The 72,089-nt window shown below is 42.0% G+C and overlaps 1 protein-coding gene across 1 annotated transcript; it reads right to left on the bottom strand.

Moving 5' to 3' along the window:
- Positions 1-39,401: 39,401 nt before the first annotated feature.
- ATP6V1G3 (ATPase H+ transporting V1 subunit G3) lies at positions 39,402-69,809 on the bottom strand. Its single transcript, XM_081324364.1, has 3 exons — positions 69,560-69,809; positions 49,476-49,576; positions 39,402-43,711 (listed from the first exon to the last, which is right to left on the bottom strand). Exons 1-3 carry the CDS (start codon positions 69,639-69,641, stop codon positions 43,538-43,540), a joined length of 357 nt encoding a protein of 118 aa, XP_081180490.1. The 5' UTR covers positions 69,642-69,809; the 3' UTR covers positions 39,402-43,537.
- Positions 69,810-72,089: the final 2,280 nt, after the last annotated feature.

Genomic DNA, 72,089 nt, shown 5'->3' with positions numbered 1-72,089 from the left:
GATGCCTTTGTTGGACCGCTTTGACCTCCTTACCTTCTGCCACTCACCGCCTTTTTCTTCCGCGGGTTTCTGAGGCGTTGCTGGGGAACTGGACGGCTCATCCTCCCCATCTGAACCAGGTGGGATGACATCTTCGTCTTGTTCCACACTTTCGTCGGTGGCAGGGTATGTGGACGTCTCAGGTGATGTCGTAGTCGGTGTGCCCTTGCTGGGACGGTTGATATATGGGCTCAGATCATTGGAGTGTATCTGGGCCCAATTGGAGTCCTCTTCGAAGGAGGCAGATTGAGAAGTCACAATCCTGCCCCCTTCTCCCGGGAAACGGTAGGCCTTGGAGCCAGGAGCGTAGCCCAAGAACCTCAGTCTCTGGGAGACAGATCTCCCCTTCTTACGCAGCTGCTTGGGGATGTGAACCCATGCGTAGGACCCAAACACACGTAAATGTCCCAGATTTGGTTTCCTACCATGAACTAGGAAATATGGGGTCTGGTTCACAACACTGCTCCAGGTGCGGTTTAAGGTGTAATTGGCGTATTTTACCGCTTCTGCCCAGTATGATTCTGCGACCCCTGCGTCTGCAATCAGACTACGCATCATAGTTTGTAGGACTCCATTTCTTTTCTCTGCCACGCCATTCTGAGCTGGAGTGAAAGGCGCAGTAAGAAAATGGCGGATGCCCTTACGCTTTACCCAGTCCTGGAATTTTCGGGACATGAACTCAGCCCCGCGGTCGCTCTGCAGTTGTGCGATCTTGGTTTTATACTGGGTCTCTACAAGGTTGTAGAGTGATTTTATGGCGTCAAAGGCTTCAGATTTTTCTGTGAGGATATACACGTGGCCGTACCGTGAAAAATCATCAACTGCAGTGAGAAAATACTGACTTTTCCCTAGGGATGGTGTGAAAGGCCCGACCAAATCAACATGTACTAGTTGGTACGGGTATTGGGTCTTACGCAGTGACGTTTTTGGAAAAGGCGCAGCCTTCCTCTTTGACCTCTTACAGATTGCACAGTCCAGGAATACCTCACAATCTTTGATCTGGACTCCCTCAGCAAACTCTCCCATCTTTTTAACCACAGGGAAGCTTGCATGACCTAATCTTCGGTGCAAAATGTGGGCACAGTTATCGTGCAATGGCTTCCACACTGACACCCTCTTGGCATTGGTTGCCTTGAGCGGTGCTTCAGGTGACAGCTGAGGTTCGGATTTCTTATCCACACTGCCTTGCTGTGGGGGCTTGGATGCAACCACTTCGGCCTTGCGCTGGTTAAGCAGCCTTGGGGTTGGTTGTGGGGAAAAATATGGCAAATCATTTATGATGTCAATATTTCCGATGACCCTCTGGTCCCGGGTGACATGACCTCCCCCTTTGCGAAATAAAACTTCCACCCCGTCTTCGTCACATAACTTGATAATGCTCAATAGGTTGTTGGCAATGGAGGGAACGTGTAAAACACCTTCAACTTTTCCAAGCCCGGGTACAGAAACGTGCCCTCCCCAATAACTAAAGCTTTATCACCATTTGCGACTTTGACAGATGAGTTAATTTTCTTTAACCTTTTAAACCCTTGACTCATATTGGTAATGTGAGAAGAAGCTCCAGAGTCCAGTAACCATAAGTCAGTGGAGCTATCAGCTCTTGTGGTGGGGGCACAGGTAGACACAAAATTGTTAGTACTTTTGGCCCCGCCACGGCCCCTTCCTTGTCCCTTGCCCCTAACTTGATTGGGACCACACTTGGGGCCTTGTTGAAAATGGGGGCAGTCCTTCTTGAGGTGCCCCTCAGAGCCACAGGTGAAACACTTGAGTAGAGCATTAACCTGCTTTGAGTTGCGGTGTCGTCTGCTGGCTGGCTGGCTGGTGACTCTGTTGTATTCTCCCGTATCTCTTCGTCTGCTATCTTCGTCAATGAGTCTGCCCTCGAGATAGGACAGAGGCATGGGTTCATCCCTGCCCCCTTCCAGGGAAATAATAAAATTGTTCCAACTTTTGTCCAGGGAAGCCACGATAACTGCGACCAAGTTCTCTTCAGGTATTGGGTAATTTTTGGACATCAGTTGCGCCCTGAGGGATTTTAATTGTCCGAGATGTTCTGCCATGCTGGCCCCAAACCTGAGTCTTGTGTTGTAAAACTCAGTTGTGAGTCTGGTGAGGGAACCCATGCTCTTGGTGTTGAATAAATTGTATAATAACCGCCAAACTGTGCAAGCTGTGAGTCCATCTGGGATGCTTGGGAACAAATTATCATCCATAGAAGCCATCAGGGTAGAAAAAGCCTGTCTATGGAGCCACTCTTCTCGTGAGCTCCACGGGAAAGGTGGGGGCTTCAGTACCATTTCAAGAGTCCCATCCTTTAATAGACATACCTGCAAATTTCTATTCCAACTGTGGTAGTTCTCACCCCCAATTTTCAGTTTTTCAAAGTTGGGAGGCAACGTGGACGCAGGGAGAAACGTTTTGTCCAGTTCCTGTAGCATTTGGGAGGTTTGCATTGCGTTGGCGGTATTTTTCTCTGATTTTCAGATGGCCCCCCTTCAGGGTTAAAAAGCCCGTACTGGGCATGTCCGGAAAACATGTGATCAGGGGGTGGGCGGTGCCCAAGATTGCCGGCCGGCACTTGGTTTTGAAAAAACTCTGGAAATCTTTCCTGGAGCCCCCCCGGCCCTGGATTTTCATGAGAAGCCCATCGCTGGTCCGGAAAACCTTGGGGATGGCTAAAGCCGGGGGGCCAACCCCCCCCGAAGGCCAAGTAAGGAGAGCGCCTGGGCGGGGGCGAAAGGAAGACTGGGGGCCCCGGAGAGAGGGTCAGGGGCCTTGGAGGGTAATGAGCAGTCTTATTGCCATCATAGGTCACGAGGGTTTCTGCTGGAGAGAGCCCAGGAGTTTGCATGTTGCTACGGCTGGATGCCAGGGGTTGCTGGGCCTCCAGACTTAATTGAGGCCTTTCTTTGTTAGAAAATGTGGGCGCACAGGGGGCTGCCATCTTGCTTCCTGTTGCCCCAGGAAGCTGTAGGTCACAGTTAGGCAGGGGATTTCGCGCCGAAAGCCCTGGGGTCCCGGGGTTACTCAGGGTGGCAGGCGCCATATTGAGGGGCCTCGTGGTGGCTGAGGGGGGGCTTACCCGGCATCCACAGTCCTTCTGCACTGATGTCCTTCGTGGAGAGGCTTGTGGGGCCTCCTGTACTTCAAGGAGTTTTAGAAGCAGTTCCTTGCATTCCGGTATAGACATTTGATCCACGCGTTGCTTGCGTTGGGCCCGGAGCACTTCTGCTGCATCTTGACAGTCTTGGGCGGACTGTAAAACTTCCAAGCTTCCCTCTGTGGCGTGCAGAAGGAAGCCATCTGTGCTCTCACCTGGAGCGGAGCTTGCTTCAGGGGCTAGAGCTGTTGATTTTGATTGAAGACTCCTGGTCACAATCTGGGATCTCTGGCCATCCATTTCAGTTTCAAATCTAGGCATTAGCTGCAGGCTTGGAAGTGTTCCCTTGAACCATCCTCTCTGCTACCAACTTGTGAAGCAGCTTTCACAAGAGATCGATGGGACGTTAAGGTGCTTCCAAGTAAAATAGGCAGAATTCAGAAATGCAGTCATTATGAAGCTTTATTCATCGACAGGTTATATAAGAAGAGCTATATGGCATGGAAGCATCCATGCTTGTATGATAGAGAATGCATGCAAGTGAGAAGATAGAAAAGAGAAGCAGAACTAGAACAAAGAGGCAGCCCCTGAGCAGAGGTATTTATGGGGGGTCTCGGCCCCTCCCTAGCCATAAAACTCTCTCGCCAATGGGGCTGCTGTAGGGAAGCAAAGAAGCCTCTTTGCTTCATCTGATGACCTATTTGGGGAACTGCCATGGCTGGCACAAAACACGTAACAATTCCCCTTCTTGCCAGCCAATGACAGGGACCAGTGAATGTGTGTGAGGGGGCGAGCAGGTGTCATAGACATGCATATAAAAACGTTCAGAAGACCAAACACAAACGCTTACACAGAAGGTTGTGCCGGTCAATGGGGACAGGTTTGGTGAACAGATCAGCTATCTGGTCAGCTGTATTACAGTGCTCAACATGTATAAAACCCTCTTTGACAAGCTGCCTGACATTTTTATAGCGTATGTCTATGTGGCGAGATCTAGAGCCTACTGCATAAGCCTCCGAGATTGCAATGGCGGCTGTGTTGTCCTCTAGAATTTGGATGGGCAGAGGAGGAGATGCCCAGATGCTCGTTATCAGATCATTGAACCAAGTCAAATCATTGGCCGTGTCTGACAGGCTGGCATATTCAGCCTCGGCCGTGGAGCAAGAAACAAATTTTTGCTGCCTAACATGCCAATGTATTGGGCAGCAATTTAGCAATATGAGGAAACCAGAGGTGCTCCGTCTACTTTTGGTGTCGCCAGCCCAGTCTGCGTCTGAGTAAGCAGAGAGCTGGGCCGTCTCCCCCTTCTCTGGTTCCAGCACAAGGAGGGCATCGGTTGTGCCCCTGAGGTACCTAAGTACCCTCTTAACAGCAGTCCAGTGGAATTCCTTTGGGTGTTCCACATGCCTGGACAATAGATTTACAGCTAAAGCTATGTCAGGCCTGCTCCAATTGCTGATATATAGCAAGGAGCCAATCACAGATCTGTAAAGCGTATTATCTGTGAACTCAGGACCGTCCTTATGAGTATGGTTGTAAAAGTCGCTTTGCATTGGGCTATGCGTGGGATTAGATTCTGCCATTTTGCATTTGGCCAATAACTCCTCTATCTTTTCTTTTTGAGATAGAGCGAACCCCCCCTTAGTGGCCAAAATATGCACACCCAAGTACTTATCAACCCGCCCCAAAGATTTCAAAGTGAACTTTTCTTCCAGGGCCTTGGCAAATTCATCACACCCTTCCTTGTCAGGTCCTACATATAGTAGGTCGTCCACATAAACTAACACCCTTTCTGTGGTACCCTTTGAGTTGCGTGTAAAAACACATTCATCTGCACGTGATGCAGTGAAACCAACTCGTTCTAAACTTTTTCTAAGACAGTCATACCATAATTTTCCTGACTGTTTGAGGCCATACAACCCTTTGTGGAGCAACCATGTATTTTCCCCTTCTTGCTGGTAGCCAGGAGGGGCCTTCATGTAGATCTGCCGGTCCAAGTTGGCGTGGAGGTAAGCCGTCTGGATGTCGAATTGGAAAACTTCCTCCCCCAGAGCGGCTGCAGTCACGAGGGCGGTCTTGACGCTCTCTGCCTGGACAGTTGGAGAGTATGTCTCGCCATAGTCTTCCATGTAGCGTTGGGCGAATCCCTGAGCTACCAAACGGGCCTTATACAGGTAGAGGCCATTGGCAAGTGGTTTTGCCTTGTAAACCCACCTTGTGCCAATGACTTTCCTCTCCTTTGGAGGTTGCTGGGGGGTGAAGACCTTGAGTTGTTTTAAGCTCTGCATTTCCTTCTCCATCGCGAGCTGCCATTTCTCCTGTTCTTCGATGGGCAGCTCCTGGATGTCAGAGAAGGATTTTGGGGTGACCACAACGCTGTTAACAGACGCGATGTGCCCAATGTCAATTCTCTTTGGCGGGATGCCTTTGTTGGACCGCTTTGACCTCCTTACCTTCTGCCACTCACCGCCTTTTTCTTCCGCGGGTTTCTGAGGCGTTGCTGGGGAACTGGACGGCTCATCCTCCCCATCTGAACCAGGTGGGATGACATCTTCGTCTTGTTCCACACTTTCGTTGGTGGCAGGGTATGTGGACGTCTCAGGTGATGTCGTAGTCGGTGTGCCCTTGCTGGGACGGTTGATATATGGGCTCAGATCATTGGAGTGTATCTGGGCCCAATTGGAGTCCTCTTCGAAGGAGGCAGATTGAGAAGTCACAATCCTGCCCCCTTCTCCCGGGAAACGGTAGGCCTTGGAGCCAGGAGCGTAGCCCAAGAACCTCAGTCTCTGGGAGACAGATCTCCCCTTCTTACGCAGCTGCTTGGGGATGTGAACCCATGCGTAGGACCCAAACACACGTAAATGTCCCAGATTTGGTTTCCTACCATGAACTAGGAAATATGGGGTCTGGTTCACAACACTGCTCCAGGTGCGGTTTAAGGTGTAATTGGCGTATTTTACCGCTTCTGCCCAGTATGATTCTGCGACCCCTGCGTCTGCAATCAGACTACGCATCATAGTTTGTAGGACTCCATTTCTTTTCTCTGCCACGCCATTCTGAGCTGGAGTGAAAGGCGCAGTAAGAAAATGGCGGATGCCCTTACGCTTTACCCAGTCCTGGAATTTTCGGGACATGAACTCAGCCCCGCGGTCGCTCTGCAGTTGTGCGATCTTGGTTTTATACTGGGTCTCTACAAGGTTGTAGAGTGATTTTATGGCGTCAAAGGCTTCAGATTTTTCTGTGAGGATATACACGTGGCCGTACCGTGAAAAATCATCAACTGCAGTGAGAAAATACTGACTTTTCCCTAGGGATGGTGTGAAAGGCCCGATCAAATCAACATGTACTAGTTGGTACGGATATTGGGTCTTACGCAGTGACGTTTTTGGAAAAGGCGCAGCCTTCCTCTTTGACCTCTTACAGATTGCACAGTCCAGGAATACCTCACAATCTTTGATCTGGACTCCCTCAGCAAACTCTCCCATCTTTTTAACCACAGGGAAGCTTGCATGACCTAATCTTCGGTGCAAAATGTGGGCACAGTTATCGTGCAATGGCTTCCACACTGACACCCTCTTGGCATTGGTTGCCTTGAGCGGTGCTTCAGGTGACAGCTGAGGTTCGGATTTCTTATCCACACTGCCTTGCTGTGGGGGCTTGGATGCAACCACTTCGGCCTTGCGCTGGTTAAGCAGCCTTGGGGTTGGTTGTGGGGAAAAATATGGCAAATCATTTATGATGTCAATATTTCCGATGACCCTCTGGTCCCGGGTGACATGACCTCCCCCTTTGCGAAATAAAACTTCCACCCCGTCTTCGTCACATAACTTGATAATGCTCAATAGGTTGTTGGCAATGGAGGGAACGTGTAAAACACCTTCAACTTTTCCAAGCCCGGGTACAGAAACGTGCCCTCCCCAATAACTAAAGCTTTATCACCATTTGCGACTTTGACAGATGAGTTAATTTTCTTTAACCTTTTAAACCCTTGACTCATATTGGTAATGTGAGAAGAAGCTCCAGAGTCCAGTAACCATAAGTCAGTGGAGCTATCAGCTCTTGTGGTGGGGGCACAGGTAGACACAAAATTGTTAGTACTTTTGGCCCCGCCACGGCCCCTTCCTTGTCCCTTGCCCCTAACTTGATTGGGACCACACTTGGGGCCTTGTTGAAAATGGGGGCAGTCCTTCTTGAGGTGCCCCTCAGAGCCACAGGTGAAACACTTGAGTAGAGCATTAACCTGCTTTGAGTTGCGGTGTCGTCTGCTGGCTGGCTGGCTGGTGACTCTGTTGTATTCTCCCGTATCTCTTCGTCTGCTATCTTCGTCAATGAGTCTGCCCTCGAGATAGGACAGAGGCATGGGTTCATCCCTGCCCCCTTCCAGGGAAATAATAAAATTGTTCCAACTTTTGTCCAGGGAAGCCACGATAACTGCGACCAAGTTCTCTTCAGGTATTGGGTAATTTTTGGACATCAGTTGCGCCCTGAGGGATTTTAATTGTCCGAGATGTTCTGCCATGCTGGCCCCAAACCTGAGTCTTGTGTTGTAAAACTCAGTTGTGAGTCTGGTGAGGGAACCCATGCTCTTGGTGTTGAATAAATTGTATAATAACCGCCAAACTGTGCAAGCTGTGAGTCCATCTGGGATGCTTGGGAACAAATTATCATCCATAGAAGCCATCAGGGTAGAAAAAGCCTGTCTATGGAGCCACTCTTCTCGTGAGCTCCACGGGAAAGGTGGGGGCTTCAGTACCATTTCAAGAGTCCCATCCTTTAATAGACATACCTGCAAATTTCTATTCCAACTGTGGTAGTTCTCACCCCCAATTTTCAGTTTTTCAAAGTTGGGAGGCAACGTGGACGCAGGGAGAAACGTTTTGTCCAGTTCCTGTAGCATTTGGGAGGTTTGCATTGCGTTGGCGGTATTTTTCTCTGATTTTCAGATGGCCCCCCTTCAGGGTTAAAAAGCCCGTACTGGGCATGTCCGGAAAACATGTGATCAGGGGGTGGGCGGTGCCCAAGATTGCCGGCCGGCACTTGGTTTTGAAAAAACTCTGGAAATCTTTCCTGGAGCCCCCCCGGCCCTGGATTTTCATGAGAAGCCCATCGCTGGTCCGGAAAACCTTGGGGATGGCTAAAGCCGGGGGGCCAACCCCCCCCGAAGGCCAAGTAAGGAGAGCGCCTGGGCGGGGGCGAAAGGAAGACTGGGGGCCCCGGAGAGAGGGTCAGGGGCCTTGGAGGGTAATGAGCAGTCTTATTGCCATCATAGGTCACGAGGGTTTCTGCTGGAGAGAGCCCAGGAGTTTGCATGTTGCTACGGCTGGATGCCAGGGGTTGCTGGGCCTCCAGACTTAATTGAGGCCTTTCTTTGTTAGAAAATGTGGGCGCACAGGGGGCTGCCATCTTGCTTCCTGTTGCCCCAGGAAGCTGTAGGTCACAGTTAGGCAGGGGATTTCGCGCCGAAAGCCCTGGGGTCCCGGGGTTACTCAGGGTGGCAGGCGCCATATTGAGGGGCCTCGTGGTGGCTGAGGGGGGGCTTACCCGGCATCCACAGTCCTTCTGCACTGATGTCCTTCGTGGAGAGGCTTGTGGGGCCTCCTGTACTTCAAGGAGTTTTAGAAGCAGTTCCTTGCATTCCGGTATAGACATTTGATCCACGCGTTGCTTGCGTTGGGCCCGGAGCACTTCTGCTGCATCTTGACAGTCTTGGGCGGACTGTAAAACTTCCAAGCTTCCCTCTGTGGCGTGCAGAAGGAAGCCATCTGTGCTCTCACCTGGAGCGGAGCTTGCTTCAGGGGCTAGAGCTGTTGATTTTGATTGAAGACTCCTGGTCACAATCTGGGATCTCTGGCCATCCATTTCAGTTTCAAATCTAGGCATTAGCTGCAGGCTTGGAAGTGTTCCCTTGAACCATCCTCTCTGCTACCAACTTGTGAAGCAGCTTTCACAAGAGATCGATGGGACGTTAAGGTGCTTCCAAGTAAAATAGGCAGAATTCAGAAATGCAGTCATTATGAAGCTTTATTCATCGACAGGTTATATAAGAAGAGCTATATGGCATGGAAGCATCCATGCTTGTATGATAGAGAATGCATGCAAGTGAGAAGATAGAAAAGAGAAGCAGAACTAGAACAAAGAGGCAGCCCCTGAGCAGAGGTATTTATGGGGGGTCTCGGCCCCTCCCTAGCCATAAAACTCTCTCGCCAATGGGGCTGCTGCAGGGAAGCAAAGAAGCCTCTTTGCTTCATCTGATGACCTATTTGGGGAACTGCCATGGCTGGCACAAAACACATAACAGTTAATGTCTATGTGCCTATTGATGGCTGACTTGTCAGAATGCCAGGCTTCTAGAAATTCCCTGGCAGTTTTGGATTTGGCTTGGTCAAATTTCAATTCAAATTTTCCCCAATTGAAACTATGGTTAAATCTGTCTATATGTTGTAAAATTAAAGTATTTTCATCATGCCTTTTGACTGCCAGTTGGTGTTCATGGATGCATTCTGCCTGTCTTCTGCCTGTTTGTCCTACATAGTGGTTGTTGCAGTTCTTACACTCTATGTTGTAGATAACTCCTATTTTTCCTTCTGGGGTTGCTGGGCCTTTGGGCTTACTTAAGATTTTTTGAAGGGCTTTAGTTGGTTTAATGTGCTATGCTGATTCCACGTGGTTGTAGTAGTCTATTTGTGGTTTCTGAGATATTCTTGATATATGGCAGTGTAATTCTTTTTAGGGTTTGTGTTGGTTGTGCTGTATTGGGTTGAGTGGTCAGGGACTTTTTGATGAAGTTGCATGGATATCCATTTTGTTGGAATGTGTTGTTAGAAGGCATGAAACTGCATTGAAAGATATCTGATAGGCCAGGGGTCTCCAACCTTTCTGGGTTGGAGGCCCAGTGGGAGAGGGAGGGCAGGTGCCTTATACACACATGGGCAAACATGAATGTGGTCACTCGTGTATGTGCACAAACGGGTAGTGAGCATGCGCACCACACAAACGGGGCTGCAAGCGTGCACGAGAGGGTCTCAGCAATGCCAATGCCTGTGTGAGGCTTGTGGCACTGCTGCCATCATGCTTCCAGAGATGCTACCACTGGCATGAAGATTGTGCCACTGCCCTGCATGAGGTTCGCACTGTGGCCTGCAGAGATGCTTCCATCAGCACAAGGATCGCACATCCGCTCCACGTGAGGATAGTGCTATTGCCTGCTTGCCGCTCAATTTTCATGGCAATGTAGCTGCTTCTGTATGGTGCACTGCCGCCCACCTGCCACTTGCAGTGCTACCATCACCCACGCAATGTGCACAGCAACGCCACTGCCCATGCAATACTAGCGACACTGCTGCTGCCCACGCAACACTTGTGGCAGCATGGGGGTGAGCACGTGCACACACACACACATGTACTGTCCAGCTATCACATGGCCTGGTGGCCAAGAGGCTATGGCCCAGTAGTGGGCCATGGGCCATAGGTTGGGGACCTCTGTGATAGGCAGTATATTTACATATGGATAGTGCTTGTTTAGCAACCACAGTTAGGACCAGCAACTCAGTTGTTCAGCTTTCCTGTGTTTTATAGACTGCAAAGGTAGTAAATGCAAGGATTGGTTGCAAAGTTATTTTCATCACCACTGTAGCATGAACGGTCTCTAAACAGGGCAGTTGCTAAATGAGAACTGCCTTTCCTGCACATTCTATTTAGTATTCACATATTTTCTTATCATTTTTATTCTAAAATTTATTGCCCCTCTTCTAGATTTTGCATTTTTATTGCTAGGTGAAATAATAGAGAGTTTGCTTTCTGGGATGATTAAAAATATAATAAGTAATGTAAAATGAATGAATGCTTTTTAATGTAAATATAGATGATAATTATGCCAATGTGTTCACCTATTGGTGCCCTAATGAGGAATTTTTTTCAATGTATGTAGTATTTTCAGAAGATGATCTTTTGGGAGGAATATACTTAATATTCTTTGTGTTTGCTACAGTTCAGGTAATTATCAGTCTATTCTTCTCAGCTGCTACTGTTTACTTTTTCAAAGTATGTATGTTAAATTCATGATAAACAAAGGAACCTTATCCATTTTGCCCCTGAATGCAAATCTGTCACTTTCATTGAATTAAATATGGAAGAAAAGTACTTCATTTTCATTTACTTGCAATATAAACAAGCGGTGCTAATTTTTGTTGCGGTACATAACTTTATCTGATATTTTGTCAATGTCTATTTTTCTTTTCATTATTGTTTACTAACATTTTGTGATCTAATCTTGTAATATGTACCTGCTCACAGCTGATAGGTCTTCAAAATGCCCTGTGTTCTACATAAATAGCACTAAGTATACATTATATTCAATAAATCCATAAATATTATAGATAATATTTTCTTTAATGTATCAAAGCTAGTATAATTCACCCTGCCCCCAGCATTCAGCTTGACTCAGTGGGCATTGTGTTTATGGATTTTTTTTCTTTTTTTAAAAAAAAAATCCCTCAATCAGTGTTCTATGGTTGTTATGGAAACATATTTCTGGCATAATGTATGTCTTTCTTCTGTCTTTTTCCTTGGCACACTCCTCTTCTTGTGTGGAGACTTGGACCTCATTTTGCCATACCTCTGAGTCAGAGAGCACCTTCTGCTGTTTGTTGTAAGCATGTGTGCTAGCAAATAGATGGTTGTGGGCACTTAAAAATATGCAAATCTTACAAACAACACACATTTGCCAGTAAAGCAGCTTATTAAACTACCAGCACCTTTAATTTACTGTGTCTTATTTCTAATGTAATCTTGTGTGCTAGTGCTGCATCTTAACGTTATTGCTAAAGCAACCAGGTTATCCAGGCCATGAAAATGAAGGATTCACAAATAGATTAGTTTGTGCCTTTTTATTTCTATGCTGACATGAATAATGCTACATTCTGTCTAATTTGTGGTATGGAAAATCAGCCCTACCCGAGAAAGAAATATTAAAAAGGCAGAATATTATATTTCCCCAAAGGATCTTAAAGGCAGAAAAGCAAGCCCAGTTTTTCTTACTAGCCCCCAGTAGAAACTCAGGAAACCACCTTTTAGAAATGCAGATTTGATAATCCCATTCAGCCCCATTCATGGGCAAAAACCAGGCAGAAGCCCATTGAATACAAAATATTTTGAAATCCCTTGCAGCAAAACTGACAACTAACAATAGCAGAATGATAGAATTAGAACCAGCAATCTCTCACCCAAAAATTCCAATACAGGAAGTAAGCCATCATCCACAGCCCCAGAAAAAGAGGACATGACCTTTAGGACATAATAGGATTAACTAACCACCATCAAAATACCAGAAGGGCACACTGAACCTCAGGTCAAAGTTCATGCCACAAAAACAACTCCAAACACAAAAGCCCAAGAAGGTATAAAAACACACCACTCCCAGCTACATGTGGTCAGCTGCTCCAAAGCATCATGTCTTGTAGGTCTGCTCTTCAATAAACTGCAACCTTCTTTCTAAAGCAGTCTCCATTTTGTTTATTCCTGGCTTAGACTGGACCCTGATGAAGATTTTTCTTTCAACAATTTGGCATCCCAGATGGGACTTCAAGCTAACCTCTCCAATGGATTGAGACTGGTAAGCCCCATATTGCTGATAGCAGACCCCTTATGTCTGTGGATGGGTTTCCAAGACTCTACCCATTTAGAGCAAGGGCAATAAAGGGAGTTTTGAGTTTGAGCTCTGCTTTAGAAAGAAGGTGAGTACCTCTAAATTTTAACTTTAAAGCCCAGGGGAAGTGAGGGAAATGTGTGTATGTCTCTGTGTGAATGAGAAGATCATTTCCCCCATCACCGTTGGATCTTGCTTCCTCTGGCCTTTCCTAACCGCCAAAAGATCTGTTCAAGTGTCAGACCCTGCAAAGCATGGGGGTTTGGCCAGAGTGCAGGACTTTTTGTTAGGGAAAAGGGAGAGGCTGTGTGAAAATGGAATGGAAGGGGAAATGACAGAATTGGGTTTGGGCAATTAGCTAAGAATCACTGAGCAGAGCCCTATTCTGGAAAAGAGATACCTGTACTCTGAAATCACAGTGGACAGAGTCCTCCCAGGCTATTTGTCTGAAAAACCAAGGTGTTACTACAGATTGGAAGGTACCTCCACCTGTTGGGGCGGTGTATTTTGCAGGTTGTGAGGGACCAAGGAGAAAGCCTTGGAGTCTCATTGCAAATGGTGGGAAAGAGTGTGGGAAGCTCAGGATTAAGGATCCCACCAGGGTCTCCTCTAGGGAGACAGATGAATGCCTGGGTAAGGGCCAAATTGCCCACCCAGGCGGAAATGAGTAAGAAGTATGTGCACAAATTGTGTGGGAGTGGACTCTGCTCAGAGGTGAAGCAGGAAAAACCAATTTGGCTAAATAAAGGTACTTAAAAGAAAAGTAATATATATATAGGAACATTGATTTTTCCCCTCTGTTTTCTATGCAACCACATATTATGTTTAAGATTTGTGCCTTCTCTAATTTGAGCTAACTGAGATTTATAGTGGGAATGACCAGGGTGTGAAAACTGAGTGTTCTGTTTTCCTCTCCTTTACTCCTTAGTCTTTGTGTGTGTGTGTGTGTGTGTGTGTGTGTGTGTGTGTGTGTGTGTGTCAAGGTCTTTGCATGTCCTCGAGGTAAATGCTGGGTGCATATCTCCCTGCAAATTCCAAGGGGGAGGGAACCAGGCCCTCTCAGGCAATTTGCAGTTCATATGCTCTCACTGAGGAGGTAACAGGAAAGAAATTTCCAAACCCAAGCCCTGAGTATGTTGCACTGGTGGACTCATAGTGGGAATCCTAGGGCTCACTGTGTGCAGTTTAAACAAATATTAATAGCTTGGCTTGCATACTGGCTAACTTCAATTTGACATCACAAATCTGGATGCACTAAACTAAGAGCTAAGGCAGGTTCAGTAAGCAACCCTTGAAAATGGCCAGTGGTTATGTACTGAGGAAAAACATGGCTGTAAATAATTTTGGGAGGCATGTGCAAACCTGACTGGAAACTCAAAGTGACATCCAACATCTGAAAATAATTGGCACAAAATATTGGACACTATAATTTTTTTTGCCACCTAACTTTTGCCCTGACTTTTAGACCTTCATGGTTGAAAGACTCCCCTTTTGGGAGCCACTGCAGGGACAACATCACCATCGACATAGACAAGTTTGCCATCAGTCAATTGCAAAATGTGGCTTTACTCAAAAGCTTCCATCCTGTGACTATTCCTATAACACCATCAAACATCCAGGTATGTCTATACCCAGGTCCTTGGAAATGACTCAACAGGTAAACAAAATTGCAAAATCCAGTTTCAACATCTGTCTGGCTGTACTACGAATCATCATCACCATCATCATCATCATGGAGGTTTCCGGTGACGTCACTGCAAGATGGGTGCTGGGGAATGAAGCTCCATTCCCCAAGCCTGATTTCTACCAGCTGGGGAGTCCAATAGGACCGAAAGTCACCCTGTAGAGGCGACTGGCCAAAGGATGAAACTTTGTAAATCGTGGGCCAGTGGTAGCTGACCCGCTTGATCCAAAGGAGCCCTTGGGACTGGCAGGAAGAAAGCCTGACTGCACCCTTCCAGAAACAGCTGATCATCAGAGACAACAAATTCTAACAAGTGGAAGCAAAACAGTTGATCCGGGTGAGACTACTTTCCTTATCTCTCTATAAGCGAGAATACTGGTTCTAGGAAAAAACATTCAAAAGCAAGAAATCCCCAAGCTCCAGGGAAGGGAGGGGCTTTTTTCTTTACCCCTCCCTCCTGAATTATAAGTAGCAGTTTAAGCTTTGGGGAAATTAAAACTGACTTATAAGAATATTGTGAAGTTAACTGAGGCACAAAAGAAGGATAATTTGGGAAACTTTTGCATTTATAAATCTTTTCTTTTTTATTCCTTGTTTGGAAACCATCAGGTTTTAACTTTTTAAACTTTTTTAAAGTATGGTGGGAATGGACATCTATTGACATCTAGTGGTAAAACGGAGAACTACATTTAACCTTGCTTTTTTTTCTTTTCTTTATCTTACTGAGTAGTTTTGATTAGAGATTTAAAATTTGGGTATATGCCTAGACACAGCTTATAGTTTAAACATTTTGGTGTCCACTCACTATTTTTACTATTTACCTGTCCTATTTGTTAGGAGCCTATTTTGATTTACTTGATGGATTATAAAGTATGATTAAAAGATAAAGATGAGTGTCCCTAATCTATGTAGAGTTGGGGGGGGAAAGGGATCTTCTGCTCCCTCTTCTGTTTCTGCAAGTCCAGTCTATCAGAGATAAGTTGATATAATGCTCCAACAAGAAAAGGCTAATAACATCCAAAAGGAAACTCAAGCGACCCTACAAGCAATTCAAGAGGCAATCGCTACTCACATGGCGGTTACAATGAAAAATCATGAGGAGATGAAAAGTGATTTTGATAAAATGAATCAAAAAATTAACAACATGGACTCTCAATTTGAAAATTTTAAACAGATGATTACAGATAATCAACAAAGAATCCAAAAAGTAAAAGATAAATCAACTGAGATTGACCAGAAATTAGAAGTCTTGAATGATGAAAATCAGAAATTGATGCGAATAAATGGAGAACTATAAGACTCAATAGCTGGGATGGAGATGGAAAGAGCCTCATACTTTTTAAGATTTCAAAATATAATGGAAGATAAGGAAGAGGATCTCCTAGACTTAATAACGGAATTATTGGCAAACGCATTAGGAATTGGGAAACAGCAAATGGAAGGAGAATTAGATCAGATCTATAGAGTCAACTCAAGCTATGCTAGAAGAAATAAAGTCCCCAGGGAAGTATATGTTAGATTTCTCAAAAGATCTATAAGAGATGAGATTCTGAGAAGAGTAAGAGATGAACCTTTGAAATACAAAGAAAAAGAAATTGTAGTCCTCAAACAAATTCCTAGGAGAATAAGAGAATCCTGAAGAGAATACCAGTTTCTAACTAGGAAATTAATTGAAAAAGGAGTGAATTTCAGATGGCTGATTCTAGAAAGGATTTTAATCTATTGGGATATGAAAAGATATAGATTGGATACACTACTTAAAGCAATGGAATTCTTCGACAACCATAGAGCATTTCTGGAAGGAGGTGATTCTGACTCTGATACAAAGAGAGAAACAAAGAAACCGGAAGAAAAGGCAGTAGAAGGTGCAGTCAAACCAAGAGAGGAGGAAAAAATTAAAAAGACATATACAGAAGAAGGAGCAAGACCAAGAGATCAGAGACACATAAGATCGACTAGAACAGGGGTGTCAAACTCCCAGCCCACGGGCTGGACACGTCATCCGAAAGCCACGCCCACCCCATTGTCGGCAATGGCAAAACTGTCCCGATATGTTGTGTGACATCACGAGTTTGACATGTCTGGACTAGAAGATTAAGACCTAGATATAATTGAAAGAGATGGAGAAGGAGAGTGGCATTTTGTCAATGAATATAAATGGACTAAATTCTCTCTCAAAAAGGAGAAAAAATCTTTTACACAAATACAAAAATTAAAAATGGATATATTTGTCTCCAAGAAACACATATTAAGAGACAACATTATAAGTTGTTAGAACAACCAAAAATCGGTAAACTTCACTTTGCATTAGCACTTTAAAAGAAAAGAGGAATAGCTTTATACATTAAAGAAACGATGAACCCCAAACAAATCTACGCAGATGAAGAGGGAAGAATATTAATGGTGGAAATAATGATGGATCAAAAACAGATACTGATGGTAGAAATATATGCACCAAACAATAAACAAGAAAATTTTTACCAAAAATTACATAAAAATATTAGATTTAAACTATCAAAATCTTTGTATAATGGGAGACTTTAATGCAATAACAGATGGAACTTTGGACTATAAAAGTGCTAAACAAGGGAGGAAAGGAGGAAATATATTACCTAAAGCGTTTTTAAAAATGGCAGAAGAACTTTGTATCCAAGATATATGGAGACAAAAAAATTCAAAGAAATTACAATATACATTTTACTCAAGTAGACATAGATCATGGTCTAGAATTGTTATGACATAGACATCTTTGGAACTTAATAGGATTATGCAAGAAATTGAGATAGAAACTAATGTTTGGGTAGATAATAACCCAATAAAGATGACTTGGAGAGGAACTAAGAAAAAATTAAGATGCTCCTTGAATAAGTCTATACTGGGGAAAAAAGAATTTATACAACTAGTGACAAAGGAAATGGATTTTTTCTTCAAAATAAACAAGAAAGAAGAAACATCACTTCAAAATGTGTGGGATATGGCTAAAGCATATTTTAGAGGGTTGGCTATAACCTATACTGCTAAAAAGAATAAATAAAAGAAACAACAACAGGTAAAGTTGAAGGAAGCATTCAGAAAGTTAGAATCAGAATTACAACTAGACCCACAAAAGAAAATACTTAAGAAACAAATGGAGATAATAAAACATAAATCAAATCTAGCCAAGATGGAAATGATGGCTCAACAGATTAAAAGGGCTAAACAGAACTTCTTTGAAAATGCCAACATTTTGGTTAGCATATAAGCTGAAAAAAGAAAAAGAGAAAAAACTGATTAACAAGCTGCAAGATCCAAAAGGTGAATTATAGTTATAAATGATACAATTAAAAAAATTATCAAAGATTATTATGAGATACTTTACAAAGCAGAGGAAATTCCAAAAGAAAAAAGTACAGCAGTATTTTAAAAAAATAGACTTACCAAAAATTTCAGAGAATATTTGAAATATAATAAATGGAAAAATACCAATGATGGAGATTATAGAGGCTATAAAAAAGCAAAAACACGATAAGACTCCAGGCCCAGATGGATTACCTGCAGAGCTTTATAAATCATTACAAGATGTATTAAGTCCTACTTTGAAAGAATTGTGTAATGAAATACTCCTGGAGGCTAAAATACCTAATACATGGACTGAAGTCAACATTATTTTAATACCTAAAGAAGACTCTGATCTAATGCAAATAAAAAAACTTTGGACCAATATCCCTATTAAATGTAGACTACAACATTTTCACCTCAATAATATCAGAAAGACTAAAGAAATTTTTGATCAAGTTTATACATATAGACCAAAATGGTTTTCTACCTAAAAGACAGATAAAAAACAATTTAAGAATGATTCTTGATGTGTTAGAGTACTATGAAATTCATCCAGGGAAATAGATGGCTTTAATATTCCTTGATACACAGAAAGCATTTGACAATGTAAACGGGCAATTCATGTTTCAGCAACTTGTGGAAATGGACTTTGAAGAAAACTTTATAAATGTAATTAAAACAATTTATCGTAAACAAACAGCCAAAATAATTGTAAATGGAGATTTTACAGAAAACTTCAACATTAAAAAAGTCACAAGACAGGGATGCCCATTATCTCCATTACTATTTATGCTAACACTGGAAGTATTGAATAGAAACATCAGACAAGATATAGAAATTAAAGGACTAGTGATAAAAGATGAAAAATATAAACTACAAGCATTTGCAGGTGACTTGGTTTTTATATTGGAAGATCCATTGGAAACAAGCACTAAACATATGGAGAAAATAAAAAAAGGAGAAGTGGCAGGGTTGAAAATAAACATTAAAGTGCTAACAAAGAATTTAACAGAATAACAAAAAACAAATCTTCAAAAAAAAAACAAATCTTCAAAAATAAAACAAATTGTCAAATATTTGGGAATTTATCTAACAGCAAGATGTGTAACAATAAAACAAGATAACTATGTAAGAATGCTAAAACAAATAAAATTGGATCTTGAAAAGTAGAAAAACTTACAACTTTCAATGCTGGGGAGAATAGCAACAGTGAAAATGAATATCTTACCAAAAATACTCTTTTTATTTCAAATGATTCCTGTAAGTCTGGAAAGGCCTTTTTTGATTAACTGAATACAACAATACTGAAATTTATCTGGCAGGGGAAAAAAGCTAGAATTAAACTGAAAATGCTACAAGAAGTGAAAGAAAGTGGAGGATTTGGACTGCTGGACTGGACGTTATACTACCAAGCAACTATTTTAACATGGTTTAAAGAATGGATAATGCTTAGAGACAAAAGTCTATTATACCTAGAGGGGCATGACCTACAAATTGGTTGGCATGCCTTTCTTGTGGTATGGGAAGAATTAAACACATAGATAGTTTCAAAACCACTTTATAAGAAATGTACTTCTTTCAGACTGGGAAAAAATAAAAGCAAAAATTTATATTAAGATACCTGGATGGCTTTCAACAATGGAAGCTTTCGCTTACCAAATTTAATTAATTACGACAAAGTTGTGACTTATAAAGATATTTTGGACAATGAAGGAAAATTGAAATAAAGACAAGATTTACAAGAACAAGGTATTGATCTATCATGGTGGCCACACCTGCAAATTCAAACGAGATATGAAAAAGATATTAAAACAATGGGATTCTATAAAGAACAGACAGCATTTAATCAGATACTGTTAAAAACAGATGAAAAGTTGATTAAGAAACTCTATAGAGTTTTGTTAAACTTAAAGATGAAGAAAGAACAAGTTAAAGAAATGATGATAATATGGGCAAAGAACTTTGGATATAATATAGAATTAGAAGACTGGCAAAAGTTATGGGAAAGAATGTTAAATTAACTAAAGCAGTGGCATATAAAGAAAACTTATATAAAATGTTTTACAGATGGCATATGACAGGGCTTTTCAACCAGTGGTACAGGTACCATCTGTGGTACATTGGCACCTGGCAGGTGGTACGCAACCATCCTAGAAAAGTGGTAGCGATGAAGGGGAATGAGTTGAACCGGTGGTAGCGCACAAGCCTGAGCAAGAGATGGCTTCAGGGCTGTCAGTGCTCAGCAGAAGCACCAGGATCAGTGCTGATTTCTAGCTGGATCTCGGCACTGATTCTGGTGCTTCTGAGCCCAGAAGAAGCGCCGATCAGCTGGAATGTTGCAGCATCCCTAGGGTCTTGTGATTTACATTCAGTTGCTTGGCAACTGATTCATATTTATGACGGTCACAGTGCCCCAGGGTCATGTGAAGTGACCAAAACCTGCTGCAACCACCCAGCAGATGGGGGGAATAAAAATCAAACACCCCCCACCCCACCCCCGTTGCCAACCCCCACAGAAATGCTCACAACAATGAGAACCTCGGACAGGTGGAAGAGTGCCACTGGGTGGGCAGGAAGCTGTCTTGCTCAGCTGTGGCTTGGGGGCCACTTTTTTCAGTGCCATTGTAACTTCAAACAGTCACTAAGTGAACTGTTGTAAGTTGAGGACTACCTGTACTTCATCACTTTTTTCCTTTTTCTTTTGGTCATCAAGTTTTTGACACCTTGCTAGGTGACTGGTGGTACTCAGATATTGCCATATCCTAAAAGTGGTACAATGGGTGAAAAGGTTGAAAAGCCCTGGCATATGACACCAGTGAGATTAGCAAAAATGTTTAAAAATACTTCAGACAAGTCTTGGAAATACAAACAAAGACCAGGCACTTACTATCATATCTGGTGGACATGCCCAAAAGCAAAAAGATTTTGGGTAAAAATACATTTATGGTTAGAGAAAATGACTAAAAAACAAATAGACCTTAAACTAGAATTATTTTTGTTAGGAATAATAGGAGCAAATTATGAGAAATATTGTATATATTTAATTCTACACATACTAACTGCAGCAAGAATTGTATTTGCCCAAGATTGTATTAATTAAGAAAATTTTAGCATGTACAGAAATGGACAGATTGACTTTAAAGATAAAAGAGAAAAAAGACTCTGTATTTTAGAACATGGGATAATTTCTATCAATGGCTAGAAACATGAGTTAGAGAGAAAGGAATTTGATATGTAACTTTTAGTATATATTAGTAAGAAGACTATTGAGCGATTAATTAACATATTATTTATGATAATTAACTATTACCTATTATTTCTTGTTAAACACATAAACCCAGACATTATGCTGTTTGCTAAATATTGAGAATGTTATTTGGAAAAACCCTAACCCTAACCCAAATCCCAACCCCAGTCCCAATCCCACCTCATTCCTAACCCTATAAAAACTAATAAAATTTATACAAAATAATAATAATAACAACAACACTGATCCCTGATTTCTACCTTGTTTTGAAAATGGACTTAAATTAATTGCTTTGACGTCTTAATGTCCTGTAACATAGTTATTAAGATATCTTAGTTATCTTAAACAAGACTTTGCAATGTAATTTGTTGGTTTGCTCCCAGTACTTGCACATTACTCAGGGATGAGAGGGATAATTGGTCAACTTGGAGTTTAGCATAAACCTTTCATTAGTCACATATGTCCTCGCACACATAATGCAATGGAAATTGCAGAACATTCTGTGGAATGGGACAGAATGAGATTTTGCTTTTAATTCAAAACTGTGCATTAGGAGCTGTTATTCACCATGTTATTTGTAATTACTTTAAAAAAAGTTGGCTACAACTGCCTCTTGAGATTGGGACTCTGCATTTCATTCTGGAGCTGAGTGGAAGACTAGGTTTAGGTAATCTTCATCTGAGTTGAACAAGGCCATTCAAGAATATTGTGTGAAAGCCATGATCCCCCCCCCATTTTTTGGCTTAATCATGAATGGAAAATAGTCCCTCATTTATTGGCATTCAGTTCAGGAAAAAATATGAAAGAAGATGGCTTTATTCTGTGGTAAGAACGTACCCCACAATCCTTTTTACTATGCCCCCCAATTCACAAGAATAAAATTCAGGAAAAGAAATACAGAAACAATGTTTTACTCATGAAACCCTTGGCTAATGGAAACTTTGAATCAGGCCTGTTGATTCATAAAGAAAGCTCAATGGAGGTAATAGATAGACTAAAGATAAGGGGAAAAAATTAATTACATTTGCTTGACAGGATTAAAACCCAAGGAAGTCAGTATTTTAGACCCATTGCTAGCCTTTGTGAAACAAGCTAACCAAATCTAATAATAAAAGCACAGAAAGCAAGCCTTCAAATTATGAAATGCTGTAAACTGTATACAAATCCTTGTACTCATCAAATCAAAGGGAAAAAAATAGATCCAGGAAACTACAGACCTATCAGCCTGACCTCAATACCTGGGAAGATTCTGGAAAAGATAATCGAACAACAAATCAGCGAACACCTAGAGGCAAACAAAGTCATCACTAAAAGTCAACATGGGTTTGTCAAAAACAGATCATGCCAGACAAATCTTATTGCATTCTTTGACCAAGTGACAAAACTAGTGTACCAGAGGAATGCTGTAGATATAATTTACTTGGACTTCAGTAAGGCATTTGATAAAGTAGATCACAACCTACTACTTGATAAGATAGAAAAATGTGGGTTAGATAGCATCACCACCAGATGGATTCATAGCTGGTTGACCAGCTGTACTCAGCGTGTGGTCCTCAATGGAACTGCATCTACATGGAAGGAAGTGTGTAGTGGGGTGCCCCAGGGCTCTGTTCTGGGCCCAGTGCTCTTCAACATGTTCATCAATGATTTGGATGAGGGGATAGATGGGGAACTCATCAAATTTGCAGATGACACCAAGCTGGCAGGAATAGCCAATACTCCAGAAGATAGGCTTAAGTTACAGGAGGATCTGGACAGACTCGAACACTGGGCACTATCTAACAAAATGAAATTCAATTGTGAAAAAAGTAAGGTTCTACATTTAGGCAGGAAAAATCAAATGCACAACTATAGTATAGGTGGTACCTTGCTCGATAGTAGTAACTGTGAGAGAGATCTTGGAGTCCTAGTGGACAATCACTTAAATATGAGCCAGCAGTGTGCTGCAGCTGCCAAAAAAGCCAACACAGTGCTAGGCTGCATTAACAGAGGGATAGAATCAAGATCACATGAAGGGCTCGCAACTTGGGAGTCCTCCTAGATTCACAGCTTTCTTTAGAAGATCATATAGTAACTGTGACTAGGGGGGCCTTCGCCCAGGTTCGCCTGGTGCACCAGTTGTGGCCCTATCTAGACTGGGATGCCTTGCGTACGGTTACTCATGCGCTCGTGACCTCTCGGTTAGACTACTGCAACGCTCTCTACATGGGGCTGCCCTTGAGGACCACTTGGAGGCTCCAACTGGTGCAGAATGCAGCCGCGCGAGTTGTGTTGGGGGTCTCCCGATACTCCCATGTTACACCTCTGCTCCGTGAGCTGCATTGGCTTCCAGTTGCCTTCCATGTGAGATTCAAGGTGCTGGTAATGACCTACAAAGCCCTACATGGCATGGGTCCGGAGTACCTTAGGGAGCACCTGCTGCTGGCATCAACTTCCCTCCGCCCAGTGCGCTCCCACAGAGAGGGCCTCCTCAGGGTGCCACCGGTCAGAGAGTGCTGACTGGTGGCCCCCAGGGGGAGGGCGTTCTCTGTGGGTGCGCCTGACCTTTGGAACCGTCTACCGGTTGAGCTCCGGATGGCTCCCGACCTTCGCTCCTTCCGACGTGATCTAAAAACTTATTTGTTTGAACAAGCCGGCCTGGTCTGATGGGTTTGGGTTTTAATTATTGTTTTTAAGTAATTTATTTATTGTATTTGGGCACTATGGTTTAATCTGTTTTTAATTTTTGTATTTTGGTATTTTGGTATTTATTGCCCTGTTCACCGCCCTGAGTCCTTCGGGAGAAGGGCGGTATACAAATAAAATAAATAAATAAATAAATAAATAAATAAATAAGTACTAATACCACTTTACAATGCCTTGGTAAGGCCACACCTGGAATACTGCATCCAGTTTTGGTCACCACGATGTAAAAAAGATTTTGAGACTCTAGAAAGAGTACAGAGAAGAGCAACAAAGATGATTGGGGGACTGGAGGCTAAAACATATAGGGAACGGTTGCTGGAATTGGGTATGTGTAGTTTAACGAAGAGAAGGGTGAGGGGTGACATGATAGCAGTGATAGGAGTCAAGCTATTCTCCAAAGCACCTGAAAGCAGGACAAGAAGCAATGGATGGAAACTAGTCAAGGAGAGAAGCAACCTAGAACTAAGGAGAAACTTCCTGACAGTTAGAACAACTAACCAGTGGAACAACCTGCCTCCAGAAGTGGTGAATGCTCCAACACTGGAAGTTTTTAAGAAGAGACTGGACAGCCATTTGTCTGAAATGGTATAGGGTTTCCTGCCTTAGTAGGGGGTTGGATTAGATGACCTCCAAGGTCCCTTCCAACTTATTATTATTATTATTATTATTATTATTATTATTATTATTATTATTATTATTATTATTATTATTATTAAATTTGTCAGCTGTCCCAGAACTGCATGCTGTTGCTGGTTCTACTCATCAATAAACAGACCTTCTTTCTTAAGCAGCCTCCATTTTATTCCCGGCTTGGAACTGGACCTGATTTTTCTTCCAACAACTTTTTAGTGCTGGATGGCTAAGATTTTTTTTATGTATGTTTGTTTTAACTCCTGGGCCTTCTCGAGTTAACAGTATTAGCTGCTTTTTATGATTGAATATAGTGTTTGTAATACTGTGGATTTAATTTATAAGTCCTCTGATGATGAAAAATTAAATAAATTCATCACAGTTTCTCAGACTCTTAAGTCTAAAGATATTGGCTATGCTGCTTCTACCTTCTATCAAGGACTTCTCCATGATTCTGTGTCAGGTGGAAGTCAAAAATGCAGTGGCGTAGCGTGGGTTGTCAGCACCCGGGGCAAGGCAAGTAATTTGCGCCCCCTAACCCGTGGATTTTAGCACTCGAGTCTCTTCCACTAGCTCAGGAATTCTGGGAGTTGAAGTCCATGAGTCATAAAAGAGCCAAGGTTGCCTACCCTTGAGTTAGGTTCAAGGCAAAAAAGGGTCTCTGGAGAAGAGGGAAAATGCTAGTTTAAAACTGAAACAAGGCAACTTTAAGGTGCCTCAGCTGTGATTTAGGATGAGACAAAGAGAGGACATGGCGTTGAAAATGGTTAATGGGGCATGTTTGTTCCACTCTTAGTGGATGTCAAGATAAACCCCACGAGAGAATGACCTTACAACAGATGTGAATAGGCTTGGACTACGTTTGTAGATTGAGTGCATACATCACATGGAACGATGATGGGCTTCATCAAGATTTATAATCCCACAATTGGCTAGTTTTCTCCATCTTGTCCTAAACCCTGGATACCAACCACGGTTTATGGCTTAGCATGTGGTGTGGGGTGACCCAACATGTTAGGCAACAAACAATGACTTCCAACTTACAATGCCTCAGCTTCCCAAGGTTATTCCAAATTGTCCATATTCCAGATTGTTGCCTCCTGCAGACCCACAGTCCAGGCTACCCCCTTCCTCCCCCTTTCCCCTCCCAACCCGGGCTCGCTCGATGTCCTGGATTTCAAGTCCCAGTCATCACCAATTCGTCCAGGGTCAATCAAGGATGAGGGATGCTGTAGTCGAACGTACTGGGAAGTCTCTGCTTACCTGGGAATGAATCTCACGGAACTTGCTTCGGCTACTTCTCAGCACGGAGGGGATTGGACTATAAAGTGACCTTATTAAATTCAACACGGATTCGAGAGTGGGTCTTGTCAATTTCTCGGACCTACTCCCCAAAGGGAAAACTCTGAAGTCCCGTTGACTAGTCAATTTCAGGCAGATTCCTCTTCCCAACTAGGACTAGGACAAGCGCCGTTCTCTTCCTTCCTTTTCTGGCAGAGATTTCAGGAACTTGGCGCTACCTGGACTTCCGTCCCTCTCCAGTCACCTTCCTCCTCTCCTCAATACCTTCCGGACAAGGTACATTGCCCCCCTCCCCCTCCTTACCCCACAATAGAAACCCAGTGAAACCAATTGCCCAAAGATAGCGGCTGTCTCAAAAGTGAACTTCCACGGCCGAGGGGAAGCTCCTCCGAATTCTCAACCTGGGAGCTCCCGTTTGTCTTGGTTAAGAGGAAGTTCAAGATCAGGGGCAGCCGCCGAGTGATTTTGAGAACCGCCTATCCATTCCTCTTGCTTAAATGGAGGGTGATGGATTGGTTATTTAGATTTAACACCGACGCCTTCATTCAGGCCCCGTGAAGACGGGCGCGACCCGGCGAGTTCACGACTTCAGCAACCGGGTCTTCTGAATCTAAGAGAGATGGGGGGATCTCATCTTTACCTTTACCTCCGGGAAAGGAGATGGGGGCGGGAGCTGGGTCGGGGGGGGCGGGCTTGCAGGTTGAGAGCCAAGCGGAGGAGAGCCGCGGCGGGAGAAAGAGAGGGAGGTGAGATGCCGCCAAGCCTCCCCACCCCCACCCGAGAAAGGAGGCGATCCGCAGCCGCGAGAGGACGGGATCCCGCTCTGGCTGGGCGCAGCAAATGCGGTTGCTTTCTATGCTCCGCCCACTCGCTCGCTCCTCCGACCCTCGGTGAAGCAGAATCGTCCCCCTCCGGCGAGCTTAATGGGCGCCCCCCCAGATGTTGCGCCCGGTGCGGCCGGCCCCCCCTGCACCCCCCACGCTACGCCACTGCAAAAATGAGATTTTAAACTTTTTTTTTAAGTGCAGTTTTCAGCTGCAAACTAATTGCTTGTTTCTGCTCTAGTCATGGCAATTCAAATCACTTAAATTTATACAGGACAATCATACATGGGAATGACTTGAACATTGCTAATTGCATTATATATATATATACACCTCACAAAGTTCCCAAACAGTATTGAACTATGCGTACTGGGTTGCTATCTAACCTCACAACTTAGCCATTAATAAAATTATTCAATTAGTATTGAAATAAAAAGAGTGTTAAGTGTTTCCCCCTCCACTTCCAATACATGGGAATTTTTTTGTTGTTAATCTACTCCCTCTAAAGACAATCCTGAAAACCAATTTTCAGTTTCCTCCTGACCGCTCACTGCCTGCTGTGGTACACAGTTAGTAACAACTGGGACCACCAACACTATGGTCTTCCTAAAATCAGAATAGCAATAAAACACTTTTAAAAAATGCATTTCACAGTTTATTCTTTGTGAGAATTGCCTCATTCACCATGAACTTGCTTTTCCTGGGGGAAGGAGATCAAGGGCAGTTTACCCAAAAGATTTTTCTCTGTTGGCTTAAAAAAAGGGGTCTTCTTATAGGAGACTTCCAGCCTGTTCTATGAACCAAAAGTGAAAATAGAGTCCTAATAAGGATGTCTGGCCCCTGACCTCTTTCTGAATAAAACCACATACAGTATATTTATTCCTGTTCCATGTCATCTCTGTAAGAATCTGATGACATGTTATACACATCACTTTCTTTAACACACCTGGTAAGATTCTACTTATTTCCTTAGGGCATCAAATGGCAGTGTATCACATAATTAAAAAGCAGTTGAGTGCAGTGACATATATGAAGAGAAAAAAAATTCTTACATTCTTTTCACATGAAAAGCTAAGCTTTAGGCAACTGATAGTTTTTGGGCCAAAAGTCCCCAGTAAAAACTTATGTATTTTGCCCATCTGCTGTGTGGAATCGGTAGTTCTTCCATGGTGTGATACTCCTTGGACCTCCATAATTTGTTTTTCAGGGACAGAAACTTCTGTTTCCAAACATTATCAGAGAAGGATGGTAGATGTTTATCTTCCTCAAGGAGAGAGAGGAAGTGCAAGTCAACCTTCTCTTACATTGTAATGGTATACGGGAATGACCTTGGGAGACAGAAGGAAGACGTGTAGATTAAACAACTGGCATGTAAAAGATTTCTCAGCCCTCAAAAGGAGAGGAATAGTGGGAAGCATTTCAAAAGGGATTCTCCCTAATTTTCTGGGGTAAAAAGAAGGAGGGGAATACTTTCAGTCTTCAACAGACAGTAAGTGCCGCCTATGCAATGAAGCTGAAGAAACAGTGGACCACTTGGTAAGCTGCTGCAAGAAGATCGCACAGAATAACTACCAACAGCATGACAAAGCAGCAGTATTGGAATATCTATATCTATATATCATCTATATCTCTATCTCTCTATCTCTCTATCTCTCTATCTCTCTATCTCTCTATCTCTCTATCTCTATCTCTATCTCTATCTCTATCTCTATCTCTATCTCTATCTCTATCTCTATCTCTATCTCTATCTCTATCTCTATCTCTATCTATATATCTCTATCTATATATCTCTATCTATATATCTCTATCTATATATCTCTATCTCTATCTCTATCTCTATCTCTATCTCTATCTCTATCTCTATCTCTATCTCTATCTCTATCTCTATCTCTATCTCTATCTCTATCTCTATCTATATCTATATCTATATCTATGTCTGTCTGTCTGTCTGTCTGTCTCTGTGTGTGTGTGTCTATCACTTCATTGAAGAGTCTCCTCCTTGTTTCAGATTCTTCTTTTCTTGGATGTTCTTGGGAAAATAAGAATCGGTTGCCAGAGCAGAGGCTTTGAACAAAAGAATCAAAAGGAATCACAAACACTAAGACTATGTTAATATAACATCACAACTGTCTGGTTTCATAACTACTATTCATTTGCTGCTAGTGGTGAGCTGCCTTGTCATGTCTATGCAAAAACTCCTCTTGGTCAAAAATGCTCCTTTTGAGAAATGATCTGGCCCCCCAAGTGACACACAGTAAGGATAACAGCTAGGAATAGTGGAGAAATTCCAGGCTTTCCAAATTTATATGTGAAGTGGAAAGTAATTCACACTTCCACATTTTGTGATGTGGTTCACAGTTCAGTAAAATGTAAATGTATGTGTTTAGCTCAAGAATATGTTTATTAGGGGAAAGGTGCATATAAAATATGCCCATTAGGAGGAATGAATGCAAAAATATATGGATTTTGTGCAAATCACTTTTAAAGAAAGATTCCAAACTGATGGACTTAATGTACTATAATGTTTAAAAGATTAGCTACTGAGTCGATGCCTGGTATCAAGATGCTGAAACAATGAGATAACGTTACAGCTTTCCCTCTCTAGGCTCACACGGCTTATATTTCTCATCCCCTTCCTCTGCTATTTTGTTTTAAATGTGGAAATACTCTTTAACGTTATCTAACCAAGTGGAAATGTACAGGAGCTTAAAACTTTAATTATTAATCTTAAAGAGAACCAGTGCTTAAGGCATCTGGCCAGAAACTGGGAGTTCTAGTCCTGCCATTGCATGAAGCCTACTGGGTGACCTTGGTCCAATTACTCTACCTTAGCCCCAGAAAGCAAGCAATGGCAAATCACTTCCCCCCCCCCAAAAAAAAGCCTAAAAACCCCCCCTTGCTAAACAAAACCCATAGGGACTTATCTGAGAGGTCATCAGGAGTCAACACTGACTTGAAGGCACACATACACACAAAAATCTTAAAAATAGTACAAGCCACCAAGAAATCAACACTGGCTGATTTGGATCTGTTGAATTTATTTTAATAATAGCAGCTATTAAAAGAGGACTGCCTTACGGTGGTTGCAAAAAGCTCAAATAACCACTGTGTGGCAGCCAAATGATAGAGAAAACCCTACCTCTTTTCAATCATCCAGTGGTAATCTTGATTTTTGCAAGCCAAATATATCAGCTGTGATTAAAGACATTTTTATGGGTCAGTTTTTACAAGATATTTTTGTGGTATTCAGTGGAGGGGGAGAGAAACCTGGCACTTGGTTAATTCATAATTGATACATATCAAAATATGTCAGATCTATGTAATTTTTGAAATTGGTGAAAAGGAGGCAATTGAATCTTTTTTATGGGTTTTATTAATCCACAGTGCCATCTAGGGTTGAGCTGAAGCATTTAAATCTACTTGCAACTTGTTTAGCAGAGGTATAATAGTTTTTTAAAAACCTTGCATATAAAATAATACGGTATGTATCACTTGTGGGGCAGAAAATAAAAGAAATAGAATGGGGAATCCTGATTATGAAGTTAATGTTGTTTTTTTACTGAAGTTTTTATTGATTTATTTACAGGACATCTTGAATCAGCTAAAATAGAGATGAGGTTGATAAATTGGAATAAAAAATTATATCCATACCATTTCTCATGCCGCTTCTGAACTCTTTAAAAATCAAATGAATCAGACAGCTCATATAATAATTTTCACTTTCAGGAAGAGATTCGTTTGGTGCAGGAACTTAATATTCTCTGGCTTAAACTTCTCTAAATTGGCACTTTATGTTTTGAAACTACAAATCCCAAGATTCTTCAGTTCCCACGACTGCTTCCCTAACCCAATCATTAAGCCAGCTAACATATCAGAAAGATACCAGGTAGTATTGTTATTTTTCCAGTTTCTATCCTGCTGCTATCTAAATCAGACTCTCACCAGCACACAACAGTGAAAACTGTGGTAATAATACATTAAATACAAAAGCCTACTAAAAACCAACAGTTAACCATGCCTGTCATCTACCAACCTGTAAAAAACTCGTTAACATTTTCCAAAACACTGTCAGTGTAGAGAATAACCTGATTTCTAAGCAATGGCTATTCCATAGAACAGAAGGAATCACTGTAGCCACCATGGAATGCTTCATTCTCCTTACCTTAAGGAGATGAAAGTTTTCCCCACAATGTTTGTACTGAGCAAGTGAGTTCTGTTTCAGTGCCAATGGCACCTAGGGCTCAAAGTCAGCACATTACATTGCACTTGGAAGTGTACAGGCAATCAATGCAGGGCCCAAAGCATAGTAGTGTTGTGCTCCTGACATCTAGTTGCAGATAATAAGCAGGTTGTCACCTGGAGCTTCAAAACAGTCTTTAAAGGAAGCCCTAGGCAGAGTGCATTGCAGTGGTTCAGCCAGGTAGTGACAAGGGTGTGAATGTGTACTTTGTTTTCTGGCTAGGGTCAAACTGGTGCCCCACCCAAAGCTAGGTAAAAAGCCTCCTGACCATGGCTTCCATCTGTCCCTATAGTAACAGCCTTGAGTTCAGGAAGACCTCTGACCCCAAGACAGCAGGTGGCAGGAGATTGCGACTTCTTTAAGTAGCAGACAGAGGAACCCTGAGCAATCAACAGCAATTCCATTATGTACAGTCAGTGACACAAGCTTACCAACTTAATGTCTTACATACCAAAACATCCCTCAAGGTGAGGTGTAATATGACCTCTCTCAAGGTCAGTTGAAACTCGAAAGGGGGTTAAACAGGGGTGCATTTTGGCTCCCTTGCTCTTCAGTGTTTACATGAATGATATGGTAAAATGGTTAAATAATCCAAATTATCACCCCCGAAAAATAGGTGACTGAAACATTGTTCTGCTGCTCTGCGCAGATGATGCTGTGATTTTCTCCAGGACTCCAGTTGGCCTTAAAAGAGCCTTGCGAGCCCTTGTCCAGTATTGCAGATATAATAAACTGGACATAAATTATGAGAAAACAAAGGTTATGGCTTTTGCAAAAAGGCCAAAACAGTACCCATGGTATTTAAATAGCCACAAAATAGAACAGGTAACCACCTTTAAGTACCTAGGGGTGGTCATCCATGCCACTGGCTTACAAAAAGCCCATGGAAAATATGTGGTTGCCTCTGGCCAACGATCAGTGAATGCCATTCTTAAATTTTTCGGCAGAAAGGGAGGACACTATGTTCCAGCTGCAATTAAGCTCTTTCTGGCCAAGTCGCTAGCACAGCTTCTTCGGACCCTTAGCTTTGTGTTTTACACCACTGGAAAGAGTTCAATCCAAATTTATCAGAACAATTCTCCAGATGCCACGCTGTGTCCCAAATGCACTTCTGTGCCTGGAGGCAGGATTGATAAAAGTTGATGCAAGAATCTGTATAGCTTCCTTAAACATCTGGCTAAGGCTTAATTACTTTCCGCAATGCCTTGCTCCATTAATTGTACAAGATAAATTCTCCTCTTCATGGATCAAGGCAGTCGAGTCCAACCTTGCCAAACTAGGCTTCCCATCAGCCTCAATTCTCAAATTGGACTATGACCAAGCAAAACAAACCTTGCATCAAAGGGTAGAGGACATCGAGAGGCAAGCGGACTTAGGTATAGCTCTGCTGTTTCTGGCTCCAGACTCTATTAGATACGTGGTTACATCTGCCAGGTATCTTAGTCAGTTGGAGTCAGTAAACCACCGGAAAGCATTCTCGCTTGCACGGTGCCATGTGTTTCCATCGGCCATCCTGTTAGGCAAGTATAAAAAGACACCACTGTCGGAAAGACTCTGCTCCTGTGGCACAGGAGAGGTGGGGACCATTGGACACATACTCCTTTGATGTTCCTTCTACAGAGCTATTCAGAAAAACCATATCCTCCCCATAACTGATAGGTATCCTGGTCATTCGGAAAGTATTTATCTCCAGTGCCTGCTTAGGGATGAGCAGGCAGTGATCATGGCGCAGGTGGCTAGATTCTGTGCAGCAGCATTGGGGATTTGCCAGAAACATTAATAATCCTTTTAGATCTTTTTAATAACCTTTTATAATTAATTTTATTACATGTTTTATCCAGTTTTAGACTATACTCAATGTATTTTTATTGTCAGGTCAGTATGATTCAGTTTTTCTGAAGCTAGCTAGTTTTTGATATACAGTCTGTAAAACTAGGCAAACCTTGGTCACCCATTGATTACATCATTAATTGTAATATATTGCTATGTCCTCTTGCGATGGTTCTGTTTAGTTTTGTTTTATTTGAATGTTTAATTTATGTGTTGGCCTTTGGCTGTAATAAATTGATTGACTGGAAAAGGGATACATTGCTTAGAATATCAGACCAGGAAACTAAAATTGGAGAATATGCTGCAATGACAAAATTAACATCATCTATCCTCAATAGAAATTTAATCTAATTCAGGTAGAAATAGGTCATTCATTCATTCATTCATTCATTCATTCATTCATTCATTCATTCACTCATTCACTCATCTATCTATCTATCTATCTATCTATCTATCTATCTATCTATCTATCTATCTATCTATCTATCTATCTATCTATCTATCTATCTATCTATCTATCTATCTATCTATCTATCTATCTATCATGTAATATGCTGCCCATCCAACTAATAAGGTGGCTCTGTTGGCATATGCAATTTTATACAATACATCAAAGACCAAACCTGAATTAATCATCTGGAATATGATTTTTAGAACTTAAAAAATCTAACAACAATTAGTCAGGGCTTTTTTTCTCATAGAACGCTCAGAACGGAGTTCCGGCACCTTTTTTGGATGGAACCTTGTAGGGTAGGCAAGGCGGGTTGTATGACGTATGTGAGTTCTGGCACCTTTTTCTTTTACAAAAAAAGCACTGGAATTAGTAATGTTTGTTGAAAAGTTTTTATATTTAAACGGTAGGTAGTTGGTTGGGGGAAAAAAACAGAAGAGAAAGGGAGGATGAATTACTAAGAAGTAATTTGTCTTTCCTTATGTTTTAAAAAATGTAGATGTAATATTCTTTTTGTTTTAGCTTATTTTTTTCTTTTTATTTTTTACAAAAAATCAAAACCAGTTAATTAAAATTCATTTTGCACACCTCAGTAGATCTTTTTTTAGGCGCTGTGATTAAAGTATAATAGGCAGATAGCAAACTTTGCTGTAAATGCCTAATCAGCTTAGCTATAAAGAGAAAGATCTGCAGAGTAATTTGTTTTTGTTAGGATTGCAGTTATAACTGATTTGCAACACCATCTTCAGAAATAAGTTCCAGAGAACTTAGTACTCCAGAATTATTTATTTATTTAAGTGGTGCCTTCGAGTCAATGCTGACTCCTGGCAACTGCCTAGACAAGTCCCTGCAGCTCTTTTTGGCAAGATTTCAGAAGTGGCTTTGGGCTTTCTTCCTAAGGATGAGAGAGAATGACTGGCTCAAGGTTAACTCAGCTGTCTCCAGGCCTAGGGCAAGACTGGAACTCATAATCCTCAGTTTTTAGCCTGGTGCCTTAACTACTAAGCCAAACTGGCTCTCACTGCAGAAAATTGGGTATAAATTATAAGTAATCACGTAAAGCTTTTTACTTCATAGGGGAGGGCAAATGTTTGCGTGCCTTGGTTTCCAGTGCAGTATTTACTATCTCCACAGCTTTTGAGGTCTCCTTCCATTAATTAACCTGGAATTTAGATACTATGATAGTATGTAACGCTTGAGGGAACATCAAAAAAGGCATAAAAATCTCCACTCAGAATGTGAATTGGCTGCCTTTTTTGTACAAGTGAACATACTTTCAACCACTTCTTTAAATGTGGGAGTTCAGAGCACTCTGTGAAGTCTTTTCAATATTGATGAGGGAGAATAGAAGAATCAAACACCAAGGGTAACCTTCCTTAACAATGATTTGTTGCATTAGTTCTTCTTATATTTCAAATCATTCTACTCTTTGTTCAGCTTTAAAAGGTGCCTTATTGAATTTGTCACCATTTGTTTATTTAAATGTAGAGTATTTGTGATTTTTTTAAAAATCCCATGACTTGGGATTTAGGGGCCAGGAAATAACATTAAAAATTGGAAAGGAGTTGAAAATTCAAATTGCCAATATATTAGGAAACAACTGTCGCTTTTGTCCATTAATGAAGTAAGACTGAACAGGTATGAAGTTTTCAGTGTCTGGGGATTATTGCTCTCAGTATTATATCTTAGAAAAAGCATCTCTGAGGGAGATAGGTGGTTAAAAAATGTGAAAAATAAATAAAAATTCAAAGGCCATAGTTCAAATACTGAATATAGTATTGTGGCAATGTTGGACTTCTTTTTGTTCCAGGAATTGTCATTTTATCCCACTTCCTGCCTTTTTTTTTCTTTTGAGGCAAAAATTCTAGCACAATTCTTATTTGGATTTTAACTTGTTATCATAACCCAAATTAAGGTAAAGGTAAAGGTTCCCCCGCACATGCGTGCTAGTCGTTTCCAACTCTAGGGGCCGATGCTCATCTCCGTTTCAAAGCCAAAGAGCCAGCGCTTGTCCGAGGACGTCTCCATGGTCATGTGGCTGGCATGACTAGACGCCAAAGGCACATGGAACACTGTTACCTTCCCACCATAGTGGTCCCTATTTTTCTACTTGCATTTTTACGTGCTTTCGAACTGCTAGGTTGGCAGAAGCTGGGACGAGTAACAGGCGCTCACTCTGTTATGCGGCACTTGGGATTCGACCCGCCAAACTGCCGACTATCTGATCGACAAGCTCAGCGTCCTAACCCACTGAGCCACCGCGTCCCTTCAAACCCAAATTACACCCCTTATAATTAATCAAATTTATTTTTTTTTCATTGCATTGCAATTCCTGGTTTGGGTTTCCTTATCAAATTCTGTCAATTTTCTAGGAATCACCTTTGTTTCAATGACATGGTTTCTAAGACCCATGGTGGTGCAGTATTGCAGGCTAATAAGAATGCAGTTTTGCAGGCTAATTCTGCTGACTGCCAGCAGTTCGATTCTCACCAGCTGAAGGTTGACTCAACCTTCCATCTTTCTGAGGACGCTAAAATGAGAACCCAGATTGTTGGGGGCAATAAGCTGACTCTGTAAACCACTTAGAGAGAGCTGTAAAGCACTATGAAGCGGTATATCTCTTAGTGCTATTTTATCGCTATTCTCTTGAAGGATAGTTTTGACACAAGTGTTACAAAGTGAATATTAAGAGATAAGAGTTATAACCAATTGGATATTTCAGTGGTTACAGTTTACTATAATTGAGGGAGTCCCTGCGAGTTTTACTCCACTAGTCATAGCCAGTTTTAGGGGGTGATGCTCATCTCTGTTTCATTAAGCCTCTCTGAAGATGTTACCATGTTCATGTGGCTAGCATGTCATCATGCCACAGCACAAAGCATATGGTGAAACATGAAATGCTGTTACCTTCCCACCAAAGTGGTACCTACAGTATTTATTGACTTACATTTGCACATTTTGAATTGTTAAGTTGGCAGGAGCTAAGGCAAGTGACAGGAGCTCACTCCATCATGCAGTGGTAGGATTCAAAGTTTAGACCTTTTCTAGCATCTTTTAAGCCACTGAGCCACTGTGCCTCTTACTATAATTTATATGCAACCAATTGTTCTCTGAAGCTATAAAATTATCTATTTTATGTGTCATTTCCTGCTTAGAGAAGAATCTGTTTGCTACTGTGGCTCTTATGAATCAACAGGATATGCCAGTGGTGGCGAACCTATGGCATGGGTGCCAGCAGCGGCACTCAGAGACCTCTCTGTGGGCACGCGCACCATTGCCCAGGCCCCGCCTCCCCCTGTGGCCCCCTCCTCACCAGCAGCCCCCCCATAGGAGAGTTGCCCCTGGGCATGGCCCACACAAAGCAGCGCAGTGCAGCCATGGACATGTCATCCAGGCAGCAGGGACAAGACTCCACTCTCACGCTCTCACTCTCCACTCTCTCCACTCTATTTTATGTGTCATTTCCTGCTTAGAGAAGAATCTGTTTGCTACTGTGGCTCTTATGAATCAACAGGATATGCCAGTGGTGGCGAACCTATGGCATGGGTGCCAGCAGCGGCACTCAGAGACCTCTCTGTGGGCACGCGCACCATTGCCCAGGCCCCGCCTCCCCCTGTGGCCCCCTCCTCACCAGCAGCCCCCCCATAGGAGAGTTGCCCCTGGGCATGGCCCACACAAAGCAGCGCAGTGCAGCCAAGGACATGTCATCCAGGCAGCAGGGACAAGACTCCACTCTCACGCTCTCACTCTCCACTCTCTCCACTCTATTTTATGTGTCATTTCCTGCTTAGAGAAGAATCTGTTTGCTACTGTGGCTCTTATGAATGAACAGGATATGCCAGTGGTGGCGAACCTATGGCATGGGTGCCAGCAGCGGCACTCAGAGACCTCTCTGTGGGCACGCGCACCATTGCCCAGGCCCCGCCTCCCCCTGTGGCCCCCTCCTCACCAGCAGCCCCCCCATAGGAGAGTTGCCCCTGGGCATGGCCCACACAAAGCAGCGCAGTGCAGCCAAGGACATGTCATCCAGGCAGCAGGGACAAGACTCCACTCTCACGCCCCATCGCACCCAGATAACGCTACAGGGTGCGGGCGGAGGGTGTGGCTGTCATGGTGCTGCAGGGCTGCCTGGCTGATCTGCGGTGGGCCGTGGAGGTGGTAGGTCAGGGCTTTGCAACCTTTTCACCCATTGTACCACTTTTAGGATATGGCAACATCTGAGTACCACCAGTCACCTAGCAAGGTGTCAAAAACTTGACCAAAAAACAAAAAAGGAAAAAAGTGATGAAGTACTGATAGTCCTCAACTTACAACAGTTCACTTAGTGACTGTTTGAAGTTACAATGGCACTGAATAAAGTGCCCCCCCAAGCCACAGCTGAACACGACACCTGCCTGCCCGCCCGTTGGCGCTCTCTCTCCTGTCCAAGGTTTTCATTGTTGTGAGCATTTCTGTTAAGGATTGGCAGTGGGGGTGGGGTGGGGTGGGGAGTTTGGTTTTTATTTCCCCCCCCATCTGATAGGTGGTTGCCGCAGCTTCTGGTCACTTCACATGACCCTGGGACACTGTGACCATCATAAATATGAATCAGTTGCCAAGCATCTGAATGTAAATCACAAGACCCTGGGGATGTTGCAACATTCCAGCTGATCAGCACTTCTTCTGGGCTCAGCAGAAGCGCCGGAATCAGCACCGAGCTCCAGCTGTAGCCTGCCACTGATCCTGGTGCTTCTGCTGAGCCCTGACAGCCCCAAAGAAGCACCAATCAGCTGGAAAGCAGGACTGATCCTGATGCTTCAGCTGAGCCCTGACAGCCCTGCAGCTCCAGCCGTCTCTCGCTCAGGCTTGTGTGGTGCTGCCACCGGTTCAGCTCATTCCCCTCCCCCACTACCACTTGGTTGCGTACCACCTGCCAGGTGCCAATGTACCACAGGTGGTACCCGTACCACTGGTTGAAAAGCCCTGTGGTAGGTGGCCCTGGGTGCAGGTGGGGTGGGGGGAGTGCATGGGGCAGGGTGGTTTTGGGGCCCTCAGTGTCTAAAAGGTTTGCCATCACTGGGATATGCCCTCTTAAATTGGGTACTTGATAGAGGTATATGACACAGACTTATCGTCTCTTTTTTGCTTCTCCATTCAGGCAAACATAGGTGCATGTGTGTGTGTGTGGCTAAATTTTTGCATGTCAGCCTAAAGCAGGCTTGCCTAATTTCTTTTAACTGTGGAGCTCAAGAAAATTTGGTATTTATTTTATGATAATTTATGCTACCTTGAATATACAGTACATGTATGATCTGGCCATTGACCAAAGGAAAATTATAATGAATTGGAAGAATGCCTAGTCACCTGCAGTACAGGTAACAATAGGACGAAAGCAAACATTTGCAAAGGTTGCTAAGAAATTGCCCCCTATGACACTTTTTCTGTCTCAGCAATTCCTGGGTTACCTTGATTGCAGCAGAAAAAGCAGGAGAGTATCCAGATTAATTCTTCAAAGGAAGACCTCTAAGAAATAACCAATTTCTAGTTCTGACTGTACATAATACTTGATAAAGGCAGTAGGGTATTGCTTCCTTCCAAATTGTAGCTGAGAATATTGTATGGGCATTTCTACAAGGTAGTAGTCCTATTCAAAGCAGAGCATCCATCATAGTAATTTTGGGGCTAGGGATGTGTAATCACACAAAGAATATCAGATTCTAGAACCAGGATATTTCTGATGTGAGACAGCTGACTATGCTTTTTTCCAAGTTGTGAAATGCTGCACCTCCTGATTTTTGTAGATCACACTATTGTGATGTGTTATATTTGCACAGGAAAGAAAATCCACTTGGTTTTCTTCTTTTTTTTCTTTTTTCTTTTTTGGATCAGCAATCCTATTTATAAATGAGTAATACGAATGTTCTTTATTAAATGCTAGTAGATTGCTTACCTCTTATACCATGTTACATTTTGCCTAAATTGGGACATTGATGATTATTTATAGTGAAGGGGATTCATTGTTTTGCCTACCCAAAAAGAAGAAAAGACACAAGGAAAGCCACTCTTTTACACAAAACCCTGAAGACATGTCAAATGATGAACGAAAGTAATCAGTTTATGTGCTGTAAATCAGACTAGGTGTATTCTGCATATGTTGTATGTGTATGGTTATGTATCTTCAGTCATCTCTGCCTGGATGATTGAGAACCTTCACTGACATTGTGTACAGTTATGGTGCTTAATGACAAGAAACATAGATTGTATTTGATCATTTGTAGAAAGGACATGCACTTATTTATTTATTTATTTAATTAGTTTTCTATACCGCCCTATTCCCGAAGGACTCAGGGCGGTTTACAGGGCAGCATATAAAAGACAATATAAAAAGATAATATAAAATTAAAATGAATTACATTAATTAAAGCCCAACAATTAAAACAATATTAAAAAGCTAAAACCCCTTCAGTCCAGGCCTGATAGATCGAAAAGCCAGGTTTTCAGGTCCCGGCGAAATGAACGCAGATCGGGGGTGGTCCGGAGTTCCACAGGTAAATCATTCCAAAGGGCAGGCGCACCCACAGAAAATGCCCTCCCTCTGGGGATCACCCGCCGGCACTCCCTAACCGGCGGCACCCTAAGGAGGCCCTCTCTATGGGAGCGCACAGGACGATGGGAAGTTGATGCTGGCAGCAGGTGCTCCCTAAGATAATCCAGACCCATGCCATGTAGGGCTTTATAGGTCATCACCAGCACCTTGAATCTCACCCGGAGGGCAACTGGAAGCCAATGCAGCTTGCGGAGAAGAGGTGTTACATGGGAGTATTGGGAGACTCCCATCACAACTCACGCAGCTGCATTCTGTACCAGCTGAAGCCTCCGAGTGGTCCTCAAGGGCAGCCCCATGTAGAGAGCGTTGCAGTAGTCTAACCGGAGGTCACGAGCGCATGAGTGACTGTGCATAGGGCATCTTGCTCCAGATAGGGCCGCAACTGGCGCACCAGGTGAACCTGGGCAAAAGCCCCCCTGGTCACGGCTCCTATATGGTCTTCTAAACTGAGCCGTGAATCCAGGAGGACACCCAAGTTGCGGGCCCTATCAATGGGGGGTAACACCTCACCCCCCATAGTTAACGATGGACAAAACTGGTTCTCCCGAGATGCCGGTATGCACACCCACTCAGTCTTGGCGGGATTGAGTCAAAGCCTGTTCCTCCCCATCCAAACCCGGACCGCCTCCAGGCAACGGGACATCACGTCGAGGGCATCACTGGGTTGGTTCGGGGTGGAAAGAAAAAGCTGGGTATCATCATCGTCCTGATGATACCCCACCCCGAAACCACGAATGATCTCACCCAGTGGCTTCATATAGATGTTGAACAAGAGGGGAGAGAGAACTGACCCCTGAGGAACTCCACAAACGAGAGGCCTCGGGGCGGATCTCTGCCCTCCCATCAACACTGACTGCGAATGGCTCAGGAGGTAGGAGGAGAACCACTGTAAAACAGTGCCCCCCACTCCCAACCCTCTGAGACGCCGCAGTAGGATACCATGGTCGCTGGTATCAAAAGCCGCTGAGAGGTCTAATAGGACTAGGACAGAGGAACAAACCCTGTCCCGAGCCCGCCAGAGATCATTCACCAGTGCGACCAATGCCGTCTCCGTGCTGTACCCGGGCCTAAAGCCCGATTGGTACGGGTCCAGATAATCAGTTTCCTCCAGGAACAAAGGGAGCTGATGCCTCTCAAACTTCCCAAATGCTTCAAGGCAAGCATCTCATTTCCTCCCTTTTCCCTTTCTTTTCTTTTTCTTTCTTTCCCTTCCCTTCCCTTCCCTTCTTTATATATTTAGATTAAATTATATTAGTGTTCAACAAATTAAAAAAGAGAGAACAGTCATAAAATGAACCTTCCCTCCTTTTGGATGTTTTTCCTGTCCTTTTTCAATCTGGATATCTGTCCCTGATTCTAGATTCTAACTACTGGTTGAGGCAGACCATTCAACTTTCTTTGACTAGAATAAAATGGCAGACAGTCTGGTTCTTGTCCTTTCACTGTTCTATTCCAACAGCACAGATTCAACTACGAGTTCTCCCTTTTTCATAATATTATTGCATCTGCTGGGATTTGTCTACTAATGGAAATAAATTTCAGACTCTATCATTCCATTCTAAAATTAATATTCTAAAATTAATAGTGCTATCTCTGTCAATGATTCTTACAAAATTAAGTAAGGTAGTATCGCAATTACTTGTGATTTTTAATGTGCTTTTGGTCCTAGAGAGAAGGATACATATGAACATAAAACAGCATTGCCGCATCTCGAGAAAGGAAACAAAAAACCAAAATATAACATGTATTTCAATAAAATTCATGTGCACTTATTTCAATAATGTAAGCATTTTAGGAAATCTGAATAGAAATCTTCTGAAGAAATGGAAGATTAGAAAAGTAACATCCAGATTTTTAACTTTCTGATATAGAGAAATTGCCTTTTTTTAAAAAAGTTATATTTTACCAAACATGGAAATGCCAGAAGTAGAATGGTGAGTGCTAAAAAATACTTCGAACAGAATCAAGGGCAGGAAATGTTGCTGAAAGTGTCATTTGTTTATAAGTAACTAAAATCTTAACAATTTTGATAATTATTTTTCAAAAAGACATTAGATAGAATCCCATAGCAACTGTCCATGGAACTCATCCCATTACATTAGTTGTAATGTTATTAATTAGAAATATGAGAACAGCCCTAGGTGCTTTGCAGAATTTAACTCTTAAGAGAGATTAACTTAATGGAAATAATATTTTCTTTTCTCTCTTCCACTAAGTGGCCCTATAGATCAGGGGTCTTCGAACTTGGCAACTTTAAGACTTGTGGACTTCAACTCCCAGAATTCCTCAGACAGCTGAGGAATTTTGAGAGTTGAAGTCCACAAGTCTTAAAGTTGCCAAGTTTGAAGACCCCTGCTATAGATCATCCTGCACTATTCAGCTGCAGAGCTCTGAGAGGCACAAATGACTGCAAAGGAAAGCTAAAAGGACAAGAAATTCATCTTTTTGAATGTCCTTGATCATGAAAGCCTACATTTATTTGCCTGTAAGCTCCAGAGCTTACTTCCAGGAAAATACATATCATAAAGCAAGCTCAATTCATTTCTGATAAAGACTGGCCATTCACTTTGCTGAGATATGACCTCCAAGCAGGTCATTTCTTGTCATCCAAGCTGTTCTAGAAGCCCACTAGAATAGGCAACTATTATAGCCCATTGAATTAATCTTTGCAGTTCCTATAGATCTCAATATGTAAGCAAGATTGAAGAACCCTTCTATCTGTAAATGGCACTGTATCCAGTGGTGGGATTCAGCCGGTTTGCACAGGTTTGGCAGAACTGGTAGCTAAATTTTGCTGAGCTTGGAGAACTGGTTGAATGAACACTGCTTCCAGAAGTCTGTTCCTAGGCCTAGAATGGTCCGCTGGAAGTGCATGGATGCCACTTCTGGAAGTTTGTTCTAGGTCTCGGAGGCCCAGGCCTGCATCCAATAAGAGAACTGGTTGTTCAGGTATTTGTATCCCTCCACTGACTGAATCATCACTGAGGAACTGATCTTCAGCAGCAGAAATTGTCTCTGTATGATTGATCCCACACAGTCTACCATGCAGAACCTATGGAGAACCGCTCTTTAGTTATGCCATTAGTTAGACTTAGAGATGGAACTACTTACCACTTCTTGTGAGTTGGAGTCTACCTTTAACCTATCCCATGAATAGGACGCTTACTTATTTCAGAGGTGTCACATACCTATCTTTGCTGTAACCAAGCAAATATGTTTTTGACACAATGAATAAGAGAGAGGATTATTTGGCCAAGTGCCAACTCACAGACAGAACTTCTAATTCCAACATAACTTGGGACAATTACTGTATGTCTGATATGTAAAGGCATCCAATAAATGTGACTGTAGTTTCCCCATATGTACCACCCTAGAGACACATGGTTAATGTTAAGTCTAATAATATATAATATTTATTGTATACTTAGTTATTTTAAAACTCCACATATTGAGACAAACAGATTTCCTACAACAAGCCATATGACAAAATACGCTCCAAGCAGTAGAGAACATCAGAAGAAAAAAAAAAGAGACACCCACTTAAAAGCTGCTGGTGTCAAGCAATTCTTTTTTCTGCTTTTGCCCATATTTAAGTGATACAATCTTTGCTACAAAAAAAAAGGTGAGGGTAGAAATCTATGTTGCCAGAGAGTTGCCTGTAAAAGCTGGCCATATTACAAATATTATGCTCAAGAATATGTTTCAGCTTTGAGATTATATTATATATCCAGCTGGAATAAAGAAAGCAATAATAATTAAAAAAACCTGTAGTAAAATTATGTGTAATAATTTGGCTGTTGGAAACAGAAAATCCAAATGGATTCTGTTTGGTCCTGGCTGGTGATAAAAATATAATTGGTAACAAGCTAATATAAAATGATAGTTCCCAATCTGCCATCTTCGTTTGGCTGTCTCATTCTGCAAGAACTGCTTCTTTTAAAACATTTCCATAGGGGATTTAAATTGTATATGTATAATTTGGATGGATATCAGGATTGATGTCATACACTTTGCCTAATAGATGACTAAGCACATTCTCCATGTTCTTGTGATAATTATTAGTAAGGCCTTGGATCTTTGCTGCAGTTTCTTCATCTATTTTTGTTGATAGATTATCATGAGAGCCCATTATCTGCAAAGACAAAACAAGGTATAATATGTAAAGTAAGCAAAAACGTCTATACAAGTTTCAAGAGAACTCATGTTCTTCTCTGTGATTTGTATAATGCTCTTTTAACAGCAGGAAGCTGTTATTCAAAAAGTCCTTTCTTAGGTATTATCTCTCTTGCCATCTTGCCTCTTGTGGGGATCTAGGATTATGGGCTAGAGAGGTTTGTATTGGGTGTGTTTGTGTGTATTTATCTCTCTGAAGCAGCCAAAGAAAATAAAAAAACAACAAAAAAAGAAGATGGCAAAGTTCTTACAAGACTATCTACAAAGCTAGTGCACTTTGCTACCCCCATGCTAAATTAGGTAAAGGTAAAGGTTCCCCAGACATGCGTGCTAGTCGTTTCCGACTCCAGGGGCCGGTGCTCATCTCCGTTTCAAAGCTGAAGAGCCAGTGCTTGTCCGAGGACGTCTCCGTGGTCATGTGGCCGGCATGACTAGATGCCAAAGGCGCACGGAACGCTGTTACCTTCCCACCGTAGTGGTCCCTATTTTTCTACTTGCATTTTTACATGCTTTGGAACTGCTAGGTTGGCAGAAGGTGGGATGAGTAACAGGTGCTCACTTTGTTACGTGGCACTCGGGATTCGACCCGCCAAACTGCCGGACCTTCTGATCGACAAGCTCAGCGTCCTAACCCACTGAGCCACCACGTCCCCCATGCTAAATTACCAGTTACTAAATTGCCAAAGAACCAACAACAACACTCCCACCAACACTGATAGGGCAAGCCATTAGTACAGGGGTCCCCAACCCCCAGGCCATGGACTGGCACCAAGCTGTGGCCCACCAGGAACTGGGCCATGCAAGTGAGTGAAACCCCTTCTGCGCATGCACAGGAGGCAGCTAGCACGTGAAACCACACCCTACCAGTCCCTGGAAAAGCCACTCTCCACAGAACCACTCCCTGGCACCCGAAAGATTGGAGGCCACTGCACTAGTATATAAAAAGAGAGCAAACCCCACACTCTAATAACACTTATATTCTCTAGTTGGGTAATAAAACATCTGCAACAAAACCAAACTGTTCCAGCAGTTCCAAGAAGGCTCCACACCATTTGCACCTTTCAGGTGACCTTGAGGCACAGATAAACCTCCAAGTGGCCTCAACAACTCTCTAAAAAATCCAAATGGCCAGCTGTCTGCAAGGAATATAAATCCTTTCATTTCCCACCATCCAGTCAGAATTGAATAAGCTTCTTGGATGAGAAGCAAAAAGTCTTCAAAGAAAAAGTCCAGCTGTCTCTTGAAAAAGCACCTTTGGGAGAAGGAGTATTAGATCCCAACTTCCAACTAGAGCATTTAGGCTGGGTTTTAGGTCTCTGAGAGGCAGTGTGGTATAGTGATTTAGATGCTGGGTAGGACAGGTATACTCAGAGTCAAGTCTATCGTCAGACACTCAGCTCAATTTACCTCACCAACTTGTTACTGTGAGCAAAAAATAAGAGGAAGTGTCAAGTATGCCACTTTGACTTCTGAAGGAGAGGTGGAACATTAATATATCAAGATATATAAACAGTTTTTAAAAGTGATACACAAAGTAAGAGAAATGTCTCCGCAGGCCTCACATGGTTAATCTGGGTTGCAAAAGAATTTGATTTATCTTTTTTAGTTTAGTTTAGTTTAGTTTTATTAAATTTTTATACCGCCCTTCTCCCGAGGGACTCAGGGCGGTGAACAGGGCATATGATAAAAATACAAAACTACAAAAGTTAAAATAGAATTAAATTAATGCCCAAGATAAAACAATAAAATATACAAATATTTAAAACCCAAATTAACTCCCCATCAGGCCAGGCCAGCTTGTTCAAACAGGTGGGTCTTTAACCCGCGCCGGAAGGAGCGGAGATCCGGTGACATCCGGAGCTCCACCGGCAGTTGATTCCACAAAGCCGGGGCGCCCACAGAGAAGGCCCTCCCCCTGGGGGCCACCAGCCGGCATTCTCTGACTGGAGGCACCCTGAGGAGGCCCTCTCTGTGGGAACGCACAGGGCGGAGGGGAGTTGACGCCGGCAGCAGGTGGTCCCCGAGGTATTCCGGACCCATGCCATGTAGGGACTTAAAAACCATCACTAAGACCTTGAACCTCACCCGGAAGACAACTGGTAACCAATGTAGCTCGCGGAGCAAAGGTGCAACATGGGAGTACCGGGAAACTCCCAAGACAACTCTCGCGGCCGCATTCTGTACCAGTTGGAGCCTCCGAGTGGTCTTCAAGGGAAGCCCCATGTAGAGAGCATTACAGTAGTCAAGGCGAGAGGTCACGAGCGCATGAGTGACCGTACACAGGGCATCCCGGTCCAGATAGGGCCGCAACTGGCGCACCAGGCGAACCTGGGCGAAAGCCCCCCTAGTCACAGCTGCTACATGATCTTCCAAGGTAAGTCGTGAATCTAGGAGGACTCCCAAGTTGCGAGCCCTATCCACGGGGGGTAACAGCTCACCCCCCATAGAAAGGGATGGAACATTTTGAATGTCCCGGGATGCCGGAATGTACAGCCACTCAGTCTTGTCCGGGTTGAGTTGAAGTCTGTTCCTCCCCATCCAGACCCGAACCGCCTCCAGGCAACGGGACATCACAGCGAGGGCATCACTGGGGTGGTTTGGGGTAGAAATAAAAAGTTGGGTATCATCAGCATATTGATGATACCCAACTCCAAAACCACGAATGATCTCACCCAGCGGTTTCATGTAGATGTTGAACAGGAGAGGCGAGAGAACCGACCCCTGAGGAACTCCACAAACGAGAGACCTAGGGGCCGATCTCTGCCCCCCTGCCAACACCGACTGCGAACGTCCCAGGAGATAGGAGGAGAACCACCGAAGAACTGTGCCTCCCACTCCCAATCCCCTGAGACGCCGCAGCAGGATACCATGGTCGATGGTATCGAAAGCCGCTGAGAGGTCTAATAGGACTAGGACAGAGGAACATCCCCTATCCCGAGCCCTCCAGAGATCATTCACCAGAGCGACCAATGCCGTCTCCGTGCTGTACCCGGGCCTGAAACCCGATTGGTACGGATCCAGATAATCCGCTTCATCCAGGACCAGAGGGAGCTGATGCGCCACCACACTCTCAACAACCTTCGCAAGAAAGCGAAGGTTGGAGACTGGACGAAAGTTGTTCAACACAGCTGGGTCCAAGGCAGGCTTCTTGAGGAGGGGTCTCACCACCGCCTCCTTCAAGACGGTGGGGAAATTACCCTCACTCAAAGAAGCAGATATCACCGCCTGGAACCAGCCTCGTGTCCTCTCCCTAGCTGCATAAACCAGCCAGGAAGGGCACGGGTCCAATAAACATGTGGTGGAGCTCAGCCTCCCCATAATCCTGTCCACTTCATCAGGGGTCACAGAATCAAACTCCTCCCAGATAACATTGACAAGACCGCCCGTGTCCTGATCGTCAGACTCTGCCCAGCTGGAGTCCAAACCGGTCCGAATCCGAGCGATTTTATCCGACAGATGCTGACCAAACTCCTCGGCACGACCCTGTAAGGGATCCCCCCTCACCTCCTGATATTTTTCCTGATATTTCATTGTGGGAATTGAGAAAAAGTAAATGCGATCAGTTTATTGAGTGAATATACTTACTGTGTGCAATATTATATTGTTACCCATTGTTATAACCATCATTGATGCAGAGATGGAAAAAGTATGAAATTGTATCCTGCAGCATTCCATACTAAGCATGAATTTGCCTGAACAGTTTGCACAGGGTTGGGGTTTTGTGATAATTGTTTTTAATTAACTAAATATTTGACAGATTGTGGTGGAAACAACATTGACCTACCATTTAATTAAATGATATTTCCACATCAATTGAACAATTTAGCAAGGTGATGTTAAAAACAGATGCATACATTCCAAACTGTGACTCCTTTCTTCTAGTTTTGTGCTTCCTTTTCACACCAATTTAAATGTTTTAACCTTACAGAATTCTAAATACACTACTTGGGAATTGCTGCCAAATATGTGGGCAAAACCCTTTCATCATTCTTTACTTTTTCAGAGGAGACCTTCAAGAACGACTAATATGAATGACAACAGATATAAGATTAAATTTTCTATTCATTGATTTTTTTTAGTGCATAAAAACAGTGGCTTTTTATGAACTTAATCCTCAGCCAGGGATCACACTGATTTTTGAGAAATAGACAACCTAATTTTAAAAGCTCAGTCAGTTGCCTCAATCAGTTTAGGTGTCTGGCTAGCGTGGTCAGCTTCTCTCTGTAAGATGGGCCAGATCAGGAAACAGCCTCCACAAGAAGTTTATAAATATATGTTATTGAGATAGATTATAGCAGGGCTTTTCAACCTTTTCACCCATTGTACCACTTTTAGCATATGGCAACATCCGAGTACCACCTGTCACCTAGCAAGGTGTCAAAAAAACTTGATGACCAAAAAAAAAAAAGGAAAAAAGTGATGTACAGGTAGTCCTCAACTTACAACAGTTCACTTAGTGACTATTTGAAGTTACAATGGCACTGAAAAAAGTGCCCCCCAAGCCACAGCCAAGCAAGACAGCTTCTGGCCCGCCTGGTGGCACTCTTCCTCCTGTCCGAGGTTTTCATTGTTGTGAGCATTTTTGTGGGGGTTGGCAGCGGGGATGGGGTGGGGTGTTTGGTTTTTATTCCCCACATCTGCTGGGTGGTTGCGGCAGGTTTGGGTCATTTCACATGACCCTGGGACACTGTGACAGTCATAAATATGAATCAGTTGCCAAGCATCTGAATGTAAATCACAAGACCCTAGGGATGCTGCAACATTCCAGCTGATTGGCGCTTCTTCTGGGCTCAGAAGCGCCAGGATCAGTGCCGAGCTCCAGCTGGAAAGCGGCACTGATCCTGGTGCTTCTGCTGAGCACTGACAGCCCTGAAGCCATCTCTTGCTCAGGCTTGTGCAGTGCTGCCACCGGTTCAACTCATTCCCCTTCACCACTACCATTTTTCTAGGATGGTCGCGTTCCACCTGCCAGATGCCAATGTACCACAGATGGTACCCGTACCACTGGTTGAAAAGCCCTGGATTATAGTAACAGAATCTTGCAAATCTGCTAGTGTTTTATCTTCCCTCCTTCTTATCCCTTTGAATCAAGCAAGGAGCCAGGCTGAGGATAGGGATAATAATTTTAATATTATCCCCTTTCCTGGGGTTTAAGGAATGTTTTTGGTAACAACAACAACAATCTATATTTTGTATTATTTACATCAAATGAACATATCAGGACTAGTAGTTAAGCTTTTTACTTGCTCAATAAAGGAATGTGTGCATTTCACACATTTCACATTTCATACAAAATCTGAATTGTGATGGAATGTAGGCCAGAGTTACAGGATGGAAGGGCTCTTTCCCGGTAAGAAGCTTGGAATCTTTGGTATGCCGAAAGAGGGTGAAGGTGAACTCTCCCTAGCAGTTGGCAGGGAATATCTAGTAGTTATGCAAATAAGCGATTTAGTTGGGCAAGATTCCTGTCTATAGGCAAACAACAATATTCTGAAGCAATTCAGCACATTGTTCTTGGCTCTTTGGGCCTGACAGATTACACAAAATGTATGAACAATTCCTAATATGTACTGCCCCTGCTTTCCCCAGTTTGTGGTTTCAGACACTTGATTTCCAGTTGGCATCAGCCCTAGCCAGCGTAGCCCATGTAACTAGTCAGAAACATCTTGAGGACTTCAAACTTGAAAGGTTTCAATGATCTAACCTTCCCTTGATAGTCTTACTTTGGAATGCTTCCATCTGAAATCTTTTTCCCTCTGGAGCCTATAGTGGTCTATCTCTGCTATGGCTTCTTCCTTGGCCTGCTTCAGTCTCTTTCCTTTTCCTGAAAAAGAAACCATCCATTTTAATTGGATTATTTTGTACATTTATTTACTGCAGGAGGTCAGACAAAATTGCTAAGCACATTGGTTTGTGCTTAAATTGTAAGCCGCCCTGAGTCTTCGGAGAAGGGCGGGATATAAATGGGATTAAAATAAAAAAATAAATAAAAAAATGAAAACCCGTCTGGTTACTGTGATGCAAGCGCGTAATTTTTACAATAATGTTTTAAAAGCAACCCCATTAACACTTCTGGAAGCTGCAAAGGGATCTGGAGAAGGAGAATATCAAGAGGCTGAAGATGGACAGACAGAGGAGAATGGTGCTGGAGGAGATCAAGTTATAACACCTTTGGATGACCCCAGAGAACAGAGGGTGACGCGTGCTGCTTTAAAACGATCAAAAAAGATAAAAGAACAAGAACAGCAGAAGTCTATGGAACTTTCACAACGTACTTACAGTCAAGTAGTGGGAGGTGGGAAAAGATTTGGGTGAGGAATGTAAAATTTATACAAGTTTGAAATCTAAGAGAGAATTTTTATAAAATGTTTTATAGATGGTATTTAGATTTTAAAAAGCTAAGCATGTATCTGAATTATTAGCCTAAATGTTGGAAGTGTGGTGATAAAGATGTAATATATTTTCATATTTTCATATATGGTAGACTTGTAAAAAGGTCAAGGCTTTTTGGATAAAAGCCTGATGGAATATACTAAGTTGATGTTGAATTTAATTACGGGGATAGTACTGGAAAGAGGAACTGCCGACTATAGAGGAGTGGATTTTAAAGGTTTCTGACCTGGTCGAAATGGTGAAGATTTCGGCCTATTTGAAAGATTACTCGCAGGAACGTTATATTATGGAAGGGAGAAAATGGCTTGGGTTTATTCAGAACAAGTATAGGGTTAAGAAGTTTTATATTTGAATAAGTTCTTTCTTTGGTTTTTTTCCCTATATTAGTTTTTTTTTAATATATATTTATATATATTTAATATTACTAAGGTTTGTTCTATCCTATATAAGCTAGAGAGTGATAGATTTTAGAGTTTATGGTTGTTAGTATATGGTTGTTTATGATTGTTTTTTTTATATATACCTTGTATTTAGCTCTGGGAAGTGGGGGGGGAGGGGGGGAGGGGGGAGAGGAAGGGGGGGAGGGAGAAGGGGGGGGAGGGGGGATTTTTTAAGGGAAAAAATGTATGTAAAACTTTTCAATAAAAAAAAAATGAAAACTCAGTCCCTTCCTTAGTTCAAGAACAGTCTGAATGCAATATAGTCAGGAATTATGCCATAAATTATTTTGCATCTACTGGAGAGATTTGAAGAAATTTCTCAGTGTTTTGTTGATCACTGTTTAATACTCTTTAAAAAAATAGATTCCCATAATTTCTTGGGAAGCTTTGAATTGAACTGATCTCAAGGGCTCAAGCGTCTTTGTCACTATCATCTTATACAGAATGACCCAATTTCCTTGTCACATTCAGTTATTTAAGAAAATGTATATGGCTGTCCAACTCACTCTCTGTAACTTTGGGCAGCTTACAAAGATAAAAACCCAATAGAAAAATAATAAAAAGCAACAACCCTCTACCCTCGGGTAACAACAATCAAATAAACCACTTAATCCCATTGTGAAGTCTCCAGGCCCATGGACAAAATTAGGTCTACAGGGTCTTGAGAAAGGGTGTCAAAGTGGGGGCCAATTTGTGAGGATGATATTCCACAGGGAGGGAGCCATCACAGAGAAGGCCTTTCTTCTTAATCCCACTGGATGGACCTCCTTAGGAGAGGAGACTCATAGCATTCCCTGCTTCCTCCCTCTAGTGGGTCAAGTAGATGTGACTGGGAAAGGTGGTCCTTCAATTCGCTAAATGGTTTAAAGTATAGTTGACCTACACACACAGCACTAAACTATAAATAATGAAATACAAACCACAGAGTTAGATTGGTACAACATGATGTATCCAAATTGGACAAATTATTTTATTATCCTGAGCAATACTCTGCTTAGATACCCTATGCCAGTGATGGCGAACCTTTTAGAGACCGAAAGGTTTTATAAAACCCAGCTGAAGGCCTAGGACTAGGGTAACGGCGCACATGCCCACAGAGAGGGCTCTGCGTGCCGCCTGTGGCACACATGCCATAGGTTCGCTACCACAGCCCTATGCTATACAAAAATTATTAGCCCTCCCAGGTAAACTAGACAGCAAACATGATTAGATGAACTAATTCTGTAAGGCTACATTAACCAAATTTTCCAGGTCTGAAAGTACAAACTTCCTGGTGCCACATTTAAACATCTGATTAAATAGGGCAGGTCCTGCCTAAGTTTCTCTCTCTGATAGTTAAGCTACTGGGGGCTCCTGCCTCTCTTGTCTGATTGTTTGTTAGACAGTTGCCTTCCCCTTGTTCCCCAAGGTCACACATACATTTCATTACAAGCCTATTCTTAATTCATTGCAAATAAAAAGTTAATGGATATATTAAAAGAATAAAAGTAAATAAATGCTCATATGTATATAACATACAGGGTTCTACAAGGGAGGACAGAACACAGTCCTGACATCTCATCAGGTATAGAGTCTCCAGATTAGAATACATATATCCATGTGTGTGTGTGTATGTAAACTTTTTGGCTTGCTAACAAAGAATAAAGGGAGACAGATATGATCATTTCAAACTTATTTGTTCTCATCAGAACAAATCTCAGAAGGGTATGGCTGACTGATGAGAACAAATAAGTTTGAAATGATCATATCTGTCTCCCTTTATTCTTTGTTAGCAAGCCAAAAAATTTACACAAATATGAGCTGCCACTGCTGTGACTACTGCCTGTAGATGGCCTTGGGTTAGGCTGAAACAGGAAATAAGATTTGTCCTGTGTTTGGGACTTAAGCAAGTGCATTCTAAATACTTAAAAAACATCTAACACACACACACACACACACACACACACACACACACACACACACACACGTACAGCCATGAAATTAATAAGCATGTGTGCATCTTGCACTTTGAATATACATCTCTCTCTCTTTCTCTCTTTTCAATCCAATCAAAAGGAATCTTACTTATTTGCCTAATTTATGCAAATAATGGACTTTTAAAAGAATGTATATATTTTAATGAATCTACTTTTTAATGGTTATGGGTAAATCTGAGACCAAGCACAACTGCTTTGTCTTCTTTCTCTGTTCTCTATGTGCTAACTATGGGGAGAACATTTAACATTCATTTTGTTATATATTTTTTTGTATTACTATGTATTGACTTTAGGATCCGAAATATTGTGTTTACGTACTTTCACATCAACAGTCAAATGGTTCCAGGTTTCCTTACTGAAAAACATTGATACTGTCACAGAGCATTGCTCATTGAAACCTGGACAACTTCTTATATGACCTGAACTTTAAATAAAATTTCTTTTTGTTTTTTGCAATAGTCAGAGAACAGATTGTAGATGCTGTTGTCAAGAAAAGGCATCATTCTGCAAGATTTGCCTAACTGATTTGCTGACAGGAACCTTTTAGTTCACAACAATTGAATTTTGTTAAACTCTGGCATAAATCCAAACCAATACAATGTTACATCTCAGATCCCTAAATTGCACAATTTATATTTATTGAGTTTCCACCTCCCCTTCGCTACTGTTTGCTAGTGGGAATATTAAAGCACATTTCAAGCACTAACACATTTTAGACATGAAGGTAAAGGTAACATCAAAGTCTAGTGACTCATTTCATACTAAAGGCATTATGACAACAGTGATGTCCAGCTGATTTTTTAAAGTATTAACGTAATGATTAATATCTTGGTCTTGCAAATTCCAGTTTAGTCAGGTATTTAGGTATTTATGCATTTATTTGGATTAATTGTTCTACCTAAGGTTGAAGTGTTAAAATGAATCCTATGAGGTTTTTAGCTCCATATGATGTTCTCTTAAATATAAAGCTTTAGTACCCAGAAGAGACAGCCCTCTTTCAGATGCAAAAGCAGAGTGTAAAGACATGAATTTAGGAAAGTACTGAAACAACTAAAGGACAAGTTCTAGCAGCCAGAAGGAGAAGAATTAATGTTTTTACACTGAGATTCCATTTCCCTCTAATTTAGATAAGAAAAAAGGATGACAAGAAACATTCTGAAAGTGTTGATTGCCCCCTACGTAAGCTATAATTTCTTCCAGTTCTTGAGCTTTGTCTATTAATGTATGTAAAATTTATAAAATGCCATCTTGCCTCCAATAATCACATCCTAAAGGAAAACACAGCTTCTGAAGAATTGCAGAGTATTCACTCTTTAGAAATCTAGAATGTCTGGAACTATAGACTGATCAGCAGCATTACTTACAACAGCAGAGACAAACCATTAGGAATGACACCCAATAGTTTCAAGTTTTCAGCTTGCTTTGCAAATAGCCCTGACTACACAGCTTGTATAATTACATACTATGGAAGAGGTGATAATGCAAGCATGCTTTTGCATTCCAGGCAACATGCAGATGTGGGCAAAGGAATTGATCAGACACAGCTATTTTGTGATAAAGCACATGAGGTAAGTTGTTCCAAGTTTCAGTGCAGTAATGAGATAATTAGCCATATCTGCAGTTAGATGCATTCTATCTAGTCCTTTATTCACATTTATCTCTTCTGCCAGAATTTAGATTAGATGTTCCACTGCTGAAGGGATCCTGTCTCCATAAAAAAGGCAATACAGTGCTGTATCTGGTGTCATGTCAGTCAGAAGCAATGTCATCAAAAGCAAGTTTATAGAAAAGTGAAGGAAGAGCTGTCATACCACAGTACTGCAAAAAGTAAGGAGAAACAAAACAGTTGGAGACAAAGACTTGGTTTTTGGCATACTGAAAATGTTGCATGGCTTCCTATTGCAGCTAACAGAAGTAAAACTATCCATGGCATTGAAACTGAAGATAAAACAGAATAAGAAATCAGCATAGTTTACTTTTTCAAGAAATTGCAATAAAGTACTGAAACATTGTGGAACAGTGAAAATTAAAGCATTCTTCAGAACACCAAATGTTTATTTTCTTTGTCTTAAAAATAATGCTAAGGTGACTTTTGGTCTGGTGGGCAAATTTAGATTTTTTAAAACAATTTGTGGGCTTTCTTATAAAATGGCTGCCCTTATTCATAAAATGGCTGCCATGCAAAGTATGTCCTGTCAAAATGCCAGTTCATCAGTAGGCAAACTAGTAAAGGGGTCCTTGCCAGTCTAGAATAATATGCAATGTTTATCAAAGATAAGCAAAGATAAGCAAAGCAGTAGGCTCTAATCACTCATTATTATTTTCAGCAAATGCCTCTGGGTATATGTAGTCTCTAAAAACATTCTTGGGAATAAGCATTATGTTAGAAATATGTTTGTAGAATTCCCTGAAAAGAATTAAAAAAGAACCTTGGAAACAAAATCACATGGAAGCCAAATTTACATCATAGGAGGTACGTATTTACTATAATCAAATGCCCTGTTATGGTTTAATAATACGACTACACATTATTAAAGCTCACATGCCTTTTCTTCTATTCCCTTCCTCTGAACAGGATATGCTTTTTGTGTTAACCACAATTAACAATATATGTCATCAAAAACTATGGTTTAATTTATCTTTGTTTTGAAGAAGCATGCTAAAAGCACTTAAAAAAACTGTGGAGAAAGGTCTCGTGACTCCATTGTAATGTAACAATACCTGCAGATTGGAAAGGCTATTGGCATAGCCTTTCATCCTAAATTAAATGCCTGGGTGTTTTAATAGAGAGCAACATGCCTCTCCTCTAATAGAGATTATACACTAGAAATTATAGCAGCAATATTTATTTATTTATTTATTTATTTATTTATTTATTTATTTATTTATTTATTTATTTATTTATTTATTTATTTATTTAATTGATTTTATATACCGCCCTATTCCCGAAGGACTCAGGGTGGTTTACAGGATGAGTTAAAACAATACAAATAAGTACACTTTAAAATAGAATTAAATAAGACTAGCCCACAATTAAACAAATAATTAAAATTAAAATTAAAATTAATTAAAATTAAAATTAAAATTAAAATTAAAATTAAAATTAAAATTAAAATTAAAATTAAAATTAAAATTAAAATTAAAATTAAAATTAAAATTAAAATTAAAATTAAAATTAAATAAATTAAACCCCCTCAGTCCAGGCCAGCAAGATCAAACAACCAAGTTTTAAGGTCCCGGCGAAATGAGTGAAGGTCTGGAGCAGTCCGAAGTTCTACCGGCAGTTCATTCCATAGGGCAGGTGCGCCCACAGAGAATGCCCTCCCCCTTGGAACCATCCGTCGGCATTCCCTAACCAGCGGAACCCTGAGGGGGCCCTCCCTGTGGGAGCACACAGGACGCTGGGAGGCTGATGCTGGCAGCAGGTGCTCCCTAAGATAATCTGGACCCATGCCATTTAGGGCTTTATAGGTCATCACCAGCACCTTGAATCTCACCCAGAGGAGAATTGGAAGCCAATGCAGCTCGCGGAGAAGAGGTGTTACATGAGAGTATTGGGAAACTCCCATTACTACTCGCTCAGCTGCATTTTGCACCAGCTGAAGCCTCCGAGTGGTCCTCAAGGGCAGCCCCATGTAGAGAGCGTTGCAGTAGTCTAACCGGGAGGTAACGAGCACATGAGTGACTGTGCATAGGGCATCTCAGTCCAAATATGGTACGTTTATTTTGTTCTAGGTGCTATCTGATTATTGGAAGAGGTGAACTATGGACTTAATGCAACACCTGGCTCAAATCTGGGCCTTACCTTAATAATGATGGCTCAGAAAGTCTATATACTGTTTTCAGATAGCATATACATGTTTACATATACAACCTCATGCATAGTCTGCCTCCAAGGATACAAATAATAGCTGTTTGGATTCATGCTTTGCATAAAACCATAATATTATTTGTTGTTTTTTTTGAAAGAAAAATCTTCATCAGGGTCCAATCCAAGTCAGGAATAAACAAAATGGAAACTGTTTTAGAAAGGAGGTTGTAGTTTATTGAAGAGCAGAGCCAAACAGAAATGTGGCTCTGGGAAAGCTGGCCACATGTAGCTGGGAGCAGTGGGTTTTTATACCTTCTTGGGCTTTTGTGTTTGGAGTTGTTTCCTGTTCCTGTGGCATGAACTTTGACCTCAGCTTTTGTGTGTGTCCTTTTTGGTATTCCAATGGTGGTGGATTAATCCTATTATGTCCTAAAGGTCATATCCTGCTTCCCTGGGTTTGTGGCTGATGGCTATGTCCTGTGTTGGATTTTTTAGGGTGAGCGGTTGTTGATTTTAGGGATCTTTGTCTTTCTAATCCCATCAGCTCCAAGCTTCCTGGCTACAGTCTTTCTGAAAGGATTATCAGATCTGCATTTCTAAGTTGGCCTGCTTGGTTTCTGCTTGGGGGAGAGAGACTTGGGCCTGTCTTTGCCTAAAAGTTTTCATTATTCCTTTGTGGAAATATAATATTCTGTCCTTTTTAATATCCCACAAAATATTTCCTTCTGCGGTGGGGTGGGGGGCTGACTTCCCACAGTTCCTTCTCTAATTCTGGAAAGCCTTTGTGCCCTGGAGGAAAGTATCTGTGTTACTTTCTGCTTCTTATCCATGAAAATTTGACAGAGACACTGTTTTCTTTGATATTCCAGGATATATATGGATGTTCTTTGCTAAAAAAATCAGGCTCAAATCTTAGCCATACCACAATGAATAAATGGATGCATGGTTATATCTCAGCTTGGAAGCCATTATTAACCCTCATATATTTTCTTTAGGTTGCCATGCCATGTTGGATTGAGTTATGTTACACACTGGAAACTGGGCATGGCACAGCTGAGGTCAGAAATCCTGGATCTGTGTTTTGAGACAACTTTGAATAGAGCTGATCAATTTGGCAGTACATTCTTTGTCAATGAGAACCAACATTCTGAATTAGTAGATTTAAGAAGTGGCCAAACACCAAATGAACTGAAAACTTTTTCAGACCTTATGTCAGTTTTGCTAATGTTGCTTCACTGATAACTTAAGTGAGTGATGAAGCCAAAGTCCTGAAGTGATTAAGCAATCACTTTGAATATCACTTTGTCTTCAAAGGCACAAACAATCCTCTGTCCATCAGTTAATTGCACTTGCCCAGATCTAGGTATTATGTTGAGGTCTTGGATTAGGCAAACTATTTTGCAATATAGGCTTATTTTTCCTGCCTTATTTATTGTGGTTAAAATTTAAGATGATTAGGATGCAACATGTTAAGTAACTATTCTGAAGATTTCAGGAGCCATTGCTTTGCCAGCTGAAAATTATAGGGTGAATCCAAATATGTCTATTTAATCTCAATATCATATCCAATATGAACATTTTTGGACTTTCAGCCATGGATATAAAAATGTCTTGAAAAAGGGAATGGATATAAAAATGTCTTGAAAAAGGGAATTTGCAGTGTTTAATCCTTGAATAGAAATTACAGTTGTAACATCTACTATACCACACAGATAATAAAAAGAATCCTATGTGGATCTTGCTCCTATGAAATGCAGAAGTTTTTGTTCTGAGCCTCAGGGTTACCTGTGGATCCTGAAATATCTATCCATCCATCCATCCATCCATCCATCCATCCATCCATCCATCCATCCATCTATCCATCCATCCATCCACCTGCTATTTTTGAAAACTGAAGAAGCTGTATATCCTTCCAAGGTGATATCTAGCAATATTGAGATAGATGACAATAAGCACTGAAGAATCATATGAGATTTGTCAGGATCTTTTATTTTTCTCCTGATCTAAGATGGCGGCGCCTGGAATGGCTGCGGCTGCATTGGCTCTTGAAGGCAAATAGTTTTGGGAGGGATAGTAAGGGCTATAGGCCACATGATCAGGAAGATTTTAATGTGTTTGAGCAACATGGTGGAACTAAGGTAACATACGACATACGACCGACAATCTTTGCTGGCATGGCGAGTTTCTAGTTGTTTTGGAACTGTTGGTGAGACCGTTAAAAGTCATTGGCACTGTTTGAATTTGTTCTACCAGCAGCAAGATCTGACTGCTGGCCTAGTGATGGATTGTATTGCAAATCAGGGCTGTTTCCAGAGGAGGCAGAGGAGGAGAGGACCTGGAGCTTATGGAGTGAAGGAACTGGATGAGGCTGTCGGCAGGCCCAGAGGAAGAGAGAGAGGCTTTTGGAGGAGTTGGTGGCGGCGGCAGCAGCGTGCTCCAGGGGCGAAAAGAAGCAAGGCCTCTTTAAGGAAAAGGTGGAAGAGTCAGGATCAGAAAAAGGAAAGAAGGCGAGGTTGTCAGAATACAAGCGAATTTGAGGGCTAATCCACATGGAGCCCCATTTCCATCTGTCCTGTGTGCCATCGTTCACTCCCTAGAGACTAAAATGGACAATGTGAAATTTGAGCGGGCCACGAACAAGAAGTATATATCGGAGGTGGTGACCCTTTGAGAGCTGTATGCAACGAAATTTCATTTTGATGTATGCCGATTGGTATACATTCAAAGTGACAATAAAGTTATCATTATCATTAATTCCTTAGGTTAGCCTTTCCCAACCTCTTATTCTGAAAACTGGGTTGAAATTTGTACAGAAGGTTGCTTTTGAGAAGAACTATCCAGTTCATTTTGGAAATCCACTTTGGCATAATTTGTTGGCCACTATATTAATTTCTGTGCTCTAGTTTCAATTTTTGATGGATTTCCAGTAACACTTGGTTTCATTACCACAGGATATATAGTAAGAATGACACTATATAAAAGTTACATATGTTCCCTAAGTAACATTACATGTTTTATGCATAATGTCCCAAATTTATTTATTTACAATTTTTATTAGACTACAATACTTCACTTCAAATATTTCTCAAATGATTAAGAATTTTATATACAATCACACTGCTTCTAAATTAGACATGAGATTTTAAAACTTTAAAAAAATATATTATCCGTGACTACTGAAATTATCTACTAAAATACTATAAAATACCATAATCTTTGTTACCAGACGTTTGTCTCATAAAATAGCTTCTTCTCTCTCACTTTAACCCTGCAAAATCAAACTAGCTTGTCAATATATATATTTTCAAGTCCAGATTGTACATGACATCTTTTTTGGGGTCTCCCATTGTGTCATTGTTCCACCCATACCAATGATATGTGGTATCTCACTTCATTTCATGATTGTATTTTATGATTATAATTATTACTTGTTGCTTATATGTACACTGAGAGCTTATGCACTGGAGACAAATTCCTAGTGTGTGTCCAATCACACTTGGCCAATAAAGTATTCTATTCTATTCTATTCTATTCTATTCTATTCTATTCTATTCTATTCTATTCTATTCTATTCTATTCTATTCTATTCTATTCTATTCTATTCTATTCTATTCTATTCTATTCTTTGGAAACTGAGTAAATCAGCCAGCTATTTCAGTATAATGGATATTTTTCAATTACTATCAATACTGTAGATATTCAATATCAGGTTGCGTTATAACCAAGTGTACCTGAAGCTAGAGCAAAACCTGTTGCTCACTCAAGGTGAATGAAAAACTAATGGCTGGTTTGGATCCCAGTAATTTTTATTCCCCAAAGCATTTGGGTTGTGTGATTTAATCATTTACACATATAGTTGATTACAAGGATTGGGATCTGTAATGCTTTGATTCATGGACTTACAAAAGTTTGAACACATTTAAAAAACATACTCATGTTCTGAACTGAAATGTGCCAGCAGGATAAGCCAAGTTGCAAGTGATCCTTGTCCTGTATTTTGAAGGCATAGTGTAGAAAACAATAATCAGATACTTCATACTTTTTGATAGATATTTTCTATCAAGGCTTCGTTGAAAGATGAATTTCTAATGTTTTATTTTCTAGAAATAATTCACAAACTTGCTTACTCAAGTTGTGTGTGTGTGTGTGTGTGTGTGTGTGTGTGTTAGAGAGAGAGAGAGAGAGAGAGACAGAGAGTATCACCTTAAACTGGAAAAAAACAATACACGCAAAGCTGATTTTCAGTAGCCTGTGAAAGCTTTCTACATATACTATTGGAAACCTTTTTTGGATGGTTTCCTTCTTCTTCTTCAGAGCCAACAAGAAATGATCCTATTCTTGTGAATATGAGAGTCATGTTTTCAATTTTCCAGTTCAGGAAGGTCAAACCTGTTTCACATTGCAATTAAATCTTGCTGAAGGTGGAAGAGCAAGCAGGGTGTACCTCTTTAAACTAGTGCAGGGTGCCTTGGAACTGGTATTTCCTGAATATGGCACAGGTTTTGACTCCTGGCGACTGCATGGACAAGTCCCTGTACTTTTCTTGGCAAGATAGTGACTGGCTCAAGGTCACCTAGCTGGCTTTGTGCCTAAGGTGGGCCTAAAATTTATGGTCTCCCAGTTTCTAGTCTGGTTCCTTAATCAGTATACCAAATTGTCTGTCTTAAAGATAATTATATCCCCAACAACCTATAAAGATAGGTCAGATTTTCAGAGTTTCACAAAGACAACAGAATAATAGAGTTGAAAGGGAGGTCCAAGCAGGGAGCCCTATAACATGACAAAATTCTTTAAATGCATCTTTATAGAAGCTTAAGGAAATGAATGAATGAACCTTTATTGTCAAAGTACAACCATGTATACATTGAGATTGGCTATGAAAAAATGTAGGAGATAAAAGAGCTATAAGAGATAGAAGGAGTTTGATCCTGGTCAGCTCAAGGTTGACTCAGCCTTCCATTCTTACGAGGTTGGTAAAATGAGGACCTAGATTGTTGAGGGCAATATGCTGACTCTGTAAACCACTTAGAGAGAGCTGTAAAGCACTATGAAGTGGTATATAAGTCTAAGGGCTATTGCCATTGTTAGACGAATAATAGCATAACCTCATTTCATGGAAATGAAACCAATTTCATTGACAAAACAATGGGCACAGGCCTGCCAAGTGCTAATCTAAAGCCAATTCAGCTACTCTTGCTGGAAAAAAGAATAGGGAAAAATATCACTGCAGCTTGCTGTAGAGTCTAAAACTGCTATCTTGTTTCCTAAAAAAATTGCTAGGAAACATGGTTGTTTCTCTTTTCTCAGAGCTCATGAGATTTTGTTCATATTTGTTTTAATGTGCACCTAGTCCAGGGATAGGCAACCTCGGCTCTTTTATGACTCTTGGACTTCAACTACCAGAATTCCTGAGCCAGCATGGCTGGCTCAGGAATTCTGGGAGTTGAAGTCCATGAGTCATAAAAGAGCCGAGGTTGCCTACCCCTGACCTAGTCTGTTATTATATCATGTGTTGTATTAGATTCATTGCATTATTTATATTAGATAGGTTTAGTTTGCCATTTTTAATGTTCATTTATGATTTTTGTTCCTCTTTTTAGAGATTAAAAGGGTTTTAAAAAATATTTTAATATTTTTATGTAATTTAATTTTTGTATTTTTAATGCTTTTAAATTCCTTATACCCCACCCTTGTTATGCTGGTCTTTGACCATAATTAAGGTTGATAGTGTTATGTATTGGGCTCAATTGTAACACCATGTGGTAAGCTGGAGCTAGCAAACGGTTGTCCAGCAACTCAGACTCCCCGTCTCCAGTGCTGCTATTGGCTGCCCCTAGGCAGCAATGGGTTGCTTTAAACCTATTGGTTGCCACCTAGGGGCCAGGCTATAAATTGCTGCAGGCTGCAGCCCAGTTCTCAGTTCAGATCCTGCAAGCAAATAAACATGACCATTGCTGAACTCACTTGCCTCGTCTCCATTCCTGCGCAATGAACTCACTACACAACACTGGTGACGAGGATGGGATCCTGCTTCTCCGAAAGAGCTGAAGTTCACTGGGGAGAGGCAGCACACACCTGGTGGGAAAGTTCGATATCAAGCGTCTGGAGGGATGGCCATCCTACTTGTCCCAGGTAGAAAACTACCTCCGGTCAAATCAGGTTGCAGAAGATGGGCTGAAGGTTGCCACGCTGCTCTGTGTGTGCGGCCCATCCACATTCGACCTGGCTGAAAATCTGTTCGCCCTGACACCACTGGAGTCAGTCTCCTACACTGAGCTTAAGAAGAAGCTGGGAGAACATTTCCAGCTGAAGATGTCAGTGATTGCTTGGCATTACAAATTTGAACAGCGAATGCAGCAGCCCAGTGAGACAGCATCAGAATACATCGCAGCCTTGAGGCAGGCCGCGGACGTTGAAGAACGACTGCGAGACTGCCTCGTCTGCGGCCTATGAAACCGAACACTGCAGCAAAGACTGTTTGCTAGACTGAATTTAACCTTCACTGAAGCCCAGGACGAAGTCATGGCAGACGAAGCCACCGGGGGTGCAGTCCAAACAGTCCAGCTTGCCAAAATGACAAAACACGAAGAAACAGTACACGAGGATGCCAAACGCTCAGAGGAATCATCAGAGGAAGAAGATGCCAAAGTCAACAAGCTACACAAGCAGCCCGACACACAGCACCACAGCAGCAAGCAACAAGAGACTCCTTATAAGGCAGTTCTCTTACCTAGATGTAAAGGTTGTGGCGGCAGCCACCAATGTGCTGATTGCAGATTCTGGTCAGCCACGTGCAGGGCCTGCGGCAAAACCGGCCACATCGCAGCAGTTTGCAGAGCTCGCCAGAGGGACCGGCCACTGAAACACCAGTCGGAAGATCCGACCAGGAGAGGTACTGGGGCCCAGGGACCGTTTAGTGTGGGGTTTTCTAAAAGCCGCAGAAGTGTATGCCACACTGGGGCCTGACGCCCCCTCAAACCAAAATTTAAACTTCAGGTGGAGCTACAAGGCATCCCCTGTAAAATGGAGTTGGACACAGGCTCAGCTGTCTCCATTATTTCCCTGGACACATTTAATTTTGTGTGCAGTTACAGTAGAAAATATGCCAAGCTAAGGCCCTCCGACATAATTTTAACTGATTTTCAAAACGCTAAAGTCAAAGTTAAAGGGGAAGCCACCTTGGCTGTAAAATTTAAAGGTTTTATGGGCACCTGGATGTCATAGTAGTAGGGGGACAGAGAACGAGTCTAATAGGACTCGATTGGTTTGATGCTTTAGGCATTCAAGTAACCGGTATCAACTGGACACAAGCTGCGAATCTAACGTCAGTTTGCGAGGACATTGCAGATGTTTTTGATTCAGCCCTAGGAACATACACAGGCCTGCCTATTTCATTCAAGGTAGATCCCAGTGTGGTCCCCATTAGGGTTAAGCCTCGAAGGGTCCCCTTTGCCCTCAAACATAAAATTAACTCAGAAATAGACAAGCTTGTAGAACAGGGCATTTTACAACCAGTTGATGGTGGGGAGTGGGAAACTCCTATAGTCACACCACTCAAGGCCAACGGAAAAATTAGAATATGTGCAGACTATAAATGTACTATTAACAAAGCCCTTAAGCAACACACATACCCTGTCCCAGTGGTGAACCACATTTAACTTCTTTGCAAGGGGGCACTATTTTCGCAAAGTTAGATTTGGCACAGGCCTATCAGCAATTACCGGTCGATGAGGCCACAGCTGCAGCTCAGAGGATCGTGACTCACAGGGGGGCTTTCAAAGTGAAGCGTTTACAGTTTGGGTTAGTGTTGCTCCAGGCATTTTCCAGGGAATCATGGAACGCACACTTAAAGGTATTCAGGGTGTTTGCCCTTATTTTGATGATGTACTAATTGCTGGAGAATCTACAGAGGTATTAGCCAGCAGGCTCAGAGCTGTCCTACAAAGGCTGCATGAAGCAGGCCTCAAATTAAAAAAGAGTAAATGTAGTATTGGGGTTTCTTCAACTAAATTTCTGGGATTTTGAATTGATGCTAATGGTATTCACCCTGCTGAGTCCAAAGTGAAGGCCATTCAATTGGCTCCTAGTCCTAAATCCAAAAGAGAGCTACAAGCATTCTTGGGCCTCCTCAATTTCTACCATGCATTTCTGCCTAACAAGGCCGCATTGGCAGAGCCTCTTCACAGGCTCTTAGATAAAAAAAGCTCCATGGAAATGGACCAGCATTCATGAGAAATGTTTCCAGGACCTAAAGGCACTATTGTCAGTTAAATCTACTGTAACTCATTTTAGGGAGTCTAAAGCAGTCTGTTTAGCATGTGATGCATCTCCTTATGGGGTGGGGGCAGTCTTGAGTCATTTAGAAAAGAATGGAACACAAGTCCCTATTGCATTTTAAATGAGGACACTGTCCTCTGCTGAGCGTAACTACGCTCAAATTGACAAAGAGGCCTTAGCCATTGTAGCAGGAATTAAAAAATTCCATGACTATTTATATGGCAGGGACTTCACGGTCTTCACAGACCACAAACCACTGCTGGGACTCTTCACAACAGACAAACAAAATCCCCACATACTTTCCCCAAGAATGCTGAGATGGTCTATTTTCCTGTCTGCATACACATTTAAGCTGGTTCACAAACCCGGCAAAGAAATGGGCCATGCTGATGACCTGAGCAGACTTCTACTGCCACTAACAGAACCAGACCCAGCCCCTGCGGACAGAATTCTGTCCATTCAGGACCTGCTAGAATTTCCCCTCCACGCTGGGGAAATAGCCGCAGAAACAGCTACTGATAAAAACACTTAGTAGAGTGCTTTCATGGGTACACACGGGGTGGTTAGATAAAATCCCAGGCTCTGAGTGCCAGAGTTACTTTGTTAGAAGACACGAGCTATCAGCTCACAAGGGGTGCATCCTATGGGGGAACAGAGTCATAATTCCCTAATCAGTGAGAGATATTGTTTTACAGTCACTACATGAAGGCCATCCAGGCATTGTCAGAATGAAAGTTTTAGCAAGAAGCTACCTTTGGTGGCCAGGTCTAGACAAGGACATTGAGGCACAGGTACATGGATATTATGCATGCCATCAATCAAGTCCTGAAATGCCACATGCTCCAGTTCACAGGTGGGAGGAGACGCACACCCCCTGGTCTAGAATTCACATAGACTACGCTGGGCCCTTTCAGGGGCAGCTCTTCCTCATAGTAGTAGACAAATGGCTTGAAGTAATCCCAGTTGCAAACATGACTACTGCTAGGACCATCCAGGTGCTGAGAAAACTCTTTGCCACACATGGGTTGCCAGATGTCTTAGTTTCAGACAATGGGGCCCAATTCACTGCTGCTGAATTTCAGGCCTTCCTAAGAGCAAATCTCATCAGACACGCAATGTCTGCCCCTTTTCACCAGTCCTCTAATGGTCAAGCAGAACGTATGGTGAGGACAACAAAGGAGTCACTTAAATGCATAGTAACAGAGGACTGGCATCACAGACTGGCAGATTTTTTACTTTGCCAGCATTCTACACCCTGCACGGCTACAGGCAAAAGTCCTGCAGAACTTCATTGGGGGAGGCGACTGATCACTAAACTGGACAGGTTGCATCCAGAGAGAGTGGCAGCAGAAGCCTCTCGACAAAACCCCCAAGGAGGCTGCAAGTGAGCGATTGGGTATGGGCCAGAAACTATGGACATGTGAATCTGTGGGTTCCTGGTAAAATTACCAAATCATCTGGTCCCCTCTCTTACAAAGTGGGGATGGAGGGAGGGTGAGTCATCAGACGCCACATTGATCAAAACGGTTTCCAGAACAGCCATTAAGCGAGGACTGCATCATAAGTCCCTCCCAAAGTCCCCAAACTTGCAGCCAAGCCAGCCCACACATGGACTATCAAGACTCTTCCGTCATAAGCAATGAAGAATTGGGCATGGAGGAGGGGAATCCAGAAGTACAACATGGATCCCCTGACGGAGCAAGCCAACCAGATTTTAACAACCGCTGTGCCAACTCTGCTGAACAATCTGACTCTGGGGTGGGCCAACCCAGAGAGGCCATCCAGAGAGCACCTAATTCCTTTGATTCAAGTGCATTAAGGGACATTGGTCTGCCTGGCCCAATGGGTAAGCTGGTAGACCAGAAAGCGACTGGAACCCTGAGGCATTCCACAAGGGCACACAAGCCTCCTACTTATCTAGCAGATTATGTTGTAAAATAAAGGAACTATAACGTTGACAACTATAACGTTGTCTGTACTGTTGACTTGTTGCTGTACTGAAACAATAATGGAACTATGATGTTGTTAACTGTCTAGTGTGCTGTTAATGGAAGCCTATTCATTCTGGTGTTAAAATTGTGTAACTTGCCTAACTGTTGCTATGATGTTAAATCATGTAACTTGTATTGTTTTGCTAATTGTTGCTATGATGTTGTCTGTTCTAAGAGGGGAGGGGTGTTATGTATTGAGCTCAATTGTAACACCACGTGGTAAGCTGGAGCCAGCTAACGGCTCTCCAGCAACTCAGACTCCCTGTTTCCAGTGCTGCTATTGGCTGCTCCTAGGTGGCAATGGGTTGCTTTAAACCTATTGGCTGCCACCTAGGGGCCAGGCTATAAATTGCTGCAGGCTGCAGCCCAGTTCTCAGTTCAGATCCTGCAAGCAAATAAACATGACCATTGCTGAACTCACTTGCCTCGTCTCCATTCCTGCACAACGAACTCACTACACAACAGATAGTAATTATTTTCTCCTGGTTCTGAGCTTTCTTATTTTGTATGGTGTTCATTAATGTTGTTTATGTTCCTATGTAAGCCATGCAAAGGCTTCATAGGAAGATATTTTCACTGGACTTTAATGGAAGCATGGGAAGCTATTCACAGGAGAACCGATACTTGCTGTTGGTTGCTTGAACTCCCACAGACTTCTCAGATGCTTTGTAATTAAGGTTAAAGGTAAAGGTAAGGTAAAGGTTCCCCCGCACATGCGTGCTAGTCGTTTCCGACTCTAGGGGCCGGTGCTCATCTCCGTTTCAAAGCCGAAGAGCCAGCGCTTGTCCGAGGACGTCTCCGTGGTCATGTGGCCGGCATGACTAGACGCCGAAGGCGCACGGAGCACTGTTACCTTCCCACCGTAGTGGTCCCTATTTTTCTACTTGCATTTTTACGTGCTTTCGAACTGCTAGGTTGGCAGAAGCTGGGACGAGTAACAGGCGCTCACTCTGTTACGCGGCACTCGGGATTCGACCCGCCAAACTGCCGACCTTCTGATCGACAAGCTCAGCGTCCTAACCCACTGAGCCACCGCGTCCCTTTTGTAATTAAGGTTAGTACATCCTTATTATGGGTGTCACCTGTGAACATTTATTCTCATTCGTTTGTTTTTGGAAAGCACATTTTCCCCTCCAAAGACATGGAAGAACAATGGATGCTTCTCTAGATATTGCTGAACTCCAACTCCTGATAGTCCCTGCCAACATGGTCAACTTGAGCATGGTGGGAATCAGGATTTCAGGAGCACCTGCAAGGTCACACATTATGAAGTCATTTAATAATGGGCTACTGACTCTGGAGTAACCAACAGAAGATTGTTATCAGCTGTTATTGGGAATGTTATTGGGAAAAGTCCATTCTAGCCAGATTTTGTATTTATTGGCAATTTTTAAAAAAATCCTAATAAATAATATAAGAACTCTTGCCTTGGTCAGGGGATTGAACTAGAAGACCACCAAGATCCCTTCAGTCCTATGATTCTATGAAATAAAAAGGTAGTGTAAAGCTTTAGTAGAGTGCTTTACTGTATTCTGAAGATATTCTACCAAGCAATACCCCCAAATTCAAAGAATAAAGCAAATGTGTCATATCATGTTATGTTTCTCCTGGGACCTTTTCTGGATCTTTAGTAGACAGAAAAGGCTTCTGTTGGAGAAAGCACTCCAAAGTGAATTCCTGAGGGAAAAAAAATCACATCATCAGTGCAACTCCACAAGGCACACAGTGTCACCACTGCAATACAAAACCTCTACAGAACTGAGACTAGCAAACCCAAATTTTGAACGCATTGTCATGAAACATCGCTTGAAAAGTATCCTTTAATTCAAAGTCCATATTGCTGAGTCTACTATTTATAGATTTTTCTTTGGAAATTTTGTCCCTCGCCAAATCAGAGAAATGTATAATCTAAAAGATGATTTCTTTTCTCACTACATTTATATTTCATCTTTATTTTATACAACTCAGGGTGGTGTACATAATACTTACGTATTTTCCCTCAAAAAAAATCTGTGAAGTGGATTGGTCTGAGAAAGAGTAACTGGCCCAAAGTCACTCAACTGGTTTTCATGCTATGAAAGGACTAGAATTGAGTGTTCGAGTTGCTAGACCACCACCTTCCCCACTAAGTGAAACTGTCTGTCTTAAAGGTCATTTTATCCCCAACAGCCCATTAGATCATAAAATAAAGGCAGGGCAGATTATCAAGGTTTTCATAAAGATGGAATTCCTCAAATACCTTTTCTACTTTGCTGTAGAATAAAATTACATGTGGTTTTTCTTTTGTAGTGTGTAACGTTCAACAAAGCCTGAAATGTATAATTAGATTAACAAAATGTTAGTAGGTGGATTAAAAAGTGATAAATAATATTGGCAATTGAAACAAGTCTACCTTACATAGAAGATCTACAAGAACTAGTGCTACTAACCACTGGCCTCGTTGGCTGAGGCTGATAGGAAATGTAGTGAATGAATAGACAGAGAGCAATGGTTCCTTTAGTTCTGAGAGGCAACCAACATTAAAGCATAGAAGGTTATAATGGCACAGCTGGGAAAGACGGATTCTATTCACACTCACACAAACACAAAAATGCCACATATGTTATTTCACTCTCCCTATTCTAGACCCCAAAATGGAAGACACAATTTTCATTAAAGGACCAGAAAAGAATCTAGAAAGATGATTGTTGATTCACATTAATTCAGCTCAAAAATTAGACACCCCATTATAAAAATGTTGGGAAAAAGACATTGGAGTTAGTTTTAAAAATTAATCCAATGGGGAAAAAAGTCAAATTACAATAACCTTTAAATGCATTATATCACTTCCTTGTTGATGCCTCTGTGATTTATCTGTAGTTATATATTACAAATGTTTTCTGGAGGTTCAATAGAGTTCCATCATAGGGTGCTACTTACTTTTTTTGGCTTCTTCAAGCTTATCTTTGGCCCGTTTTTCTGCCTGGAGAAGTTGCTGTATTCCCTGAGACTGGCTAGTCATTTTGCCTCCTTGAGTTCAGAAAATGCCTATGGTAACTACAAAGGAGGAAGAAGGCTTTATGGCGTGACACCATATTTATTCAACACTTCTTCTGTTGTGTCAATAATCAAATCATAAACTTTGCTCTGTTCCTTTCAGGATGAAGCCAGATTAAAAACCATGGAAGAAAACAAAAAGCAGGTGCAAAGAAGTGGATCAACTGGTTTGAGGGATTTCCTCCCCCCCCCCACACCATAACTGCCCTCTTCGACATGGCTTATATGTAACTATCAACACAAAATCTTTGCCAGCTCTGTTTGACAGTGATATTTATGCAATGTTTAGATTAAAAATATCAAGGTAGCAGCATGATTTGAGTAAGTAAAACTCAGAAACCACCTGGATTTTTTTCCTTAATACTTGCTTGCATTGCAGATCTTTTCCTGTGCAGTAGCTGCCATTAATACAGGCATATCAATCATTGATATTATATCCCCCACTTCTTTGTTTAATATTGCAGACATGAGCACTTAGGCATGTCAAGATCTCCAAAGTGACTACATATTTTGGCAGGATAGTTGTGATGTAGGGATTCACTTAGGGATTGCAAAGTAGGAGGTAGGGAACTACATATTGCTTATCCTGACTGATAGAAGCTTTTATCTACTTTTATCTGATTAAACCTTCCTTCCTTCCTTCCTTCCTTCCTTCCTTCCTTCCTTCCTTCCTTCCTTCCTTCCTTCCTTCCTTCCTTCCTTGAAAGGGAGTGTGTAGGATATCTATCTAAAATGCTAAAGCTGCTTTTATTTATTAGATTTTTTTTACCCTGGCTTTATTACTTTATAAGAAACTCAAGGCAGCAAATATAGCTAATGTTCTTTCTTTCTCCTGTTTTGTCCACAACAACAATTCTGGGACCTAAATAGGGCTGAGAGAGCCAGCTGGCTTTCATGCATAAGGCAGGACTAGAATTCACAGTCTCCTGGTTTCTAGCCTGGTGCCTTAACTACTAGGCCAAACTGGCATTGTTTAGCTACATAGGTTTTTCCTGACACTTACTCTGGGAACAAAAATGCAAAGCAGCAAAAGAAAGTGAATTGAAACAATCTGTTTTCATTTGTCTACCAACCAATGGGCTTACTTTCCAGATATAAACCTAGCAGCCCAGCCAAGGCTCCATCTAGCCCCCTCCCCCCACACACCTCACTTCTGCTCCCTGGAATCTCCCTTCTCACTAGTTTATCAGTACCGTTCCCTGTTCTAAAGACTGACTTCTCACAATTGCAGAAACTTTCTCCTGCACACAGAAGGCACCTACAGAAAAACATCTTTTTAACCGCTTCCTATTCAGAATGCCCAAAAGATGACAGATGCACTGTGTGACTTGCTTTTGCAGCCCAGCTGCTCCACCCCAGGTACAAATGGGTCTTGAACAATTGTGGTATTGAACTGCAGCATTCTGCCAGAGGTTCTCTTCCCCTTCAAAGATTATTATCTTCTGAAGAGGATTTCAAAGGCCAAATAATAGACTACATTCTGATCAAACTACCATGCATTTTCACTCTCTTCCTCATCACGTAAGGGTAGAACACAGGAAGAAGATCTGTGGCACAGTACTATTCCAATTAGAAGAAGAGATAAAAAATGTTTCTTTGGCTTCTTAAGAGTTAATAGGCTGTTGGTTTTCCTGTCCTTCGTTCAATTCTAAAAATGTCCCCTGTTAGAACTGGTTGCCAAGCATGGAACTATTTCATTATTCCTGAAACTGGCAATGTGCTAAGGAGCAGATGCACCATTTGCTTTGCCATTCATACCATTTGCCTTCAAATGCATGCATGCGCACACGGACCTCACACAAACATAGAGTATCCCTCCATCCCCCTCTCACATTATGCATTGTTTACATGGCCAAGTAATCAAATAAGCATTTCAGCTTGTGGCAAACCAGCATTGCTTCCTTTCATGACTTTATGTAAATGGGATATCAGTGAATTCTATCTGTGACCATTACATGGAAGCCTGCCATTGCCCAAAAGAAGTAGACTTCCCAATTAGCAGCAGATTGACTTTATTATAGTTTCTACAGATGAGAAACTGGATTATTAATCTGTTGTTGGCCTGACAAACAAGTAAAGAGAACTTCATTATCTAACACTTTTTGGAGAAAAGTATAAAACCAAGCTGCCCAAAAAAAGATTTACAAATGAACACAGTTTTGTTGCTGGTCCAGAGGTAGGGAAGCTACTTTCTTTATTAACGAAACTTAGGAATCTTTGCAAAGACAAAAGGATGAATTTCATCTTTTCCATGCTTCAATTTTTGGCAAGCAGATTGCAAACCCCTGTAGCTGTGAATGACAAGATGGGGAAAAAATGACACAGATGGATAATGTGTATCACTATGTAAACAATGGAGTTAGGATATGTCTAAACCACTGAGTAAAATTTGGGGCCTCTTCCTGGAGATTGA

Source organism: Vipera berus (assembly GCF_964194415.1).
Source record: "Vipera berus genome assembly, chromosome: 3".
NCBI lineage: Eukaryota > Metazoa > Chordata > Lepidosauria > Squamata > Viperidae > Vipera > Vipera berus.
This window is presented reverse-complemented; position numbering and strand designations above follow the sequence as displayed.

Excerpts from the sequence above, each read along its gene's own strand:
- ATP6V1G3 (XM_081324364.1), bottom strand. The coding sequence starts at position 69,641 with ATGACTAGCCAGTCTCAGGGAATACAGCAACTTCTCCAGGCAGAAAAA. Across the intron at positions 49,577-69,559 it reads GCTTGAAGAAGCCAAAAAAA|GAAAAGGAAAGAGACTGAAG; the intron begins GTAAGTAGCACC and ends TTTCTTTTTCAG. Across the intron at positions 43,712-49,475 it reads TCAGATGGAAGCATTCCAAA|ATAATGGGCTCTCATGATAA; the intron begins GTAAGACTATCA and ends TTGTCTTTGCAG.